At 41.9% G+C, this 71328-nt stretch overlaps 2 protein-coding genes across 3 annotated transcripts; both read left to right on the top strand.

The window, feature by feature from the left end:
- Positions 1-46325: 46325 nt before the first annotated feature.
- LOC124179744 lies at positions 46326-61535 on the top strand. The gene is made up of 7 exons (XM_046564442.1): positions 46326-46622; positions 47154-47248; positions 55019-55125; positions 55340-55629; positions 55727-55904; positions 56757-56926; positions 57142-61535. Exons 1-7 carry the CDS (start codon positions 46326-46328, stop codon positions 61240-61242), a joined length of 5238 nt encoding a protein of 1745 aa, XP_046420398.1. The 3' UTR covers positions 61243-61535.
- An 816-nt stretch (positions 61536-62351) lies between these two features.
- Positions 62352-67737, top strand: LOC124179825 (L-threonine ammonia-lyase-like). Of its 2 annotated transcripts, none has more exons than XM_046564602.1 (6): positions 62352-62435; positions 64936-65055; positions 65161-65519; positions 65599-65761; positions 66085-66377; positions 66925-67737. In XM_046564602.1, exons 1-6 carry the CDS (start codon positions 62400-62402, stop codon positions 67289-67291), a joined length of 1338 nt encoding a protein of 445 aa, XP_046420558.1. In that variant the 5' UTR covers positions 62352-62399; the 3' UTR covers positions 67292-67737. The 2 variants fall into 2 exon arrangements, with proteins under 2 accessions (XP_046420558.1, XP_046420557.1); XM_046564601.1 differs by lacking the exon at positions 62352-62435 and adding an exon at positions 62920-63222.
- The last annotated feature ends 3591 nt before the right edge of the window (positions 67738-71328 follow it).

The following is a 71328-nucleotide window of genomic DNA, read 5'->3' as shown; positions in this document are numbered from 1 at the left end:
CCCGGTCGACGCAGACGTAATTTTCTGGTCCCAGTGTCGTTTCGCTGCTTTCTTTATGCTGGTATCGCGCTACGTGTCTTTCTCCGAACTGTTTTTTCCCCTCCCGATGAAATTAAAGTGACATGACTACTCGTGGTGCAATTGCTTCCATCGGGCTTCCCGCCTCTGAGACGAAGTCTCAGATTCTTCAGGGCTCATCGGTCCGACTTCAAGGTTGATCGCTAGCCCTCGATCACCATGGCGAACATCAAGGTCGCCGTTCGGATCCGGCCCATCTCCGAGAGGTAGGTTCCGTTCCTTTTTCCGAGATTATTGGTTAAAGCGTTAGATTTTTTATTGGTTCGTACCAGCGGAGCTTATGGCTTATTTTCGGTCAATTTGCGCAAGGTTGACGGACTGTATAACCCCGAAGGAACGCCGCGGATCAGTTCCTATATATAGGCAACGGCTGCTATGTGGTAAATGCGCCTGGCGCCGAGAGCCGCGTTGAGGTCGTGGAAGAAGTACGGGGACCGGAAGTACCTCCGGTAGAAAAGAAAGAGTTTTACCAGCCGTGGAACGGGAGTTAGTCGAGTAGCGGGGAACCCCCGCATGTTTTTCTTCAGTACTCTTTAGAGGTTTTCGTTTATTACATTAATTGACTCTCCTAGCTGCAATAGAATTCGTATTTTCGAATTGAAATTGTCATACTTGTTAAAGGTAATGGAAACAAATTTTAGAATGAATAGAAACGACATCATCTACCGATCTGAATATCTTTCGAAGGTTTCGAATTGAAATAAATTCAAATAGCCATGAAGAATATTGGGCACAGATGGAGTTTTTCTTCCATATCATTTAACGTAATCGTTAATCGTGATTTGAAATCTTAAAAATTTTACGTTAAAATTGCAATACATCCATAAGAATACTAAATGCGATTATAATCGTTGAATATATTGTTGAACTGTTTTTTGCGAGTTATTAACAGTTGCATGATAATTAACGTGCGTAGTAATTTGGAGAGAGAGAGAGATTTAGACTAACTACAATTGACAATTAGTGTAAAGCGATAGAAATGTTGTTTTCCTTAGTTTAACCAGTAATTACTTTCCAGGTAACGATAAGACGCGCTATTTCTTGTTTGAAAGGATTATATACTTTGTAATCGAATAAATTCTCTCCTTGTGTAGAAAGTCTCAGGGGTTGGAGGCAAACTTACTGGGGGAGAAAAAGTCACGCTTCTTAGCGTGGCGCAATGTCTTGTACACAGCGAGTACCTTAAGGGACCAGGGCATATAGCGAAGCTGCGATGACACACGACTCGACAGCTTAACGACTCCAACACGAACGACAAGCGACATCCGTTCTAGAAAAACAGCCCTAGTCCCTAAGAGTTCAGCGACGCGACTGTCACCGTGACACCGACTAGACACAAACGACCAAGTCCAAATATACAAATCTCCACAGCGCCCGTAACCTATAGTCAAAGCCCTGTAATATACATGGGTGAGTATATATCCAGCACACGCTGATCGTGGCGCTTAAGGCTCTCATTCAACTTTATTCCACTCATTAATGTCCCGAATTGTATAATTTAGGGAACTTTAAGTGCCTGATCATAGGCAATACATTTACAACCACGTGAGTTACACTTTGCACGCCAAATTTTTAGCTTTTCGAATTTTCATCGGAGGCAAAGAATTGCTTAACTATTCTTGCCATCATATTCTTGATTTCGTAATCATGCTCGTTGAAAGGCAAATACTGCAAGCTGTACTGTAATTAAAAAAAAATTGCAGGCGCAAGTGCAAAGTGCGAAAGCGGCCATCTTGATTATGCAACTGTGTTCGAAGTGAATATTTTATAAATACGGTTTCGTAACCGTAATATTTATATTCTTAGCTGATCGTTGCAATTTTACGTGAAACATTGGAATCTGAGGCATCGACAATGCGCGGAATAATACCGTTCATAACAAGGAATGCTCAATTTCGTAATTATTCCTGATTGGAAATAATCGTTCTAGCTGCATCAATTAATCTAATTAAAGAAAAAGTCTTTGTCCATTGACTCTCACGATAAGACGTAATCTTACAGTCTACAGAAAATAAAAACAACGAAATGTAATTGTTATTCGAATTATACTTCCAAAATTGTGTTAAACGTATGACCGAAGATATAAAGTTGAGTACACCTTGCGAATTACTTCCACAGTCGTAAACCTTGGCTTTGTCGTGAATAAAACGAAAAGTCAGAAAGTGTCGTGTACTCGAAATAACTGTACCGCTGGCGCTTCTAACCTCGGGGTTCAAAGTGAGGCAGTTTATAATGGTGTTATGGTAAGCAGGCTTTACTGGTTGAGAAAATCTTAATTTCACGTGACGAAACAATATCTGACGGCTGTAATCACGGAACGACTAACCCGCTGTGGTAGGCAAAGATACTAAATTTATGGAGCTGGAGTTTTTCCGAAACGTATTATTCGTAATGAAGACAACAGCCTGAAGTAACCGCGTCGGCTGATGTACAATTCTTGTATATAAATGGTTGAACATGCGTAATGTGGGAATGCAGCAAGACTGGATTAGGAAGAAATGTATAAATAAAGATAAGGCTGAACACTCGCTCAGTGATTTACGTAAAATGAATTTTAGGGTAAGGTGATTGCGAGATGTGAAAGTACATTTGAAGGTACAAGAAAATGGTATGCAATGCGAATTGCGGAACCGGAGGCACAGAACGGAACTCTCGCCTCACTGCAGTCAACAAAACAGAAGAAACGACCAACAGGAATTAAATACGTACCAGATTTTTGTGGCTCTGGGGGAGGAGAATCAAAACTTTGGCTACGAGTGAACAGTTTTAGATTGTTTAATAGTCCTTAATTCCAAAACAACTGTTCAAATGTCAGTGTACAGTAATTTCATAAGTTAAAAGATAGTATTTAACTAAAAAACGATTAGCAGTGCGGAGAGATAATTCAACAGTACATGGCATATCTGACAATTGTACCACATAGGGATGTGAAATATACGTTGACTCAAATAAAACATCCGACATTTTAAATAAGGTAGATATTATTGTAGTTTGTGAGTATAGATTTAGTTCCGACCTGCAAACAGGTAATTGCAGCTCTGCAGAATGCGATATGTATAGCATTGACTCCTGTACTATTTTATGTAACGACATCTGAAATCAATAAATGAATAAAAAAATTATTGAATATCTCTGAATTTCTTTCGTGATTGTTCAACTGATGATCGTGCAATCGACTACATGTCGTTCTTGTGATCCTCCGGCTCCAAAGAGCCTAGAGGGCTAAACCAGCAGACACTCAGGTTTCAAACCCTTCAAAATTTTAACACGAATTTTGACGATTTTAACTGCACCTGGTATAAAGTCTTGGTTAACTACGCTGTTTGATGGGTTTTCTGAGTTCCTGGGGGTGCGATGAGTCAAAATATTGCCATGCAAATCTAATCTGAGACGAAAAATTTCCGGTCAAAAATTTGGCAAAAAAGTAAGGTAAGAAAATTTTCGCAATTTTGAAAAGTGCTGGAATAAATTCTTTCGTGCACTATTCCGACGTAATTTTGCGGGAAAAATCGATTAAGCGCAGTCCCAATACGCTGCGAGCAACGTATGAAGAGTTAGAGCCAAAAAACGAGGACCTGAGTTTTCGACATTTTTCAGCTGGTGCTTTTTCCGTCGTAACTTCATCGCTGTTGATCCCAGGCTACTTTTGCCGCGTTTTCTGAGTTCCTGGGGGTCCAATTGGTCAGGAGTGAGTCATACAAATCGAATCTGAGACAATAAATTTTTTGGTCAAAAAAAAATGAAGGATAACCCCTTTGTATTTTTGGCAAAAATTTTCGCGATTTTCAAAACTGCTGGAATAAATTAATTGTGGCACTATTTCGACGTAATTTTGCGAGAGAAATCGATTGGGCGCAGTCCCAATACGCTGCGATCAACGCATCGAAAGTTACAGCCAAAAAACGAAAACCTGAAATTTCGACATTTTTCAGCAGGTGCTTTTTTCCTCGTATCTTCTCTCCCGTTGATCCCACGCTCCTTTCGCTGCGTTTTCTGAGTTCCTTGGTGTCCAATTGGTCGGGAAAGAGTCATACGAATCAATTCTGAGACGAAAAATTTTTTGGTCAAAAAAAAAAGGAAGGTTAACCCCTTTGTATTTTTGGCGAAAATTTTCGCGATTTTCAAAAGTGCTGGAATAAATTAATTGTGGCACTATTTCGACGTAATTTTGCGAGAGAAATCGATTGGGCGCAGTTCCGATACGCTGCGAGCAACGCATCGAAAGTTACAGCCAAAAAACGAAAACCTGAATTTTCGACATTTTTCAGCAGGTGCTTTTCTCCTCGTATCTTCTCTCCCGTTGATCCCACGCTCCTTTCGCTGCGTTTTCTGAGTTCCTTGGGGTCCAATTGGGCGGGAAAGAGTCATACGAATCAATTCTGAGACGGAAAATTTTTTGGTCAAAAAAAAAGGAAGGTCAACCCCTTTGTATTTTTGGCGAAAATTTTTGCGATTTTCAAAAGTGCTGGAATAAATTAATTGTGGCACTATTTCGACGTAATTTTGCGAGAGAAATCGATTGGGCGCAGTCCCAACACGCTGCGATCAACGCATCGAAAGTTACAGCCAAAAAACGAGAACCTGAATTTTCGACATTTTTCAGCAGTTGCTTTTTTCCTCATATCTTCTCTCCCGTTGATCCCACGCTCCTTTTGCTGCGTTTTCTGAGTTCCTTGGCGTCCAATTGGTCGGAAAAGAGTCATAAGAATCAATTCTGAAACGAAAAATTTTTTGGTCAAAAAAAAAGGAAGGTTAACCCCTTTGTATTTTTTGCGAAAATTTTCGCGATTTTCAAAAGTGCTGGAATAAATGAATTGTGGCACTATTTCGACGTAATTTTGCGAGAGAAATCGATTGGGCGCAGTCCCAATACGCTGCGATCAACGCATCGAAAGTTACAGCCAAAAAACGAAAACCTGAATTTTCGACATTTTTCAGCAGTTGCTTTTTTCCTCGTATCTTCTCTCCCGTTGATCCCACGCTCCTTTTGCTGCGTTTTCTGAGTTCCTTGGGGTCCAATTGGTCGGGAAAGAAACATAAGAATCAATTCTGAGACGAAAAATTTTTAGGTAAAAAAAAAATGAAGGTTAACCCCTTTGTATTTTTGGCGAAAATTTTCGCGATTTTAAAAACTGCTGGAATGAATTAATTGTGGCACTATTTCGACGTAATTTTGCGAGAGAAATCGATTGGGCGCAGTCTCAATACGCTGCGAGCAACGCATCGAAAGTTACAGCCAAAAAACGAAAACCTGAATTTTCGACATTTTTCAGCAGGTGCTTTTTTCCTCGTATCTTCTCTCCCGTTGATCCCACGCTCGTTTTGCTGCGTTTTCTGAGTTCCTTGGGGTCCAATCAGTCGGAAAAGAGTCATAAGAATCAATTCTGAGACGGAAAATTTTTTGGTCAAAAAAAAAGGAAGGTTAACCCCTTTGTATTTTTGGCGAAAATTTTCGCGATTTTCAAAAGTGCTGGGATGAATTAATTGTGCCACTATTTCGACGTAATTTTGCGAAAGAAATCGATTGGGCGCAGTCCCAATACGCTGCGAGCAACGCATCGAAAGTTACAGCCAAAAAACGAAAACCTGAATTTTCGACATTTTTCAGCAGTTGCTTTTTTCCTCGTATCTTCTCTCCCGTTGATCCCACGCTCCTTTTGCTGCGTTTTCTGAGTTCCTTGGGGTCCAATTGGTCGGAAAAGAGTCATAAGAATCAATTCTAAAACGAAAAATTTTTTGGTCAAAAAAAAAGGAAGGTCAACCCCTTTGTATTTTTGGCGAAAATTTTCGCGATTTTCAAAAGTGCTAAAATGAATTAATTGTGGCACTATTTCGACGTAATTTTGCGAGAGAAATCGATTGGGCGCAGTCCCAATACGCTGCGATCAACGCATCGAAAGTTACAGCCAAAAAACGAAAACCTGAATTTTCGACATTTTTCAGCAGGTGCTTTTCTCCTCGTATCTTCTCTCCCGTTGATCCCTCGCTCCTTACGCTGCGTTTTCTGAGTTCCTTGGGGTCCAATTGGGCGGGAAAGAGTCATACGAATCAATTCTGAGACGAAAAATTTTTTGGTCAAAAAAAAAGGAAGGTTAACCCCTTTGTATTTTTGGCGAAAATTTTCGCGATTTTCAAAAGTGCTGGAATAAATTAATTGTGGCACTATTTCGACGTAATTTTGCGAGAGAAATCGATTGGGCGCAGTCCCAATACGCTGCGATCAACGCATCGAAAGTTACAGCCAAAAAACGAAAACCTGAAATTTCGACATTTTTCAGCAGGTGCTTTTCTCCTCGTATCTTCTCTCCCGTTGATCCCACGCTCCTTTTGCTGCGTTTTCTGAGTTCCTTGGTGTCCAATTGGTCGGGAAAGAGTCATACGAATCAATTCTGAGACGAAAAATTTTTTGGTCAAAAAAAAAGGAAGGTTAACCCCTTTGTATTTTTGGCGAAAATTTTCGCGATTCTCAAAACTGCTGGAATAAATTAATTGTGGCACTATTTCGACGTAATTTTGCGAGAGAAATCGATTGGGCGCAGTCCCAATACGCTGCGAGCAACGCATCGAAAGTTACAGCCAAAAAACAAAAACCTGAATTTTCGACATTTTTCAGCGGGTGCTTTTTTCCTCGTATCTTCTCTCCCGTTGATCCCACGCTCCTTTTGCTGCGTTTTCTGAGTTCCTTGGTGTCCAATTGGTCGGGAAAGAGTCATACGAATCAATTGTGAGACAAAAAATTTTTTGGTCAAAAAAAAAGGAAGGTTAACCCCTTTGTATTTTTGGCGAGAATTTTCGCGATTTTCAAAGGTGCTGGAATAAATTAATTGTGGCACTATTTCGACGTAATTTTGCGAGAGAAATCGATCGGGCGCAGTCCCAATACGCTGCGAGCAACGCATCGAAAGTTACAGCCAAAAAACGAAAACCTGAATTTTCGACATTTTTCAGCGGGTGCTTTTTTCCTCGTATCTTCTCTCCCGTTGATCCCACGCTCCTTTTGCTGTGTTTTCTGAGTTCCTTGGTGTCCAATTGGTCAGGAAAGAGTCATACGAATCAATTCTGAGACGAAAAATTTTTTGGTCAAAAAAAAAGGAAGGTTAACCCCTTTGTATTTTTGGCGAGAACTTTCGCGATTTTCAAAGGTGCTGGAATAAATTAATTGTGGCACTATTTCGACGTAATTTTGCGAGAGAAATCGATAGGGCGCAGTCCCAATACGCTGCGAGCAACGCATCGAAAGTTACAGCCAAAAAACGAGAACCTGAAATTTCGACATTTTTCAGCAGGTGCTTTTCTCCTCGTATCTTCTCTCCCGTTGATCCCACGCTCCTTTCGCTGCGTTTTCTGAGTTCCTTGGGGTCCAATTGGGCGGAAAAGAGTCATACGAATCAATTCCGAGACGAAAAATTTTTTGGTCGAAAAAAAAGGAAGGTTAACCCCTTTGTATTTTTGGCGAAAATTTTCGCGATTTTCAAAAGTGCTGGAATGAATTAATTGAGGCACTATTTTGACGTAATTTTGCGAGAGAAATCGATTGGGCGCAGTCCCAATACGCTGCGAGCAACGCATCGAAAGTTACAGCCAAAAAACGAAAACCTGAATTTTCGACATTTTTCAGCGGGTGCTTTTTTCCTCGTATCTTCTCTCCCGTTGATCCCACGCTTCTTTTGCTGTGTTTTCTGAGTTCCTTGGTGTCCAATTGGTCGGGAAAGAGTCATACGAATCAATTCTGAGACGAAAAATTTTTTGGTCAAAAAAAAAGGAAGGTTAACCCCTTTGTATTTTTGGCGAAAATTTTTGCGATTTTCAAAAGTGCTGGAATAAATCAATTGTGGCATTATATCGACGTAATTTTGCGAGAGAAATCGATTGGGCGCAGTCCCAATACGCTGCGATCAACGCATCGAAAGTTACAGCCAAAAAACGAAAACCTGAATTTTCGACATTTTTCAGCAGGTGCTTTTTTCCTCGTATCTTCTCTCCCGTTGATCCCACGCTCCTTTTGCTGCGTTTTCTGAGTTCCTTGGTGTCCAATTGGTCGGGAAAGAGTCATACGAATCAATTCTGAGACGAAAAATTTTTTGGTCAAAAAAAAAAGGAAGGTTAACCCCTTTGTATTTTTGGCGAAAATTTTCGCGATTTTCAAAAGTGCTGGAATAAATTAATTGTGGCACTATTTCGACGTAATTTTGCGAGAGAAATCGATTGGGCGCAGTTCCGATACGCTGCGAGCAACGCATCGAAAGTTACAGCCAAAAAACGAAAACCTGAATTTTCGACATTTTTCAGCAGGTGCTTTTCTCCTCGTATCTTCTCTCCCGTTGATCCCACGCTCCTTTCGCTGCGTTTTCTGAGTTCCTTGGGGTCCAATTGGGCGGGAAAGAGTCATACGAATCAATTCTGAGACGGAAAATTTTTTGGTCAAAAAAAAAGGAAGGTCAACCCCTTTGTATTTTTGGCGAAAATTTTTGCGATTTTCAAAAGTGCTGGAATAAATTAATTGTGGCACTATTTCGACGTAATTTTGCGAGAGAAATCGATTGGGCGCAGTCCCAACACGCTGCGATCAACGCATCGAAAGTTACAGCCAAAAAACGAAAACCTGAATCTTCGACATTTTTCAGCGGGTGCTTTTTTCCTCGTATCTTCTCTCCCGTTGATCCCACGCTCCTTTTGCTGTGTTTTCTGAGTTCTTTGGTGTCCAATTGGTCGGGAAAGAGTCATACGAATCAATTCTGAGACGGAAAATTTTTTGGTCAAAAAAAAAGGAAGGTCAACCCCTTTGTATTTTTGGCGAAAATTTTTGCGATTTTCAAAAGTGCTGGAATAAATTAATTGTGGCACTATTTCGACGTAATTTTGCGAGAGAAATCGATTGGGCGCAGTCCCAACACGCTGCGATCAACGCATCGAAAGTTACAGCCAAAAAACGAAAACCTGAATTTTCGACATTTTTCAGCGGGTGCTTTTTTCCTCGTATCTTCTCTCCCGTTGATCCCACGCTCCTTTTGCTGTGTTTTCTGAGTTCCTTGGTGTCCAATTGGGCGGGAAAGAGTCATACGAATCAATTCTGAGACGAAAAATTTTTTGGTCAAAAAAAAAGGAACGTTAACCCCTTTGAATTTTTGGCGAAAATTTTTGCGATTTTCAAAAGTGCTGGAATAAATTAATTGTGGCACTATTTCGACGTAATTTTGCGAGAGAAATCGATTGGGCGCAGTCCCAATACGCTGCGAGCAACGCATCGAAAGTTACAGCCAAAAAACGAAAACCTGAATTTTCGACATTTTTCAGCGGGTGCTTTTTTCCTCGTATCTTCTCTCCCGTTGATCCCACGCTTCTTTTGCTGTGTTTTCTGAGTTCCTTGGTGTCCAATTGGTCGGGAAAGAGTCATACGAATCAATTCTGAGACGAAAAATTTTTTGGTCAAAAAAAAAGGAAGGTTAACCCCTTTGTATTTTTGGCGAAAATTTTTGCGATTTTCAAAAGTGCTGGAATAAATCAATTGTGGCATTATATCGACGTAATTTTGCGAGAGAAATCGATTGGGCGCAGTCCCAATACGCTGCGATCAACGCATCGAAAGTTACAGCCAAAAAACGAAAACCTGAATTTTCGACATTTTTCAGCAGGTGCTTTTTTCCTCGTATCTTCTCTCCCGTTGATCCCACGCTCCTTTTGCTGCGTTTTCTGAGTTCCTTGGTGTCCAATTGGTCGGGAAAGAGTCATACGAATCAATTCTGAGACGAAAAATTTTTTGGTCAAAAAAAAAAGGAAGGTTAACCCCTTTGTATTTTTGGCGAAAATTTTCGCGATTTTCAAAAGTGCTGGAATAAATTAATTGTGGCACTATTTCGACGTAATTTTGCGAGAGAAATCGATTGGGCGCAGTTCCGATACGCTGCGAGCAACGCATCGAAAGTTACAGCCAAAAAACGAAAACCTGAATTTTCGACATTTTTCAGCAGGTGCTTTTCTCCTCGTATCTTCTCTCCCGTTGATCCCACGCTCCTTTCGCTGCGTTTTCTGAGTTCCTTGGGGTCCAATTGGGCGGGAAAGAGTCATACGAATCAATTCTGAGACGGAAAATTTTTTGGTCAAAAAAAAAGGAAGGTCAACCCCTTTGTATTTTTGGCGAAAATTTTTGCGATTTTCAAAAGTGCTGGAATAAATTAATTGTGGCACTATTTCGACGTAATTTTGCGAGAGAAATCGATTGGGCGCAGTCCCAACACGCTGCGATCAACGCATCGAAAGTTACAGCCAAAAAACGAAAACCTGAATCTTCGACATTTTTCAGCGGGTGCTTTTTTCCTCGTATCTTCTCTCCCGTTGATCCCACGCTCCTTTTGCTGTGTTTTCTGAGTTCTTTGGTGTCCAATTGGTCGGGAAAGAGTCATACGAATCAATTCTGAGACGGAAAATTTTTTGGTCAAAAAAAAAGGAAGGTCAACCCCTTTGTATTTTTGGCGAAAATTTTTGCGATTTTCAAAAGTGCTGGAATAAATTAATTGTGGCACTATTTCGACGTAATTTTGCGAGAGAAATCGATTGGGCGCAGTCCCAACACGCTGCGATCAACGCATCGAAAGTTACAGCCAAAAAACGAAAACCTGAATTTTCGACATTTTTCAGCGGGTGCTTTTTTCCTCGTATCTTCTCTCCCGTTGATCCCACGCTCCTTTTGCTGTGTTTTCTGAGTTCCTTGGTGTCCAATTGGGCGGGAAAGAGTCATACGAATCAATTCTGAGACGAAAAATTTTTTGGTCAAAAAAAAAGGAAGGTTAACCCCTTTGAATTTTTGGCGAAAATTTTTGCGATTTTCAAAAGTGCTGGAATAAATTAATTGTGGCACTATTTCGACGTAATTTTGCGAGAGAAATCGATTGGGCGCAGTCCCAATACGCTGCGATCAACGCATCGAAAGTTACAGCCAAAAAACGAAAACCTGAATTTTCGACATTTTTCAGCAGGTGCTTTTCTCCTCGTATCTTCTCTCCCGTTGATCCCACGCTCCTTTCGCTGTGTTTTCTGAGTTCCTTGGTGTACAATTGGTCGGGAAAGAGTCATACGAATCGATTCTGAGACAAAAAATTTTTTGGTCAAAAAAAAAGGAAGGTTAACCCCTTTGTATTTTCGGCGAAAATTTTCGCGATTTTCAAAAGTGCTGGAATAAATTATTTGTGGCACTATTTCGACGTAATTTTGCGAGAGAAATCGATTGGGCGCAGTCCCAACACGCTGCGATCAACGCATCGAAAGTTACAGCCAAAAAACGAAAACCTGAATTTTCGACATTTTTCAGCGGGTGCTTTTTTCCTCGTATCTTCTCTCCCGTTGATCCCACGCTCCTTTTGCTGCGTTTTCTGAGTTCCTTGGTGTCCAATTGGTCGGGAAAGAGTCATACGAATCAATTCTGAGACGAAAAATTTTTTGGTCAAAAAAAAAGGAAGGTTAACCCCTTTGTATTTTTGGCGAAAATTTTCGCGATTTTCAAAAGTGCTGGAATAAATTAACTGTGGCACTATTTCGACGTAATTTTGCGAGAGAAATCGATTGGGCGCAGTCCCAATACGCTGCGATCAACGCATCGAAAGTTACAGCCAAAAAACGAAAACCTGAAATTTCGACATTTTTCAGCAGGTGCTTTTCTCCTCGTATCTTCTCTCCCGTTGATCCCACGCTCCTTTCGCTGCGTTTTCTGAGTTCCTTGGGGTCCAATTGGGCGGGAAAGAGTCATACGAATCAATTCTGAGACGAAAAATTTTTTGGTCGAAAAAAAAGGAAGGTTAACCCCTTTGTATTTTTGGCAAAAATTTTCGCGATTTCCAAAAGTGCTGGAATAAATTATTTGTGGCACTATTTCGACGTAATTTTGCGAGAGAAATCGATTGGGCGCAGTCCCAATACGCTGCGATCAACGCATCGAAAGTTACAGCCAAAAAACGAAAACCTGAATTTTCGACATTTCTCAGCAGGTGCTTTTTTCCTCGTATCTTCTCGCCCGTTGATCCCACGCTCCTTTTGCTGCGTTTTCTGAGTTCCTTGGGGTCCAATTGGTCGGGAAAGAAACATAAGAATCAATTCTGAGACGAAAAATTTTTAGGTCAAAAAAAAATGAAGGTTAACCCTCTTGTATTTTTGGCGAAAATTTTCGCGATTTTCAAAACTGCTGGAATGAATTAATTGTGGCACTATTTCGACGTAATTTTGCGAGAGAAATCGATTGGGCGCAGTCCCAATACGCTGCGAGCAACGCATCGAAAGTTACAGCCAAAAAACGAAAACCTGAAATTTCGACATTTTTCAGCAGGTGCTTTTCTCCTCGTATCTTCTCTCCCGTTGATCCCACGCTCCTTTCGCTGCGTTTTCTGAGTTCCTTGGGGTCCAATTGGGCGGAAAAGAGTCATACGAATCAATTCTGAGACGAAAAATTTTTTGGTCAAAAAAAAAGGAAGGTTAACTAACCCCTTCGTATTTTTGGCGAAAATTTTCGCGATTTTCAAAAGTGCTGGAATAAATTAATTGTGGCACTATTTCGACGTAATTTTGCGAGAGAAATCGATTGGGCGCAGTCCCAATACGCTGCGATCAACGCATCGAAAGTTACAGCCAAAAAACGAAAACCTGAATTTTCGACATTTCTCAGCAGGTGCTTTTTTCCTCGTATCTTCTCGCCCGTTGATCCCACGCTCCTTTTGCTGCGTTTTCTGAGTTCCTTGGGGTCCAATTGGTCGGGAAAGAAACATAAGAATCAATTCTGAGACAAAAAATTTTTAGGTCAAAAAAAAATGAAGGTTAACCCCTTTGTCTTTTTGGCGAAAATTTTCGCGATTTTCAAAACTGCTGGAATAAATTAATTGTGGCACTATTTCGACGTAATTTTGCGAGAGAAATCGATTGGGCGCAGTCCCAATACGCTGCGAGCAACGCATCGAAAGTTACAGCCAAAAAACGAGAACCTGAAATTTCGACATTTTTCAGCAGGTGCTTTTCTCCTCGTATCTTCTCTCCCGTTGATCCCACGCTCCTTTCGCTGCGTTTTCTGAGTTCCTTGGGGTCCAATTGGGCGGAAAAGAGTCATACGAATCAATTCCGAGACGAAAAATTTTTTGGTCGAAAAAAAAGGAAGGTTAACCCCTTTGTATTTTTGGCGAAAATTTTCGCGATTTTCAAAAGTGCTGGAATGAATTAATTGAGGCACTATTTTGACGTAATTTTGCGAGAGAAATCGATTGGGCGCAGTCCCAATACGCTGCGAGCAACGCATCGAAAGTTACAGCCAAAAAACGAAAACCTGAATTTTCGACATTTTTCAGCGGGTGCTTTTTTCCTCGTATCTTCTCTCCCGTTGATCCCACGCTTCTTTTGCTGTGTTTTCTGAGTTCCTTGGTGTCCAATTGGTCGGGAAAGAGTCATACGAATCAATTCTGAGACGAAAAATTTTGTGGTCAAAAAAAAAGGAAGGTTAACCCCTTTGTATTTTTGGCGAAAATTTTTGCGATTTTCAAAAGTGCTGGAATAAATCAATTGTGGCATTATATCGACGTAATTTTGCGAGAGAAATCGATTGGGCGCAGTCCCAATACGCTGCGATCAACGCATCGAAAGTTACAGCCAAAAAACGAAAACCTGAATTTTCGACATTTTCAGCAGGTGCTTTTCTCCTCGTATCTTCTCTCCCGTTGATCTCACGCTCCTTTCGCTGTGTTTTCTGAGTTCCTTGGTGTCCAATTGGTCGGGAAAGAGTCATACGAATCGATTCTGAGACGAAAAATTTTTTGGTCAAAAAAAAAGGAAGGTTAACCCCTTTGTATTTTTGGCGAAAATTTTCGCGATTTTCAAAAGTGCTGGAATGAATTAATTGTGGCACTATTTCGACGTAATTTTGCGAGAGAGATCGATTGGGCGCAGTCCCAATACGCTGCGATCAACGCATCGAAAGTTACAGCCAAAAAACGAAAACCTGAATTTTCGACATTTTTCAGCAGGTGCTTTTCTCCTCGTATCTTCTCTCCCGTTGATCCCACGCTCCTTTCGCTGCGTTTTCTGAGTTCCTTGGGGTCCAATTGGGCGGGAAAGAGTCATACGAATCAATTCTGAGACGAAAAATTTTTTGGTCAAAAAAAAAGGAAGGTTAACCGCTTTGTATTTTTGGCGAAAATTTTCGCGATTTTCAAAACTGCTGGAATAAATTAATTGTGGCACTATTTCGACGTGATTTTGCGAGAGAAATCGATTGCGCGCAGTCCCAATACGCTGCGAGCAACGCATCGAAAGTTACGGCCAAAAAACGAAAACCTGAATTTTCGACATTTTTCAGCAGGTGCTTTTTTCCTCGTATCTTCTCTCCCGTTGATCCCACGCTCCTTTTGCTGCGTTTTCTGAGTTCCTTGGTGTCCAATTGGTCGGGAAAGAGTCATACGAATCAATTCTGAGACGAAAAATTTTTTGGTCAAAAAAAAAAGGAAGGTTAACCCCTTTGTATTTTTGGCGAAAATTTTCGCGATTTTCAAAAGTGCTGGAATAAATTAATTGTGGCACTATTTCGACGTAATTTTGCGAGAGAAATCGATTGGGCGCAGTTCCGATACGCTGCGAGCAACGCATCGAAAGTTACAGCCAAAAAACGAAAACCTGAATTTTCGACATTTTTCAGCAGGTGCTTTTCTCCTCGTATCTTCTCTCCCGTTGATCCCACGCTCCTTTCGCTGCGTTTTCTGAGTTCCTTGGGGTCCAATTGGGCGGGAAAGAGTCATACGAATCAATTCTGAGACGAAAAATTTTTTGGTCAAAAAAAAAAGGAAGGTTAACCCCTTTGTATTTTTAGCGAAAATTTTCGCGATTTTCAAAAGTGCTGGAATAAATTAATTGTGGCACTATTTCGACGTAATTTTGCGAGAGAAATCGATTGGGCGCAGTCCCAATACGCTGCGAGCAACGCATCGAAAGTTACAGCCAAAAAACGAAAACCTGAATTTTCGACATTTTTCAGCGGGTGCTTTTTTCCTCGTATCTTCTCTCCCGTTGATCCCACGCTCCTTTTGCTGTGTTTTCTGAGTTCCTTGGTGTCCAATTGGGCGGGAAAGAGTCATACGAATCAATTCTGAGACGAAAAATTTTTTGGTCAAAAAAAAAGGAAGGTTAACCCCTTTGAATTTTTGGCGAAAATTTTTGCGATTTTCAAAAGTGCTGGAATAAATTAATTGTGGCACTATTTCGACGTAATTTTGCGAGAGAAATCGATTGGGCGCAGTCCCAATACGCTGCGATCAACGCATCGAAAGTTACAGCCAAAAAACGAAAACCTGAATTTTCGACATTTTTCAGCAGGTGCTTTTCTCCTCGTATCTTCTCTCCCGTTGATCCCACGCTCCTTTTGCTGTGTTTTCTGAGTTCCTTGGTGTACAATTGGTCGGGAAAGAGTCATACGAATCGATTCTGAGACAAAAAATTTTTTGGTCAAAAAAAAAGGAAGGTTAACCCCTTTGTATTTTCGGCGAAAATTTTCGCGATTTTCAAAAGTGCTGTAATAAATTATTTGTGGCACTATTTCGACGTAATTTTGCGAGAGAAATCGATTGGGCGCAGTCCCAACACGCTGCGATCAACGCATCGAAAGTTACAGCCAAAAAACGAAAACCTGAATTTTCGACATTTTTCAGCGGGTGCTTTTTTCCTCGTATCTTCTCTCCCGTTGATCCCACGCTCCTTTTGCTGCGTTTTCTGAGTTCCTTGGTGTCCAATTGGTCGGGAAAGAGTCATACGAATCAATTCTGAGACGAAAAATTTTTTGGTCAAAAAAAAAGGAAGGTCAACCCCTTTGTATTTTTGGCGAAAATTTTCGCGATTTTCAGAAGTGCTGGAATAAATTAACTGTGGCACTATTTCGACGTAATTTTGCGAGAGAAATCGATTGGGCGCAGTCCCAATACGCTGCGATCAACGCATCGAAAGTTACAGCCAAAAAACGAAAACCTGAAATTTCGACATTTTTCAGCAGGTGCTTTTCTCCTCGTATCTTCTCTCCCGTTGATCCCACGCTCCTTTCGCTGCGTTTTCTGAGTTCCTTGGGGTCCAATTGGGCGGGAAAGAGTCATACGAATCAATTCTGAGACGAAAAATTTTTTGGTCAAAAAAAAAGGAAGGTTAACCCCTTTGTATTTTTGGCGAAAATTTTCGCGATTTTCAAAACTGCTGGAATGAATTAATTGTGGCACTATTTCGACGTAATTTTGCGAGAGAAATCGATTGGGCGCAGTCCCAATACGCTGCGAGCAACGCATCGAAAGTTACAGCCAAAAAACGAAAACCTGAATTTTCGACATTTTTCAGCGGGTGCTTTTTTCCTCGTATCTTCTCTCCCGTTGATCCCACGCTCCTTTTGCTGTGTTTTCTGAGTTCCTTGGTGTCCAATTGTTCGGGAAAGAGTCATGCGAATCAATTCTGAGACGAAAAATTTTTTGGTCAAAAAAAAAGGAAGGTTAACCCCTTTGTATTTTTGGCGAAAATTTTCGCGATTTTCAAAAGTGCTGAAATAAATTAATTGTGGCACTATTTCGACGTAATTTTGCGAGAGAAATTGTTTGGGCGCAGTCCCAATACGCTGCGAGCAACGCATCGAAAGTTACAGCCAAAAAACGAAAACCTGAATTTTCGACATTTTTCAGCAGGTGCTTTTTTCCTCGTATCTTCTCTCCCGTTGATCCCACGCTCCTTTTGCTGCGTTTTCTGAGTTCCTTGGTGTCCAATTGGTCGGGAAAGAGTCATACGAATCAATTCTGAGACGAAAAATTTTTTGGTCAAAAAAAAAGGAAGGTTAACCCCTTTGTATTTTTGGCGAAAATTTTCGCGATTTTCAAAAGTGCTGGAATAAATTAATTGTGGCACTATTTCGACGTAATTTTGCGAGAGAAATCGATTGGGCGCAGTCTCAATACGCTGCGAGCAACGCATCGAAAGTTACAGCCAAAAAACGAAAACCTGAATTTTCGACATTTTTCAGCAGGTGCTTTTTCCCTCGTATCTTCTCTCCCGTTGATCCCACGCTCCTTTTGCTGTGTTTTCTGAGTTCCTTGGTGTCCAATTGGGCGGGAAAGAGTCATACGAATCAATTCTGAGACGAAAAATTTTTTGGTCAAAAAAAAAGGAAGGTTAACCCCTTTGAATTTTTGGCGAAAATTTTTGCGATTTTCAAAAGTGCTGGAATAAATTAATTGTGGCACTATTTCGACGTAATTTTGCGAGAGAAATCGATTGGGCGCAGTCCCAATACGCTGCGATCAACGCATCGAAAGTTACAGCCAAAAAACGAAAACCTGAATTTTCGACATTTTTCAGCAGGTGCTTTTCTCCTCGTATCTTCTCTCCCGTTGATCCCACGCTCCTTTCGCTGTGTTTTCTGAGTTCCTTGGTGTACAATTGGTCGGGAAAGAGTCATACGAATCGATTCTGAGACAAAAAATTTTTTGGTCAAAAAAAAAGGAAGGTTGACCCCTTTGTATTTTCGGCGAAAATTTTCGCGATTTTCAAAAGTGCTGTAATAAATTATTTGTGGCACTATTTCGACGTAATTTTGCGAGAGAAATCGATTGGGCGCAGTCCCAACACGCTGCGATCAACGCATCGAAAGTTACAGCCAAAAAACGAAAACCTGAATTTTCGACATTTTTCAGCGGGTGCTTTTTTCCTCGTATCTTCTCTCCCGTTGATCCCACGCTCCTTTTGCTGTGTTTTCTGAGTTCCTTGGTGTCCAATTGTTCGGGAAAGAGTCATGCGAATCAATTCTGAGACGAAAAATTTTTTGGTCAAAAAAAAAGGAAGGTTAACCCCTTTGTATTTTTGGCGAAAATTTTCGCGATTTTCAAAAGTGCTGAAATAAATTAATTGTGGCACTATTTCGACGTAATTTTGCGAGAGAAATTGTTTGGGCGCAGTCCCAATACGCTGCGAGCAACGCATCGAAAGTTACAGCCAAAAAACGAAAACCTGAATTTTCGACATTTTTCAGCAGGAGCTTTTTTCCTCGTATCTTCTCTCCCGTTGATCCCACGCTCCTTTTGCTGCGTTTTCTGAGTTCCTTGGTGTCCAATTGGTCGGGAAAGAGTCATACGAATCAATTCTGAGACAAAAAATTTTTTGGTCAAAAAAAAAGGAAGGTTAACCCCTTTGTATTTTTGGCGAAAATTTTCGCGATTTTCAAAAGTGCTGGAATAAATTATTTGTGGCACTATTTCGACGTAATTTTGCGAGAGAAATCGATTGGGCGCAGTCCCAATACGCTGCGATCAACGCATCGAAAGTTACAGCCAAAAAACGAAAACCTGAAATTTCGACATTTTTCAGCAGGTGCTTTTCTCCTCGTATCTTCTCTCCCGTTGATCCCACGCTCCTTTCGCTGCGTTTTCTGAGTTCCTTGGGGTCCAATTGGGCGGGAAAGAGTCATACGAATCAATTCTGAGACGAAAAATTTTTTGGTCAAAAAATAAGGAAGGTTAACCCCTTTGTATTTTTTGCAAAAATTTTCGCGATTTTCAAAACTGCTGGAATGAATTAATTGTGGCACTATTTCGACGTAATTTTGCGAGAGAAATCGATTGGGCGCAGTCCCAATACGCTGCGAGCAACGCATCGAAAGTTACAGCCAAAAAACGAAAACCTGAATTTTCGACATTTTTCAGCGGGTGCTTTTTTCCTCGTATCTTCTTTCCCGTTGATCCCACGCTCCTTTTGCTGTGTTTTCTGAGTTCCTTAATGTCCAATTGGTCGGGAAAGAGTCATACGAATCAATTCTGAGACGAAAAATTTCTTGGTCAAAAAAAACGGAAGGTTAACCCCTTTGTATTTTTGGCGAAAATTTTCGCGATTTTCAAAAGTGCTGGAATAAATTGATTGTGGCACTATTTCGACGTAATTTTGCGAGAGAAATCGATTGGGCGCAGTCCCAATACGCTGCGATCAACGCATCGAAAGTTACAGCCAAAAAACGAAAACCTGAAATTTCGACATTTTTCAGCAGGTGCTTTTCTCCTCGTATCTTCTCTCCCGTTGATCCCACGCTCCTTTTGCTGTGTTTTCTGAGTTCCTTGGTGTCCAATTGGGCGGGAAAGAGTCATACGAATCAATTCTGAGACGAAAAATTTTTTGGTCAAAAAAAAAGGAAGGTTAACCCCTTTGAATTTTTGGCGAAAATTTTTGCGATTTTCAAAAGTGCTGGAATAAATTAATTGTGGCACTATTTCGACGTAATTTTGCGAGAGAAATCGATTGGGCGCAGTCCCAATACGCTGCGATCAACGCATCGAAAGTTACAGCCAAAAAACGAAAACCTGAATTTTCGACATTTTTCAGCAGGTGCTTTTCTCCTCGTATCTTCTCTCCCGTTGATCCCACGCTCCTTTCGCTGTGTTTTCTGAGTTCCTTGGTGTACAATTGGTCGGGAAAGAGTCATACGAATCGATTCTGAGACAAAAAATTTTTTGGTCAAAAAAAAAGGAAGGTTGACCCCTTTGTATTTTCGGCGAAAATTTTCGCGATTTTCAAAAGTGCTGTAATAAATTATTTGTGGCACTATTTCGACGTAATTTTGCGAGAGAAATCGATTGGGCGCAGTCCCAACACGCTGCGATCAACGCATCGAAAGTTACAGCCAAAAAACGAAAACCTGAATTTTCGACATTTTTCAGCGGGTGCTTTTTTCCTCGTATCTTCTCTCCCGTTGATCCCACGCTCCTTTTGCTGCGTTTTCTGAGTTCCTTGGTGTCCAATTGGTCGGGAAAGAGTCATACGAATCAATTCTGAGACGAAAAATTTTTTGGTCAAAAAAAAAGGAAGGTTAACCCCTTTGTATTTTTGGCGAAAATTTTCGCGATTTCCAAAAGTGCTGGAATAAATTATTTGTGGCACTATTTCGACGTAATTTTGCGAGAGAAATCGATTGGGCGCAGTCCCAACACGCTGCGATCAACGCATCGAAAGTTACAGCCAAAAAACGAAAACCTGAATTTTCGACATTTTCCAGCGGGTGCTTTTTTCCTCGTATCTTCTCTCCCGTTGATCCCACGCTCCTTTTGCTGCGTTTTCTGAGTTCCTTGGTGTCCAATTGGTCGGGAAAGAGTCATACGAATCAATTCTGAGACGAAAAATTTTTTGGTCAAAAAAAAAGGAAGGTTAACCCCTTTGTATTTTTGGCGAAAATTTTCGCTATTTTCAAAAGTGCTGGAATAAATTAATTGTAACACTATTTCGACGTAATTTCGCAAGAGAAATCGATTGGGCGCAGTCCCAATACGCTGCGATCAACGCATCGAAAGTTACAGCCAAAGAACGAAAACCTGAATTTTCGACATTTTTCAGCAGGTGCTTTTCTCCTCGTATCTTCTCTCCCGTTGATCCCTCGCTCCTTACGCTGCGTTTTCTGAGTTCCTTGGGGTCCAATTGGGCGGGAAAGAGTCATACGAAACAATTCTGAGACGAAAAATTTTTTGGTCAAAAAAAAAGGAAGGTTAACCCCTTTGTATTTTTGGCGAAAATTTTCGCGATTTTCAAAACTGCTGGAATAAATTAATTGTGGCACTATTTCGACGTAATTTTGCGAGAGAAATCGATTGGGCGCAGTCCCAATACGCTGCGAGCAACGCATCGAAAGTTACAGCCAAAAAACGAAAACCTGAATTTTCGACATTTTTCAGCGGGTGCTTTTTTCCTCGTATCTTCTTTCCCGTTGATCCCACGCTCCTTTTGCTGTGTTTTCTGAGTTCCTTAATGTCCAATTGGTCGGGAAAGAGTCATACGAATCAATTCTGAGACGAAAAATTTCTTGGTCAAAAAAAACGGAAGGTTAACCCCTTTGTATTTTTGGCGAAAATTTTCGCGATTTTCAAAAGTGCTGGAATAAATTGATTGTGGCACTATTTCGACGTAATTTTGCGAGAGAAATCGATTGGGCGCAGTCCCAATACGCTGCGATCAACGCATCGAAAGTTACAGCCAAAAAACGAAAACCTGAATTTTCGACATTTTTCAGCAGGTGCTTTTCTCCTCGTATCTTCTCTCCCGTTGATCCCTCGCTCCTTACGCTGCGTTTTCTGAGTTCCTTAATGTCCAATTGGTCGGGAAAGAGTCATACGAATCAATTCTGAGACGAAAAATTTCTTGGTCAAAAAAAACGGAAGGTTAACCCCTTTGTATTTTTGGCGAAAATTTTCGCGATTTTCAAAAGTGCTGGAATAAATTGATTGTGGCACTATTTCGACGTAATTTTGCGAGAGAAATCGATTGGGCGCAGTCCCAATACGCTGCGAGCAACGCATCGAAAGTTACAGCCAAAAAACGAAAACCTGAATTTTCGACATTTTTCAGCAGGTGCTTTTTTCCTCGTATCTTCTCTCCCGTTGATCCCACGCTCCTTTTGCTGCGTTTTCTGAGTTCCTTGGTGTCCAATTGGTCGGGAAAGAGTCATACGAATCAATTCTGAGACAAAAAATTTTTTGGTCAAAAAAAAAGGAAGGTTAACCCCTTTGTATTTTTGGCGAAAATTTTCGCGATTTTCAAAAGTGCTGGAATAAATTATTTGTGGCACTATTTCGACGTAATTTTGCGAGAGAAATCGATTGGGCGCAGTCCCAACACGCTGCGATCAACGCATCGAAAGTTACAGCCAAAAAACGAAAACCTGAATTTTCGACATTTTCCAGCGGGTGCTTTTTTCCTCGTATCTTCTCTCCCGTTGATCCCACGCTCCTTTTGCTGCGTTTTCTGAGTTCCTTGGTGTCCAATTGGTCGGGAAAGAGTCATACGAATCAATTCTGAGACGAAAAATTTTTTGGTCAAAAAAAAAGGAAGGTCAACCCCTTTGTATTTTTGGCGAAAATTTTCGCGATTTTCAAAAGTGCTGGAATAAATTAATTGTAACACTATTTCGACGTAATTTCGCAAGAGAAATCGATTGGGCGCAGTCCCAATACGCTGCGATCAACGCATCGAAAGTTACAGCCAAAAAACGAAAACCTGAATTTTCGACATTTTTCAGCAGGTGCTTTTCTCCTCGTATCTTCTCTCCCGTTGATCCCTCGCTCCTTACGCTGCGTTTTCTGAGTTCCTTGGGGTCCAATTGGGCGGGAAAGAGTCATACGAAACAATTCTGAGACGAAAAATTTTTTGGTCAAAAAAAAAGGAAGGTTAACCCCTTTGTATTTTTGGCGAAAATTTTCGCGATTTTCAAAACTGCTGGAATAAATTAATTGTGGCACTATTTCGACGTAATTTTGCGAGAGAAATCGATTGGGCGCAGTCCCAATACGCTGCGAGCAACGCATCGAAAGTTACAGCCAAAAAACGAAAACCTGAATTTTCGACATTTTTCAGCAGGTGCTTTTTTCCTCGTATCTTCTCTCCCGTTGATCCCACGCTCCTTTTGCTGCGTTTTCTGAGTTCCTTGGTGTCCAATTGGTCGGGAAAGAGTCATACGAATCAATTCTGAGACGAAAAATTTTTTGGTCAAAAAAAAAGGAAGGTTAACCCCTTTGTATTTTTGGCGAAAATTTTCGCGATTTTCAAAAGTGCTGGAATAAATTAATTGTGGCACTATTTCGACGTAATTTCGCGAGAGAAATCGATTGGGCGCAGTCCCAATACGCTGCGATCAACGCATCGAAAGTTACAGCCAAAAAACGAAAACCTGAATTTTCGACATTTTTCAGCAGGTGCTTTTCTCCTCGTATCTTCTCTCCCGTTGATCCCTCGCTCCTTACGCTGCGTTTTCTGAGTTCCTTGGGGTCCAATTGGGCGGGAAAGAGTCATACGAAACAATTCTGAGACGAAAAATTTTTTGGTCAAAAAAAAAGGAAGGTTAACCCCTTTGTATTTTTGGCGAAAATTTTCGCGATTTTCAAAAGTGCTGGAATAAATTATTTGTGGCACTATTTCGACGTAATTTTGCGAGAGAAATCGATTGGGCGCAGTCCCAACACGCTGCGATCAACGCATCGAAAGTTACAGCCAAAAAACGAAAACCTGAATTTTCGACATTTTCCAGCGGGTGCTTTTTTCCTCGTATCTTCTCTCCCGTTGATCCCACGCTCCTTTTGCTGCGTTTTCTGAGTTCCTTGGTGTCCAATTGGTCGGGAAAGAGTCATACGAATCAATTCTGAGACGAAAAATTTTTTGGTCAAAAAAAAAGGAAGGTCAACCCCTTTGTATTTTTGGCGAAAATTTTCGCGATTTTCAAAAGTGCTGGAATAAATTAATTGTAACACTATTTCGACGTAATTTCGCAAGAGAAATCGATTGGGCGCAGTCCCAATACGCTGCGATCAACGCATCGAAAGTTACAGCCAAAAAACGAAAACCTGAATTTTCGACATTTTTCAGCAGGTGCTTTTCTCCTCGTATCTTCTCTCCCGTTGATCCCTCGCTCCTTACGCTGCGTTTTCTGAGTTCCTTGGGGTCCAATTGGGCGGGAAAGAGTCATACGAAACAATTCTGAGACGAAAAATTTTTTGGTCAAAAAAAAAGGAAGGTTAACCCCTTTGTATTTTTGGCGAAAATTTTCGCGATTTTCAAAACTGCTGGAATAAATTAATTGTGGCACTATTTCGACGTAATTTTGCGAGAGAAATCGATTGGGCGCAGTCCCAATACGCTGCGAGCAACGCATCGAAAGTTACAGCCAAAAAACGAAAACCTGAATTTTCGACATTTTTCAGCAGGTGCTTTTTTCCTCGTATCTTCTCTCCCGTTGATCCCACGCTCCTTTTGCTGCGTTTTCTGAGTTCCTTGGTGTCCAATTGGTCGGGAAAGAGTCATACGAATCAATTCTGAGACGAAAAATTTTTTGGTCAAAAAAAAAGGAAGGTTAACCCCTTTGTATTTTTGGCGAAAATTTTCGCGATTTTCAAAAGTGCTGGAATAAATTAATTGTGGCACTATTTCGACGTAATTTCGCGAGAGAAATCGATTGGGCGCAGTCCCAATACGCTGCGAGCAACGCATCGAAAGTTACAGCCAAAAAACGAAAACCTGAATTTTCGACATTTTTCAGCGGGTGCTTTTTTCCTCGTATCTTCTCTCCCGTTGATCCCACGCTCCTTCTGCTGTGTTTTCTGAGTTCCTTGGTGTCCAATTGGTCGGGAAAGAGTCATACGAATCAATTCTGAGACGAAAAATTTTTTGGTCAAAAAAAAAGGAAGGTTAACCCCTTTGTATTTTTGGCGAAAATTTTCGCGATTTTCAAAAGTGCTGGAATAAATTAATTGTGGCACTATTTCGACGTAATTTTGCGAGAGAAATCGATTGGGCGCAGTCCCAATACGCTGCGATCAACGCATCGAAAGTTACAGCCAAAAAACGAAAACCTGAATTTTCAAAATTTTTCAGCAGGTGCTTTTTTCCTCGTATCTTCTCTCCCGTTGATCCCACGCTCCTTTTGCTGCGTTTTCTGAGTTCCTTGGTGTCCAATTGGTCGGGAAAGAGTCATACGAATCAATTCTGAGACGAAAAATTTTTTGGTCAAAAAAAAAGGAAGGTTAACCCCTTTGTATTTTTGGCGAAAATTTTCGCGATTTCCAAAAGTGCTGGAATAAATTATTTGTGGCACTATTTCGACGTAATTTTGCGAGAGAAATCGATTGGGCGCAGTCCCAACACGCTGCGATCAACGCATCGAAAGTTACAGCCAAAAAACGAAAACCTGAATTTTCGACATTTTCCAGCGGGTGCTTTTTTCCTCGTATCTTCTCTCCCGTTGATCCCACGCTCCTTTTGCTGCGTTTTCTGAGTTCCTTGGTGTCCAATTGGTCGGGAAAGAGTCATACGAATCAATTCTGAGACAAAAAATTTTTTGGTCAAAAAAAAAGGAAGGTTAACCCCTTTGTATTTTTGGCGAAAATTTTCGCGATTTTCAAAAGTGCTGGAATAAATTATTTGTGGCACTATTTCGACGTAATTTTGCGAGAGAAATCGATTGGGCGCAGTCCCAACACGCTGCGATCAACGCATCGAAAGTTACAGCCAAAAAACGAAAACCTGAATTTTCGACATTTTCCAGCGGGTGCTTTTTTCCTCGTATCTTCTCTCCCGTTGATCCCACGCTCCTTTTGCTGCGTTTTCTGAGTTCCTTGGTGTCCAATTGGTCGGGAAAGAGTCATACGAATCAATTCTGAGACGAAAAATTTTTTGGTCAAAAAAAAAGGAAGGTCAACCCCTTTGTATTTTTGGCGAAAATTTTCGCGATTTTCAAAAGTGCTGGAATAAATTAATTGTAACACTATTTCGACGTAATTTCGCAAGAGAAATCGATTGGGCGCAGTCCCAATACGCTGCGATCAACGCATCGAAAGTTACAGCCAAAAAACGAAAACCTGAATTTTCGACATTTTTCAGCAGGTGCTTTTCTCCTCGTATCTTCTCTCCCGTTGATCCCTCGCTCCTTACGCTGCGTTTTCTGAGTTCCTTGGGGTCCAATTGGGCGGGAAAGAGTCATACGAAACAATTCTGAGACGAAAAATTTTTTGGTCAAAAAAAAAGGAAGGTTAACCCCTTTGTATTTTTGGCGAAAATTTTCGCGATTTTCAAAACTGCTGGAATAAATTAATTGTGGCACTATTTCGACGTAATTTTGCGAGAGAAATCGATTGGGCGCAGTCCCAATACGCTGCGAGCAACGCATCGAAAGTTACAGCCAAAAAACGAAAACCTGAATTTTCGACATTTTTCAGCGGGTGCTTTTTTCCTCGTATCTTCTTTCCCGTTGATCCCACGCTCCTTTTGCTGTGTTTTCTGAGTTCCTTAATGTCCAATTGGTCGGGAAAGAGTCATACGAATCAATTCTGAGACGAAAAATTTCTTGGTCAAAAAAAACGGAAGGTTAACCCCTTTGTATTTTTGGCGAAAATTTTCGCGATTTTCAAAAGTGCTGGAATAAATTGATTGTGGCACTATTTCGACGTAATTTTGCGAGAGAAATCGATTGGGCGCAGTCCCAATACGCTGCGATCAACGCATCGAAAGTTACAGCCAAAAAACGAAAACCTGAATTTTCGACATTTTTCAGCAGGTGCTTTTCTCCTCGTATCTTCTCTCCCGTTGATCCCTCGCTCCTTACGCTGCGTTTTCTGAGTTCCTTAATGTCCAATTGGTCGGGAAAGAGTCATACGAATCAATTCTGAGACGAAAAATTTCTTGGTCAAAAAAAACGGAAGGTTAACCCCTTTGTATTTTTGGCGAAAATTTTCGCGATTTTCAAAAGTGCTGGAATAAATTGATTGTGGCACTATTTCGACGTAATTTTGCGAGAGAAATCGATTGGGCGCAGTCCCAATACGCTGCGAGCAACGCATCGAAAGTTACAGCCAAAAAACGAAAACCTGAATTTTCGACATTTTTCAGCAGGTGCTTTTTTCCTCGTATCTTCTCTCCCGTTGATCCCACGCTCCTTTTGCTGCGTTTTCTGAGTTCCTTGGTGTCCAATTGGTCGGGAAAGAGTCATACGAATCAATTCTGAGACAAAAAATTTTTTGGTCAAAAAAAAAGGAAGGTTAACCCCTTTGTATTTTTGGCGAAAATTTTCGCGATTTTCAAAAGTGCTGGAATAAATTATTTGTGGCACTATTTCGACGTAATTTTGCGAGAGAAATCGATTGGGCGCAGTCCCAACACGCTGCGATCAACGCATCGAAAGTTACAGCCAAAAAACGAAAACCTGAATTTTCGACATTTTCCAGCGGGTGCTTTTTTCCTCGTATCTTCTCTCCCGTTGATCCCACGCTCCTTTTGCTGCGTTTTCTGAGTTCCTTGGTGTCCAATTGGTCGGGAAAGAGTCATACGAATCAATTCTGAGACGAAAAATTTTTTGGTCAAAAAAAAAGGAAGGTCAACCCCTTTGTATTTTTGGCGAAAATTTTCGCGATTTTCAAAAGTGCTGGAATAAATTAATTGTAACACTATTTCGACGTAATTTCGCAAGAGAAATCGATTGGGCGCAGTCCCAATACGCTGCGATCAACGCATCGAAAGTTACAGCCAAAAAACGAAAACCTGAATTTTCGACATTTTTCAGCAGGTGCTTTTCTCCTCGTATCTTCTCTCCCGTTGATCCCTCGCTCCTTACGCTGCGTTTTCTGAGTTCCTTGGGGTCCAATTGGGCGGGAAAGAGTCATACGAAACAATTCTGAGACGAAAAATTTTTTGGTCAAAAAAAAAGGAAGGTTAACCCCTTTGTATTTTTGGCGAAAATTTTCGCGATTTTCAAAACTGCTGGAATAAATTAATTGTGGCACTATTTCGACGTAATTTTGCGAGAGAAATCGATTGGGCGCAGTCCCAATACGCTGCGAGCAACGCATCGAAAGTTACAGCCAAAAAACGAAAACCTGAATTTTCGACATTTTTCAGCAGGTGCTTTTTTCCTCGTATCTTCTCTCCCGTTGATCCCACGCTCCTTTTGCTGCGTTTTCTGAGTTCCTTGGTGTCCAATTGGTCGGGAAAGAGTCATACGAATCAATTCTGAGACGAAAAATTTTTTGGTCAAAAAAAAAGGAAGGTTAACCCCTTTGTATTTTTGGCGAAAATTTTCGCGATTTTCAAAAGTGCTGGAATAAATTAATTGTGGCACTATTTCGACGTAATTTCGCGAGAGAAATCGATTGGGCGCAGTCCCAATACGCTGCGATCAACGCATCGAAAGTTACAGCCAAAAAACGAAAACCTGAATTTTCGACATTTTTCAGCAGGTGCTTTTCTCCTCGTATCTTCTCTCCCGTTGATCCCTCGCTCCTTACGCTGCGTTTTCTGAGTTCCTTGGGGTCCAATTGGGCGGGAAAGAGTCATACGAAACAATTCTGAGGCGAAAAATTTTTTGGTCAAAAAAAAAGGAAGGTTAACCCCTTTGTATTTTTGGCGAAAATTTTCGCGATTTTCAAAACTGCTGGAATAAATTAATTGTGGCACTATTTCGACGTAATTTTGCGAGAGAAATCGATTGGGCGCAGTCCCAATACGCTGCGAGCAACGCATCGAAAGTTACAGCCAAAAAACGAAAACCTGAATTTTCGACATTTTTCAGCGGGTGCTTTTTTCCTCGTATCTTCTTTCCCGTTGATCCCACGCTCCTTTTGCTGTGTTTTCTGAGTTCCTTAATGTCCAATTGGTCGGGAAAGAGTCATACGAATCAATTCTGAGACGAAAAATTTCTTGGTCAAAAAAAACGGAAGGTTAACCCCTTTGTATTTTTGGCGAAAATTTTCGCGATTTTCAAAAGTGCTGGAATAAATTGATTGTGGCACTATTTCGACGTAATTTTGCGAGAGAAATCGATTGGGCGCAGTCCCAATACGCTGCGATCAACGCATCGAAAGTTACAGCCAAAAAACGAAAACCTGAATTTTCGACATTTTTCAGCAGGTGCTTTTCTCCTCGTATCTTCTCTCCCGTTGATCCCTCGCTCCTTACGCTGCGTTTTCTGAGTTCCTTAATGTCCAATTGGTCGGGAAAGAGTCATACGAATCAATTCTGAGACGAAAAATTTCTTGGTCAAAAAAAACGGAAGGTTAACCCCTTTGTATTTTTGGCGAAAATTTTCGCGATTTTCAAAAGTGCTGGAATAAATTGATTGTGGCACTATTTCGACGTAATTTTGCGAGAGAAATCGATTGGGCGCAGTCCCAATACGCTGCGAGCAACGCATCGAAAGTTACAGCCAAAAAACGAAAACCTGAATTTTCGACATTTTTCAGCAGGTGCTTTTTTCCTCGTATCTTCTCTCCCGTTGATCCCACGCTCCTTTTGCTGCGTTTTCTGAGTTCCTTGGTGTCCAATTGGTCGGGAAAGAGTCATACGAATCAATTCTGAGACAAAAAATTTTTTGGTCAAAAAAAAAGGAAGGTTAACCCCTTTGTATTTTTGGCGAAAATTTTCGCGATTTTCAAAAGTGCTGGAATAAATTATTTGTGGCACTATTTCGACGTAATTTTGCGAGAGAAATCGATTGGGCGCAGTCCCAACACGCTGCGATCAACGCATCGAAAGTTACAGCCAAAAAACGAAAACCTGAATTTTCGACATTTTCCAGCGGGTGCTTTTTTCCTCGTATCTTCTCTCCCGTTGATCCCACGCTCCTTTTGCTGCGTTTTCTGAGTTCCTTGGTGTCCAATTGGTCGGGAAAGAGTCATACGAATCAATTCTGAGACGAAAAATTTTTTGGTCAAAAAAAAAGGAAGGTCAACCCCTTTGTATTTTTGGCGAAAATTTTCGCGATTTTCAAAAGTGCTGGAATAAATTAATTGTAACACTATTTCGACGTAATTTCGCAAGAGAAATCGATTGGGCGCAGTCCCAATACGCTGCGATCAACGCATCGAAAGTTACAGCCAAAAAACGAAAACCTGAATTTTCGACATTTTTCAGCAGGTGCTTTTCTCCTCGTATCTTCTCTCCCGTTGATCCCTCGCTCCTTACGCTGCGTTTTCTGAGTTCCTTGGGGTCCAATTGGGCGGGAAAGAGTCATACGAAACAATTCTGAGACGAAAAATTTTTTGGTCAAAAAAAAAGGAAGGTTAACCCCTTTGTATTTTTGGCGAAAATTTTCGCGATTTTCAAAACTGCTGGAATAAATTAATTGTGGCACTATTTCGACGTAATTTTGCGAGAGAAATCGATTGGGCGCAGTCCCAATACGCTGCGAGCAACGCATCGAAAGTTACAGCCAAAAAACGAAAACCTGAATTTTCGACATTTTTCAGCAGGTGCTTTTTTCCTCGTATCTTCTCTCCCGTTGATCCCACGCTCCTTTTGCTGCGTTTTCTGAGTTCCTTGGTGTCCAATTGGTCGGGAAAGAGTCATACGAATCAATTCTGAGACGAAAAATTTTTTGGTCAAAAAAAAAGGAAGGTTAACCCCTTTGTATTTTTGGCGAAAATTTTCGCGATTTTCAAAAGTGCTGGAATAAATTAATTGTGGCACTATTTCGACGTAATTTCGCGAGAGAAATCGATTGGGCGCAGTCCCAATACGCTGCGAGCAACGCATCGAAAGTTACAGCCAAAAAACGAAAACCTGAATTTTCGACATTTTTCAGCGGGTGCTTTTTTCCTCGTATCTTCTCTCCCGTTGATCCCACGCTCCTTCTGCTGTGTTTTCTGAGTTCCTTGGTGTCCAATTGGTCGGGAAAGAGTCATACGAATCAATTCTGAGACGAAAAATTTTTTGGTCAAAAAAAAAGGAAGGTTAACCCCTTTGTATTTTTGGCGAAAATTTTCGCGATTTTCAAAAGTGCTGGAATAAATTAATTGTGGCACTATTTCGACGTAATTTTGCGAGAGAAATCGATTGGGCGCAGTCCCAATACGCTGCGATCAACGCATCGAAAGTTACAGCCAAAAAACGAAAACCTGAATTTTCAAAATTTTTCAGCAGGTGCTTTTTTCCTCGTATCTTCTCTCCCGTTGATCCCACGCTCCTTTTGCTGCGTTTTCTGAGTTCCTTGGTGTCCAATTGGTCGGGAAAGAGTCATACGAATCAATTCTGAGACGAAAAATTTTTTGGTCAAAAAAAAAGGAAGGTTAACCCCTTTGTATTTTTGGCGAAAATTTTCGCGATTTTCAAAAGTGCTGGAATAAATTATTTGTGGCACTATTTCGACGTAATTTTGCGAGAGAAATCGATTGGGCGCAGTCCCAACACGCTGCGATCAACGCATCGAAAGTTACAGCCAAAAAACGAAAACCTGAATTTTCGACATTTTCCAGCGGGTGCTTTTTTCCTCGTATCTTCTCTCCCGTTGATCCCACGCTCCTTTTGCTGCGTTTTCTGAGTTCCTTGGTGTCCAATTGGTCGGGAAAGAGTCATACGAATCAATTCTGAGACGAAAAATTTTTTGGTCAAAAAAAAAGGAAGGTTAACCCCTTTGTATTTTTGGCGAAAATTTTCGCTATTTTCAAAAGTGCTGGAATAAATTAATTGTAACACTATTTCGACGTAATTTCGCAAGAGAAATCGATTGGGCGCAGTCCCAATACGCTGCGATCAACGCATCGAAAGTTACAGCCAAAAAACGAAAACCTGAATTTTCGACATTTTTCAGCAGGTGCTTTTCTCCTCGTATCTTCTCTCCCGTTGATCCCTCGCTCCTTACGCTGCGTTTTCTGAGTTCCTTGGGGTCCAATTGGGCGGGAAAGAGTCATACGAAACAATTCTGAGACGAAAAATTTTTTGGTCAAAAAAAAAGGAAGGTTAACCCCTTTGTATTTTTGGCGAAAATTTTCGCGATTTTCAAAACTGCTGGAATAAATTAATTGTGGCACTATTTCGACGTAATTTTGCGAGAGAAATCGATTGGGCGCAGTCCCAATACGCTGCGAGCAACGCATCGAAAGTTACAGCCAAAAAACGAAAACCTGAATTTTCGACATTTTTCAGCGGGTGCTTTTTTCCTCGTATCTTCTTTCCCGTTGATCCCACGCTCCTTTTGCTGTGTTTTCTGAGTTCCTTAATGTCCAATTGGTCGGGAAAGAGTCATACGAATCAATTCTGAGACGAAAAATTTCTTGGTCAAAAAAAACGGAAGGTTAACCCCTTTGTATTTTTGGCGAAAATTTTCGCGATTTTCAAAAGTGCTGGAATAAATTGATTGTGGCACTATTTCGACGTAATTTTGCGAGAGAAATCGATTGGGCGCAGTCCCAATACGCTGCGATCAACGCATCGAAAGTTACAGCCAAAAAACGAAAACCTGAATTTTCGACATTTTTCAGCAGGTGCTTTTCTCCTCGTATCTTCTCTCCCGTTGATCCCTCGCTCCTTACGCTGCGTTTTCTGAGTTCCTTGGGGTCCAATTGGGCGGGAAAGAGTCATACGAATCAATTCTGAGACGAAAAATTTTTTGGTCAAAAAAAAAGGAAGGTTAACCCCTTTGTATTTTTGGCGAAAATTTTCGCGATTTTCAAAACTGCTGGAATAAATTAATTGTGGCACTATTTCGACGTAATTTTGCGAGAGAAATCGATTGGGCGCAGTCCCAATATGCTGCGAGCAACGCATCGAAAGTTACAGCCAAAAAACGAAAACCTGAATTTTCGACATTTTTCAGCAGGTGCTTTTTTCCTCGTATCTTCTCTCCCGTTGATCCCACGCTCCTTTTGCTGCGTTTTCTGAGTTCCTTGGTGTCCAATTGGTCGGGAAAGAGTCATACGAATCAATTCTGAGACAAAAAATTTTTTGGTCAAAAAAAAAGGAAGGTTAACCCCTTTGTATTTTTGGCGAAAATTTTCGCGATTTTCAAAAGTGCTGGAATAAATTAATTGTGGCACTATTTCGACGTAATTTTGCGAGAGAAATCGATTGGGCGCAGTCCCAATACGCTGCGAGCAACGCATCGAAAGTTACAGCCAAAAAACGAAAACCTGAATTTTCGACATTTTTCAGCAGGTGCTTTTTTCCTCGTATCTTCTCTCCCGTTGATCCCACGCTCCTTTTGCTGCGTTTTCTGAGTTCCTTGGTGTCCAATTGGTCGGGAAAGAGTCATACGAATCAATTCTGAGACAAAAAATTTTTTGGTCAAAAAAAAAGGAAGGTTAACCCCTTTGTATTTTTGGCGAAAATTTTCGCGATTTTCAAAAGTGCTGGAATAAATTATTTGTGGCACTATTTCGACGTAATTTTGCGAGAGAAATCGATTGGGCGCAGTCCCAACACGCTGCGATCAACGCATCGAAAGTTACAGCCAAAAAACGAAAACCTGAATTTTCGACATTTTCCAGCGGGTGCTTTTTTCCTCGTATCTTCTCTCCCGTTGATCCCACGCTCCTTTTGCTGCGTTTTCTGAGTTCCTTGGTGTCCAATTGGTCGGGAAAGAGTCATACGAATCAATTCTGAGACGAAAAATTTTTTGGTCAAAAAAAAAGGAAGGTCAACCCCTTTGTATTTTTGGCGAAAATTTTCGCGATTTTCAAAAGTGCTGGAATAAATTAATTGTAACACTATTTCGACGTAATTTCGCAAGAGAAATCGATTGGGCGCAGTCCCAATACGCTGCGATCAACGCATCGAAAGTTACAGCCAAAAAACGAAAACCTGAATTTTCGACATTTTTCAGCAGGTGCTTTTCTCCTCGTATCTTCTCTCCCGTTGATCCCTCGCTCCTTACGCTGCGTTTTCTGAGTTCCTTGGGGTCCAATTGGGCGGGAAAGAGTCATACGAATCAATTCTGAGACGAAAAATTTTTTGGTCAAAAAAAAAGGAAGGTTAACCCCTTTGTATTTTTGGCGAAAATTTTCGCGATTTTCAAAACTGCTGGAATAAATTAATTGTGGCACTATTTCGACGTAATTTTGCGAGAGAAATCGATTGGGCGCAGTCCCAATATGCTGCGAGCAACGCATCGAAAGTTACAGCCAAAAAACGAAAACCTGAATTTTCGACATTTTTCAGCAGGTGCTTTTTTCCTCGTATCTTCTCTCCCGTTGATCCCACGCTCCTTTTGCTGCGTTTTCTGAGTTCCTTGGTGTCCAATTGGTCGGGAAAGAGTCATACGAATCAATTCTGAGACAAAAAATTTTTTGGTCAAAAAAAAAGGAAGGTTAACCCCTTTGTATTTTTGGCGAAAATTTTCGCGATTTTCAAAAGTGCTGGAATAAATTAATTGTGGCACTATTTCGACGTAATTTTGCGAGAGAAATCGATTGGGCGCAGTCCCAATACGCTGCGAGCAACGCATCGAAAGTTACAGCCAAAAAACGAAAACCTGAATTTTCGACATTTTTCAGCAGGTGCTTTTTTCCTCGTATCTTCTCTCCCGTTGATCCCACGCTCCTTTTGCTGCGTTTTCTGAGTTCCTTGGTGTCCAATTGGTCGGGAAAGAGTCATACGAATCAATTCTGAGACAAAAAATTTTTTGGTCAAAAAAAAAGGAAGGTTAACCCCTTTGTATTTTTGGCGAAAATTTTCGCGATTTTCAAAAGTGCTGGAATAAATTATTTGTGGCACTATTTCGACGTAATTTTGCGAGAGAAATCGATTGGGCGCAGTCCCAACACGCTGCGATCAACGCATCGAAAGTTACAGCCAAAAAACGAAAACCTGAATTTTCGACATTTTCCAGCGGGTGCTTTTTTCCTCGTATCTTCTCTCCCGTTGATCCCACGCTCCTTTTGCTGCGTTTTCTGAGTTCCTTGGTGTCCAATTGGTCGGGAAAGAGTCATACGAATCAATTCTGAGACGAAAAATTTTTTGGTCAAAAAAAAAGGAAGGTCAACCCCTTTGTATTTTTGGCGAAAATTTTCGCGATTTTCAAAAGTGCTGGAATAAATTAATTGTAACACTATTTCGACGTAATTTCGCAAGAGAAATCGATTGGGCGCAGTCCCAATACGCTGCGATCAACGCATCGAAAGTTACAGCCAAAAAACGAAAACCTGAATTTTCGACATTTTTCAGCAGGTGCTTTTCTCCTCGTATCTTCTCTCCCGTTGATCCCTCGCTCCTTACGCTGCGTTTTCTGAGTTCCTTGGGGTCCAATTGGGCGGGAAAGAGTCATACGAAACAATTCTGAGACGAAAAATTTTTTGGTCAAAAAAAAAGGAAGGTTAACCCCTTTGTATTTTTGGCGAAAATTTTCGCGATTTTCAAAACTGCTGGAATAAATTAATTGTGGCACTATTTCGACGTAATTTTGCGAGAGAAATCGATTGGGCGCAGTCCCAATACGCTGCGATCAACGCATCGAAAGTTACAGCCAAAAAACGAAAACCTGAATTTTCGACATTTTTCAGCAGGTGCTTTTTTCCTCGTATCTTCTCTCCCGTTGATCCCACGCTCCTTTTGCTGCGTTTTCTGAGTTCCTTGGTGTCCAATTGGTCGGGAAAGAGTCATACGAATCAATTCTGAGACGAAAAATTTTTTGGTCAAAAAAAAAGGAAGGTTAACCCCTTTGTATTTTTGGCGAAAATTTTCGCGATTTTCAAAAGTGCTGGAATAAATTAATTGTGGCACTATTTCGACGTAATTTCGCGAGAGAAATCGATTGGGCGCAGTCCCAATACGCTGCGAGCAACGCATCGAAAGTTACAGCCAAAAAACGAAAACCTGAATTTTCGACATTTTTCAGCGGGTGCTTTTTTCCTCGTATCTTCTCTCCCGTTGATCCCACGCTCCTTCTGCTGTGTTTTCTGAGTTCCTTGGTGTCCAATTGGTCGGGAAAGAGTCATACGAATCAATTCTGAGACGAAAAATTTTTTGGTCAAAAAAAAAGGAAGGTTAACCCCTTTGTATTTTTGGCGAAAATTTTCGCGATTTTCAAAAGTGCTGGAATAAATTAATTGTGGCACTATTTCGACGTAATTTTGCGAGAGAAATCGATTGGGCGCAGTCCCAATACGCTGCGATCAACGCATCGAAAGTTACAGCCAAAAAACGAAAACCTGAATTTTCAAAATTTTTCAGCAGGTGCTTTTTTCCTCGTATCTTCTCTCCCGTTGATCCCACGCTCCTTTTGCTGCGTTTTCTGAGTTCCTTGGTGTCCAATTGGTCGGGAAAGAGTCATACGAATCAATTCTGAGACGAAAAATTTTTTGGTCAAAAAAAAAGGAAGGTTAACCCCTTTGTATTTTTGGCGAAAATTTTCGCGATTTTCAAAAGTGCTGGAATAAATTAATTGTGGCACTATTTCGACGTAATTTTGCAAGAGAAATCGATTGGGCGCAGTCCCAATACGCTGCGATCAACGCATCGAAAGTTACAGCCAAAAAACGAAAACCTGAATTTTCGACATTTTTCAGCAGGTGCTTTTCTCCTCGTATCTTCTCTCCCGTTGATCCCTCGCTCCTTACGCTGCGTTTTCTGAGTTCCTTGGGGTCCAATTGGGCGGGAAAGAGTCATACGAATCAATTCTGAGACGAAAAATTTTTTGGTCAAAAAAAAAGGAAGGTTAACCCCTTTGTATTTTTGGCGAAAATTTTCGCGATTTTCAAAAGTGCTGGAATAAATTAATTGTGGCACTATTTCGACGTAATTTTGCGAGAGAAATCGATTGGGCGCAGTCCCAATACGCTGCGATCAACGCATCGAAAGTTACAGCCAAAAAACGAAAACCTGAATTTTCAAAATTTTTCAGCAGGTGCTTTTTTCCTCGTATCTTCTCTCCCGTTGATCCCACGCTCCTTTTGCTGCGTTTTCTGAGTTCCTTGGTGTCCAATTGGTCGGGAAAGAGTCATACGAATCAATTCTGAGACGAAAAATTTTTTGGTCAAAAAAAAAGGAAGGTTAACCCCTTTGTATTTTTGGCGAAAATTTTCGCGATTTTCAAAAGTGCTGGAATAAATTATTTGTGGCACTATTTCGACGTAATTTTGCGAGAGAAATCGATTGGGCGCAGTCCCAACACGCTGCGATCAACGCATCGAAAGTTACAGCCAAAAAACGAAAACCTGAATTTTCGACATTTTCCAGCGGGTGCTTTTTTCCTCGTATCTTCTCTCCCGTTGATCCCACGCTCCTTTTGCTGCGTTTTCTGAGTTCCTTGGTGTCCAATTGGTCGGGAAAGAGTCATACGAATCAATTCTGAGACGAAAAATTTTTTGGTCAAAAAAAAAGGAAGGTTAACCCCTTTGTATTTTTGGCGAAAATTTTCGCGATTTTCAAAAGTGCTGGAATAAATTAATTGTAACACTATTTCGACGTAATTTCGCAAGAGAAATCGATTGGGCGCAGTCCCAATACGCTGCGATCAACGCATCGAAAGTTACAGCCAAAAAACGAAAACCTGAATTTTCGACATTTTTCAGCAGGTGCTTTTCTCCTCGTATCTTCTCTCTTGTTGATCCCTCGCTCCTTACGCTGCGTTTTCTGAGTTCCTTGGGGTCCAATTGGGCGGGAAAGAGTCATACGAAACAATTCTGAGACGAAAAATTTTTTGGTCAAAAAAAAAGGAAGGTTAACCCCTTTGTATTTTTGGCGAAAATTTTCGCGATTTTCAAAACTGCTGGAATAAATTAATTGTGGCACTATTTCGACGTAATTTTGCGAGAGAAATCGATTGGGCGCAGTCCCAATACGCTGCGAGCAACGCATCGAAAGTTACAGCCAAAAAACGAAAACCTGAATTTTCGACATTTTTCAGCAGGTGCTTTTTTCCTCGTATCTTCTCTCCCGTTGATCCCACGCTCCTTTTGCTGCGTTTTCTGAGTTCCTTGGTGTCCAATTGGTCGGGAAAGAGTCATACGAATCAATTCTGAGACGAAAAATTTTCTGGTCAAAAAAAAAGGAAGGTTAACCCCTTTGTATTTTTGGCGAAAATTTTCGCGATTTTCAAAAGTGCTGGAATAAATTGTTTGTGGCACTATTTCGACGTAATTTTGCGAGAGAAATCGATTGGGCGCAGTCCCAACACGCTGCGATCAACGCATCGAAAGTTACAGCCAAAAAACGAAAACCCGAATTTTCGACATTTTCCAGCGGGTGCTTTTTTCCTCGTATCTTCTCTCCCGTTGATCCCACGCTCCTTTTGCTGCGTTTTCTGAGTTCCTTGGTGTCCAATTGGTCGGGAAAGAGTCATACGAATCAATTCTGAGACGAAAAATTTTTTGGTCAAAAAAAAAGGAAGGTTAACCCCTTTGTATTTTTGGCGAAAATTTTCGCTATTTTCAAAAGTGCTGGAATAAATTAATTGTAACACTATTTCGACGTAATTTCGCAAGAGAAATCGATTGGGCGCAGTCCCAATACGCTGCGATCAACGCATCGAAAGTTACAGCCAAAAAACGAAAACCTGAATTTTCGACATTTTTCAGCAGGTGCTTTTCTCCTCGTATCTTCTCTCCCGTTGATCCCTCGCTCCTTACGCTGCGTTTTCTGAGTTCCTTGGGGTCCAATTGGGCGGGAAAGAGTCATACGAAACAATTCTGAGACGAAAAATTTTTTGGTCAAAAAAAAAGGAAGGTTAACCCCTTTGTATTTTTGGCGAAAATTTTCGCGATTTTCAAAACTGCTGGAATAAATTAATTGTGGCACTATTTCGACGTAATTTTGCGAGAGAAATCGATTGGGCGCAGTCCCAATACGCTGCGAGCAACGCATCGAAAGTTACAGCCAAAAAACGAAAACCTGAATTTTCGACATTTTTCAGCGGGTGCTTTTTTCCTCGTATCTTCTTTCCCGTTGATCCCACGCTCCTTTTGCTGTGTTTTCTGAGTTCCTTAATGTCCAATTGGTCGGGAAAGAGTCATACGAATCAATTCTGAGACGAAAAATTTCTTGGTCAAAAAAAACGGAAGGTTAACCCCTTTGTATTTTTGGCGAAAATTTTCGCGATTTTCAAAAGTGCTGGAATAAATTGATTGTGGCACTATTTCGACGTAATTTTGCGAGAGAAATCGATTGGGCGCAGTCCCAATACGCTGCGATCAACGCATCGAAAGTTACAGCCAAAAAACGAAAACCTGAATTTTCGACATTTTTCAGCAGGTGCTTTTCTCCTCGTATCTTCTCTCCCGTTGATCCCTCGCTCCTTACGCTGCGTTTTCTGAGTTCCTTGGGGTCCAATTGGGCGGGAAAGAGTCATACGAATCAATTCTGAGACGAAAAATTTTTTGGTCAAAAAAAAAGGAAGGTTAACCCCTTTGTATTTTTGGCGAAAATTTTCGCGATTTTCAAAACTGCTGGAATAAATTAATTGTGGCACTATTTCGACGTAATTTTGCGAGAGAAATCGATTGGGCGCAGTCCCAATATGCTGCGAGCAACGCATCGAAAGTTACAGCCAAAAAACGAAAACCTGAATTTTCGACATTTTTCAGCAGGTGCTTTTTTCCTCGTATCTTCTCTCCCGTTGATCCCACGCTCCTTTTGCTGCGTTTTCTGAGTTCCTTGGTGTCCAATTGGTCGGGAAAGAGTCATACGAATCAATTCTGAGACAAAAAATTTTTTGGTCAAAAAAAAAGGAAGGTTAACCCCTTTGTATTTTTGGCGAAAATTTTCGCGATTTTCAAAAGTGCTGGAATAAATTAATTGTGGCACTATTTCGACGTAATTTTGCGAGAGAAATCGATTGGGCGCAGTCCCAATACGCTGCGAGCAACGCATCGAAAGTTACAGCCAAAAAACGAAAACCTGAATTTTCGACATTTTTCAGCAGGTGCTTTTTTCCTCGTATCTTCTCTCCCGTTGATCCCACGCTCCTTTTGCTGCGTTTTCTGAGTTCCTTGGTGTCCAATTGGTCGGGAAAGAGTCATACGAATCAATTCTGAGACAAAAAATTTTTTGGTCAAAAAAAAAGGAAGGTTAACCCCTTTGTATTTTTGGCGAAAATTTTCGCGATTTTCAAAAGTGCTGGAATAAATTATTTGTGGCACTATTTCGACGTAATTTTGCGAGAGAAATCGATTGGGCGCAGTCCCAACACGCTGCGATCAACGCATCGAAAGTTACAGCCAAAAAACGAAAACCTGAATTTTCGACATTTTCCAGCGGGTGCTTTTTTCCTCGTATCTTCTCTCCCGTTGATCCCACGCTCCTTCTGCTGTGTTTTCTGAGTTCCTTGGTGTCCAATTGGTCGGGAAAGAGTCATACGAATCAATTCTGAGACGAAAAATTTTTTGGTCAAAAAAAAAGGAAGGTTAACCCCTTTGTATTTTTGGCGAAAATTTTCGCGATTTTCAAAAGTGCTGGAATAAATTAATTGTGGCACTATTTCGACGTAATTTTGCGAGAGAAATCGATTGGGCGCAGTCCCAATACGCTGCGATCAACGCATCGAAAGTTACAGCCAAAAAACGAAAACCTGAATTTTCAAAATTTTTCAGCAGGTGCTTTTTTCCTCGTATCTTCTCTCCCGTTGATCCCTCGCTCCTTACGCTGCGTTTTCTGAGTTCCTTGGGGTCCAATTGGGCGGGAAAGAGTCATACGAATCAATTCTGAGACGAAAAATTTTTTGGTCAAAAAAAAAGGAAGGTTAACCCCTTTGTATTTTTGGCGAAAATTTTCGCGATTTTCAAAACTGCTGGAATAAATTAATTGTGGCACTATTTCGACGTAATTTTGCGAGAGAAATCGATTGGGCGCAGTCCCAATACGCTGCGAGCAACGCATCGAAAGTTACAGCCAAAAAACGAAAACCTGAATTTTCGACATTTTTCAGCAGGTGCTTTTTTCCTCGTATCTTCTCTCCCGTTGATCCCACGCTCCTTTTGCTGCGTTTTCTGAGTTCCCTGGTGTCCAATTGGTCGGGAAAGAGTCATACGAATCAATTCTGAGACGAAAAATTTTTTGGTCAAAAAAAAAGGAAGGTTAACCCCTTTGTATTTTTGGCGAAAATTTTCGCGATTTTCAAAAGTGCTGAAATAAATTAATTGTGGCACTATTTCAACGTAATTTTGCGAGAGAAATTGTTTGGGCGCAGTCCCGATACGCTGCGATCAACGCATCGAAAGTTACAGCCAAAAAACGAAAACCTGAATTTTCGACATTTTTCAGCGGGTGCTTTTTTCCTCGTATCTTCTCTCCCGTTGATCCCACGCTCCTTCTGCTGCGTTTTCTGAGTTCCTTGGTGTCCAATTGGTCGGGAAAGAGTCATACGAATCAATTCTGAGACGAAAAATTTTTTGGTCAAAAAAAAAGGAAGGTTAACCCCTTTGTATTTTTGGCGAAAATTTTCGCGATTTCCAAAAGTGCTGGAATAAATTAATCGTGGCACTATTTCGACGTAATTTTGCGAGAGAAATCGATTGGGCGCAGTCCCAATACGCTGCGATCAACGCATCGAAAGTTACAGCCAAAAAACGAAAACCTGAAATTTCGACATTTTTCAGCAGGTGCTTTTTTCCTCGTATCTTCTCTCCCGTTGATCCCACGCTCCTTTCGCTGCGTTTTCTGAGTTCCTTGGTGTCCAATTGGTCGGGAAAGAGTCATACGAATCAATTCTGAGACGAAAAATTTTTTGGTCAAAAAAAAAGGAAGGTTAACCCCTTTGTATTTTTGGCGAAAATTTTCGCGATTTTCAAAAGTGCTGGAATAAATTAATTGTGGCACTATTTCGACGTAATTTTGCGAGAGAAATCGATTGGGCGCAGTCCCAATACGCTGCGATCAACGCATCGAAAATTACAGCCAAAAAACGAAAACCTGAATTTTCGACATTTTTCAGCAGGTGCTTTTCTCCTCGTATCTTCTCTCCCGTTGATCCCACGCTCCTTTCGCTGTGTTTTCTGAGTTTCTTGGTGTACAATTGGTCGGGAAAGAGTCATACGAATCAATTCTGAGACGAAAAATTTTTTGGTCAAAAAAAAAGGAAGGTTAACCCCTTTGTATTTTTGGCGAAAATTTTCGCGATTTCCAAAAGTGCTGGAATAAATTAATCGTGGCACTATTTCGACGTAATTTTGCGAGAGAAATCGATTGGGCGCAGTCCCAATACGCTGCGATCAACGCATCGAAAGTTACAGCCAAAAAACGAAAACCTGAAATTTCGACATTTTTCAGCAGGTGCTTTTTTCCTCGTATCTTCTCTCCCGTTGATCCCACGCTCCTTTCGCTGCGTTTTCTGAGTTCCTTGGTGTCCAATTGGTCGGGAAAGAGTCATACGAATCAATTCTGAGACGAAAAATTTTTTGGTCAAAAAAAAAGGAAGGTTAACCCCTTTGTATTTTTGGCGAAAATTTTCGCGATTTTCAAAAGTGCTGGAATAAATTAATTGTGGCACTATTTCGACGTAATTTTGCGAGAGAAATCGATTGGGCGCAGTCCCAATACGCTGCGATCAACGCATCGAAAATTACAGCCAAAAAACGAAAACCTGAATTTTCGACATTTTTCAGCAGGTGCTTTTCTCCTCGTATCTTCTCTCCCGTTGATCCCACGCTCCTTTCGCTGTGTTTTCTGAGTTTCTTGGTGTACAATTGGTCGGGAAAGAGTCATACGAATCGATTCTGAGACGAAAAATTTTTTGGTCAAAAAAAAAGGAAGGTTAACCCCTTTGTATTTTCGGCGAAAATTTTCGCGATTTTCAAAAGTGCTGGAATAAATTATTTGTGGCACTATTTCGACGTAATTTTGCGAGAGAAATCGATTGGGCGCAGTCCCAACACGCTGCGATCAACGCATCGAAAGTTACAGCCAAAAAACGAAAACCTGAATTTTCGACATTTTTCAGCGGGTGCTTTTTTCCTCGTATCTTCTCTCCCGTTGATCCCACGCTCCTTCTGCTGCGTTTTCTGAGTTCCTTGGTGTCCAATTGGTCGGGAAAGAGTCATACGAATCAATTCTGAGACGAAAAATTTTTTGGTCAAAAAAAAAGGAAGGTTAACCCCTTTGTATTTTTGGCGAAAATTTTCGCGATTTCCAAAAGTGCTGGAATAAATTAATCGTGGCACTATTTCGACGTAATTTTGCGAGAGAAATCGATTGGGCGCAGTCCCAATACGCTGCGATCAACGCATCGAAAGTTACAGCCAAAAAACGAAAACCTGAAATTTCGACATTTTTCAGCAGGTGCTTTTTTCCTCGTATCTTCTCTCCCGTTGATCCCACGCTCCTTTCGCTGCGTTTTCTGAGTTCCTTGGTGTCCAATTGGTCGGGAAAGAGTCATACGAATCAATTCTGAGACGAAAAATTTTTTGGTCAAAAAAAAAGGAAGGTTAACCCCTTTGTATTTTTGGCGAAAATTTTCGCGATTTTCAAAAGTGCTGGAATAAATTAATTGTGGCACTATTTCGACGTAATTTTGCGAGAGAAATCGATTGGGCGCAGTCTCAATACGCTGCGAGCAACGCATCGAAAGTTACAGCCAAAAAACGAAAACCTGAATTTTCGACATTTTTCAGCGGGTGCTTTTTTCCTCGTATCTTCTCTCCCGTTGATCCCACGCTCCTTTTGCTGTGTTTTCTGAGTTCCTTGGTGTCCAATTGGTCGGGAAAGAGTCATACGAATCAATTCTGAGACGAAAAATTTTTTGGTCAAAAAAAAAGGAAGGTTAACCCCTTTGTATTTTTGGCGAAAATTTTTGCGATTTTCAAAAGTGCTGGAATAAATTAATTGTGGCACTATTTCGACGTAATTTTGCGAGAGAAATCGATTGGGCGCAGTCCCAATACGCTGCGATCAACGCATCGAAAATTACAGCCAAAAAACGAAAACCTGAATTTTCGACATTTTTCAGCAGGTGCTTTTCTCCTCGTATCTTCTCTCCCGTTGATCCCACGCTCCTTTCGCTGTGTTTTCTGAGTTTCTTGGTGTACAATTGGTCGGGAAAGAGTCATACGAATCGATTCTGAGACGAAAAATTTTTTAGTCAAAAAAAAAGGAAGGTTAACCCCTTTGTATTTTTGGCGAAAATTTTCGCGATTTTCAAAAGTGCTGGAATAAATCATTTGTGGCACTATTTCGACGTAATTTTGCGAGAGAAATCGATTGGGCGCAGTCCCAATACGCTGCGATCAACGCATCGAAAGTTACAGCCAAAAAACGAAAACCTGAATTTTCGACATTTTTCAGCAGGTGCTTTTCTCCTCGTATCTTCTCTCCCGTTGATCCCACGCTCCTTTCGCTGTGTTTTCTGAGTTCCTTGGTGTACAATTGGTCGGGAAAGAGTCATACGAATCGATTCTGAGACGAAAAATTTTTTAGTCAAAAAAAAAGGAAGGTTAACCCCTTTGTATTTTTGGCGAAAATTTTCGCGATTTTCAAAAGTGCTGGAATAAATCATTTGTGGCACTATTTCGACGTAATTTTGCGAGAGAAATCGATTGGGCGCAGTCCCAATACGCTGCGATCAACGCATCGAAAGTTACAGCCAAAAAACGAAAACCTGAATTTTCGACATTTCTCAGCAGGTGCTTTTTTCCTCGTATCTTCTCGCCCGTTGATCCCACGCTCCTTTTGCTGCGTTTTCTGAGTTCCTTGGGGTCCAATTGGTCGGGAAAGAAACATAAGAATCAATTCTGAGACGAAAAATTTTTAGGTCAAAAAAAAATGAAGGTTAACCCCTTTGTATTTTTGGCGAAAATTTTCGCGATTTTCAAAACTGCTGGAATAAATTAATTGTGGCACTATTTCGAAGTAATTTTGCGAGAGAAATCGATTGGGCGCATTCCCAATACGCTGCGAGCAACGCATCGAAAGTTACAGCCAAAAAACGAAAACCTGAAATTTCGACATTTTTCAGCAGGTGCTTTTCTCCTCGTATCTTCTCTCCCGTTGATCCCACGCCCCTTTCGCTGCGTTTTCTGAGTTCCTTGGGGTCCAATTGGGCGGGAAAGAGTCATATGAATCAATTCTGAGACGAAAAATTTTTTGGTCAAAAAAAAAGGAAGGTTAACCCCTTTGTATTTTTGGCGAAAATTTTCGCGATTTTCAAAAGTGCTGGAATAAATCAATTGTGGCACTATTTCGACGTAATTTTGCGAGAGAAATCGATTGGGCGCAGTCCCAATACGCTGCGAGCAACGCATGAAGAGTTACAGCCAAAAAACTGACCGTATCCTCATGTTCATCAATATGCAAGTCAACCTTGTTCAAAATTGTGTTACTAATACTCAGTAGAATCGTGAAACATAAAGCCATATTTCCACTCGACTCTTAATCGACAACATTCTGCTACATATACCGATCGCGCATAGTCTGTAGTCGTCCTATCCCACATCTGCAGACTTCAAGCTCAATCTCAAATTACTCTGAAGATATCTTTACAGCCGCAAAATCCACGACGTTCTGAATATCTCATTCAATCGACGAGGCTTTAGTGATTGATATATGTGTTTACCCTATTGATTCCGAGAAAAATTAGTTTCCGAGCCTTGGAATCCGAAAAAAGGAACTACTTCCGCCAACTCCTTCATCGTTCTTGCAACGAAAATTTATTACATCTTGCATGCTTCAGGCTCAGTTCAATCGTCTAACGTATATATGTCATACCGACGTAATTGCGGAGGACGAAACAATTAAAAATAGTCCTCGTCCGCCTAGTTACTATTTCTGTCATAACGATACAATATCCAAATAATCTTGTGCACATCGTACCGTAAATCGGTGCTATCATTCCAATCGAAAGTATGATTTATGTAAGCAAATATCTCGGGTGACGTTCAAACGAGTTTGCAGCGTAAATCTGGATTTCGACATCGTCTGATTCTGTTGTACAATCGCGGTCGAGGAGACGTATAAATTTGACACATTTCTCCATGTTCAACAACTTATCTCACAATTTTCTATTCAAATGTGCATTTTTTGTCACAGTGTACAATTCAAACGTCTCATCGCGAATAAATTTATGTAATTTTATAATACAAGCGCCTTATCGTAGGCAACGAAATGTAAATTATTTCGCCTTATCACTGGCAACCGTTCTGACTGTTTCCAATCTACATATGCAGGCGCCTTAACGTGCGCCTACAAAGGAAATTTAATTTCAGGCAATATTAGCCATTTCTACTTTCTACGTAGCATACATAGTATTTGGTAAAGCCAGGAAGATCGAAAATTGGAAAACTTTCGTCGTATTCTCCCAGCTCTTCACCAGATGATATTTTCGACGTTGTTTCGCAAATTCCTGAGGATCTTATAAGTAGAAAAAGACATACAAACCCCAATCTGAGAGTCAATGTTTGTCATAAATTATCTGTAATTGAGTAAAAATTGGCATGTTCATAAGAAAAAACTACTAATATATTATTTGCAGATGATTCCGTAACTATGCTTTATTAAAATTGGAGATAGGATGAATAAATTGCAGACGGTCATGAGGTATATCTTTTTATTGAGTTTAACCATTTACATTCCATAAACATATTTCGAAAGACCTTGTATTATAATGTTTCTAATCAGTGATATTTTCGAAAATCAAAACTTCGAACAATTCATCTTCCATTATTTTACTTTCGCATGTTTGAAATATCGATATATCGGTCATTCCAAATATTGATCCATCCAAGTTTTAGCCCCCACCCTAAAGTACATTCTCACTTGTGATTACACTCAACACTCTCTTCTTTATCCCACGACACTGACTCTATTCGCTATCGCAATTACTTCTCACAATAAATTATACCTTTTTAGAAACTCGTTCACAAATTGAGATTGCCACAGATTCCATGGTACTCAAGTAGCCCAGAATTTTGATGATTTCTCGGATCCAAAGGTGAAATCTCGATCTTCTTTCCCACTGGGATTCCCGTTCCTACCTGTAACATATAGCGTATCATAAAAAAAAATCCGCTCCATTATCTCTATATTCCGAAATCTTAAAAAGTGTGCATTCTCCAATCCATAGGGAGATGAGCCTAACCGGATCAGAGATAGTGGTTCACACCGACGGGAACGAGGTATCACTGACGAATCTGAAAGTCTCGGCGAGCAAGGCTGGCGACAGTCGAAAGCGGACGAGACGCTACGGTTTTGACTACTGCTTCAACTCCGCCACCCTGGACTCCGAAGGACACGCGACCCAGGAGAAGGTCTACGAGAGCCTCGGCACTTCGGCTCTGGACGCGCTATTTTCCGGGTTCAACGCCTGTCTGGTCGCCTACGGACAAAGCGCGTCTGGCAAAACGTACACAATGATGGGTCCCAAGGTGAGCGAATTTGGCGGATCGCTATCAGGGAGGGGGGGGCACGTGGAAAAGGAAAAGTCAATCGGATTAGTAGTTTTCAAGTTATCGTGCTCGCCAAATCATCGCCTCAAATTAATCAATCTATAATTACTGTGATAACCTTTCTCTGATACAAAAGAAAATTTGAGCTTCTTCGCTTAAGCTTGTAAATAAGATAAACCTGAAAATTTGGAAATGATCGATTGAATGGTTACGTTAAAAAAAAATTCCTAAAAATCACCTTCATTTTAGCGAATCACACAGGTCTCCCCCCTTATGAAATGATGGTCATACCGTCGCCCAGTTTGCACAAGCTGCAAAAGCGCTGTATGATTTACCCGTTTAATTCGAAATGTGATAAAAAGGATAATTGGTACGATCAGCGGATCGATGGAGCGTGGAGTAAACGACGCGGTCGGTTGATTAAAAGTTGAATTAGCTGGCTCGCACGCCGAGCGTAGGGCGCTGATGGAAAAATGCATAAATAACGGCTTGTCGAATTATTTTCAACAGAACGACCCTGGTCTCACGCCCAGGCTCTGTGAGGGCCTTTTTTTCCGGATATTCGAGGAGCAGCAGAAGGGAAATTACTACGATACCGCGGTCAGGTGAGTCGGCTGTACAACTTTTTAGAACTTTTTCCTCCGTCATTACAACGATTCGGAAGGGTTCCAGGTCGTCAATCAACCTGCACCGTCGGCTCCCCTATTTTTAAACTAGTTTTAAGCTCGTGAGTTTCTCCGACTCGTAGATTCAGAGAGAACTCGGAGATATTGAGGAGAAACTTTTCAGTTCAGGCTTACCGTTCAATTTCTGCAAATTTGATTACCGTCAAAGAGACATGAATCACGAGGGTTTACTTTTCTTGACTTTACGTTATACACAGATCTTGTAATTAATGTGGCTGAAAGGTAGTCGAATGAGATAAAATTAAAAAATTAGGGAGGTTATTGCAGAAAGTTAACTAGGAAAAATAACCGGGCAAACACCGCTACGCTGAGAGTGGAATTTCGCTATCTAGAGAATTAATAAACCAGTATTAAAATTAATATAAATTTTCATCGTACGGAAAAGTTTGTTCTCTATGGAGGCTAACTTTACTCCAGAGCAACGAAATTCGAGAAACTCAGTGTGTAACGTGTAACACCTATCGCGTGAAAATCAGGATTCGTTGAAACGTGTTCCCGATATTATCACGCTTACCGGATTAATGGTACAATTAATCCGAATATACCACTTTGCAGAAAAGTTGAACGCAAAATTTGTCATTTACGATGCAGTGTGGATGCACGTGTGTAGGTGCAACTTTAACCACGCAGCTCGAACGTGTCGAACTTTGGTACACCCGTCAAACTTTCGCAATAATACAGGGACTCGGGAGAGCAAAGCGAGTGGAAATCGGTTGCAACGTGCTCTTGATGTTATCTCGTTCCGAGAAATTTACTGCATTAATAAGTGAAGAAATGCATTCCAGGCTCCCAAACTTTCAGTTCAAGTTGTCGACTCGGTTGTTATAAAACGTCAGTCACGATTACGTATCGACAATATTGTAAAAAAAAACTTTTTTTTTTTTCTTCTTATTATGTGTAATTATAATAGATTTGATGCTCTTGATTCGAAATATAATTTTAAAAAATATATACCACGTATACTTGTCATTTAATGTTTTTTTTTTGTTTTTTTTTAATAAAACGTTATCTTTACTTATAAATTATAATTAGACATTAATCATAGCAACAATATTTATAGAAAAAAAGTTACAAAGTTAAAAAGTTTAGGCATCAAAATCGTCAGAAAATCCATCTACTAGGATAATTCTAGTTGTTTTGTAGTTTTCTTTTTTTTTCATATCATAGATTGGAGTTTCGCTGCGAATCGACCAACAAAAATCTGGAAGCATTCCTTCTGACCATTTTCCGCTTTTATCATTTCTTTATGTCCAATATATCCTGGATTTAGTAATTAAATAGATTGAAGTAGTGTAAATACAAAAACAAAACAAATTAAGAATTTTTAACAATAAAAGAAGAAGAAAAAATCATATCATGCAATATATACGTGACAGAAAAAAATTGAGAGCAGATGTAGATTCGGTATATTGAAACCTTCGTACGTGTGATATAATTTGGTTTTATTTTTTGAAAGAGGATTCCGTTCCAGACCTGTGTTATCACACTGAAAAATACGTGCTCCCTCGCTCATTAAAATTTCCAACTCGTGATAATGAAGCGTGCAAAAATGAGCGAAGTTCATACACGTGTGCAGCACACGCAAATCCCGTCTGCTGCGTAAATTACGACGCGGAATATCGGAGATTCCCGATAATAAAGCTCGACGCTTTCAGGGCTCACGCTACGTTCCTCTGCAACTTCTCGGGTTACCTGCAGTTGCGAACGATGCGAAACAGCCTTCGTCGCGTAATAGACGTGCAGCTCTGTAATTCCAACCTCGTTTTGCCGCTTCCCAGCTTTACGCTTTCGGTCAAGGTCCCCCGTCGAGCTGTCACGATTGCAATTAATTCGTCCTATTATCGTCAATGTTACTCAAAAGCTCAGGACGCTTCCAACGATTGTATCCAAGTTCACGTAAAGCGGCTGAGGGAACAAATATAGAAAGATGAAAAAAATCAGAGGGCCACGATATCGAATTTTTAAAAAAAGCGAAAACCTTATATACAGAATTTAAAAATGTTGAAAGTCGAAGTGTGGAGAAGTAAAAGATTATGAAAGTCAGAACATACAATGATAATATAGAATCGAATACAGATTCTCGATTTTCATGTTCCACGATTCGACCTTTCTATACTTTGCCATTCTGTATTTCTACTGACTATGGTTTCTATTTTCTGTACTTGATCCTTTCTCATTTTTATATTCTACGATTGAAATTTTCGCGTTTATCTAAATTTGATATTCTGGTACTCCTATGAGTCTGTAAATCTAGTTTTTTTACCCCTACCCAGTAGAGCGTATCGGAATCCCCCCCCCCTCGATCAATTTTATTGCACGGGTACTTGCACTTATCGAAACCAATAAATGAAAAATTCAGCTAATGTATCCAAGGCGAAATAATAATAGTTTTGCAAAAACGTTTACTCGTATTCCGAAGAAGACTCCAATTTTTTTCTCTCTTCAATCACTCTGAAAATTCACCATTCTGTACGTAATTCCGACAATTTTTGCAGAGAATTTTGCGACCGTGCATGCGAGTACAGATATAGAGAGATATTCTAACGAGAGTTAGATCCGATTCGGCGGAGTTTTGTGCCTGGATATTGGTGATTTTCCTTAAAGACCACATAATGCGAGCAATGATCCTCGGGCTGTAAAGATACCGGGGCGAGGCGTGAACTCGGTGAAAGGAGCGGCAAGGTGGCGGGGAATTGGAGACCGAGAATGTTTCTAAAGGCTTAGTACCTCGCGGCTCGCAATCCTAGACGGACGCATACCCTTATTGGGGGTGAGGTGGCTGTACAAGTAATAAAATATCCGCGAAAAAACGGTGCCTCGTTTATTTCACAGGTGAATATTAGTCCGAAGCGAAATTATTTCACACGTAATTGTGCACCCCCAATTCTAAATTAATTTGTTGTCAATTTGAATATCACGGATTTTTAGTTCGGTTGAAACGCACCTTGAAAATTTTTCTTTCATGGATTTTTTTGATACGAATATATTTTATTTGAATATAAATATATAATTTTGGTACTTTACGCATGGCCTTGGCCCAAAAAAAATATTACTACAGTTAAATTGATTTTCGTTTTGATGAAAAAAAAAAAGTTTTCAATATAACTTTGTACTCAAACTTATTTTCTGGATGCATGTGCGGAACAACGGTTCGTGGAGGAATGTAACTCTAATAATAATTGGAATTCTGAGAATGATTGCACTGCAGATAGTATCTACCGCAAAATTGCGGTACCATTGAACAGTGAATATACATACCTGGCCAATAGTTGAGGTGGGGTTGATTTGTCTCGGTGCAGTAGAGGAGGTTCGATATCGTTCCACCAATTTCCCCCTCGCCGATGACGAGGGTGCGCATTTGGACGAGAATTTATAAATGCTAATGGATAGTGTTAATCAGGCTTTTATCACAGTCTATTAATACCGAATGAACGAATATCGTACCGCACTCCCTCACGTCATGGCTTTGGATTTGGGAAAGGGATGCGTGCGGCGGACATTCATTCGACCGTACACTGCAGAAATCGGAGCCAGCGACGCGTGCGGCACTCTGATGGATTGTAATATATTTATCCGGGCAATATTGTGGATGGATGGAATGAAATAGTATTATTAAACATTTGGTTGAACGGCCGGATACTGCGGACGTGTACCGGCCTATACACAATGCGAAATACCGCGCTCCATTCGAAATATCGACAAACAATCCCGACGGCAACGATAGACGGTCAAACAAAGGGGGTTTCGAACCGCGGACTGCCGGGTATGTCAAATTGCATTACACCAATCGGATCGCCGGGAGCGCGAGAGATATGAAGCTGTAATCTCAATGACGCGACATTTCAGTTTTAAATCATCGATTCCGAACGGATCGACTGACAACCGCAGAAATAACGTGGTCCGATAAATTCATGTTTGCAATCCGCTCCCGCGGCTCCCTTATATAACGTACACTTGGCTTCAGTGATTCTGAGACGGGTCATTTTTGGACCCGTTAGTTACGTTGGCAATGGAGCATCCGATCGCAGCGCCACTGCCATCTTTTATAAACGTAACGCAACCCATCACTGTCAAAGATAACCTAAAAATACGAACTTCGACGGTCTGAATATTTATGAACATAACGTAACTCGTGACTGTCAAATCTAACCTAAAATTACAAAATTCTACGGTGATGATTTTTGTGAACACAACGTAACTCGTGACCGTCGAATCTAACCCCAAAAACACAAAATTCGACGGTCATGGGTTATGTTATGTTTACACAGATTGGGCCTGTTTCGCGACAACCGATGGTGGCGCTGCTAGCTGATTCTGCATTGCCAACGTAACCGAATGGTCGAAAAAATTAGCCGTTTCATAACCACTGACGCCAAGTGTACGTATAGGACTTACATATTGCGGTATTCGGTTTTCACTCCTCGGAATCCTGATTCGAAAGCAAGTACCACTGTCTAACACAAACTAGAACCATGGTTCTTTGTGGTATAAATGATTTGTATGCATGTTGAATTTTTATATCGTGAAAGTGATACCTGGTATTTTTTTGAGCTTTTCTAATGACCCAGTGAACGGCATCTCATTCCGCAGTGAAAACCACCTGTGCATATGCAACGCGGTTGTTGGGGCGAAGCGTGTTTCAGCTGGCAGGAAGTTTGAATATAAACGAATGAGGCTGCGTGAGGTACATATAATAACGCTTCTGTGTACCGAGGATTCGTTAATTATGTGAAAATGAGCCGGTAGCAGGAAATCCGAGATTTGTGGATAAATAATAACGCCTTGAAATTAGGTTTGCAAAATTTTGCAACCTCATTTATAATCCGTGCGGCGATTGCAAACATATAATTCCAAAGTGAATTTAATCCGTTTTGTAATTCGGTGTAATTGAGCGATTACAGAGAATCGGCCGGTGGATTGATCGATCGAAACTGTGCATTAGGGTGAAATTAAACCTATAGCAGCTCTATCGATCAATCAACCATAAGTAATGCGGCCGGGTTCATAGTCAAGATCGCATTTCATCAATGGTTCAAAACGACGTTCAATACACTGAGCAGAAAGTTTATTTACCGTTAACAAAACCTAACAAAATAAATGTTTTGTTATTATATTTAAATTTTAATTGAGCTAAAGAATGATCGATAGAAATTTGTTAATAGTTAAAAAAAATCATCATTTGGCTCGACTAAAGGTTCATATTAATAACGAAACATTTATTTGGTTAATTGAAAGGTAATAAATTCGTTTCTTAGCGTATTCACTCGCCTCACGTTAAGGGTATAAGCGCAATGCCTTGATGCAAAAATTGTAGGTATATAGTCTGCTGAATTCTGAACATCATCGTCGACTATCCTCTTGATGCTCTTCAACCAGCGGGCCGTGCAATCAGAAGGTGTAAGACCTCAGGGTAGTCGGTCAGAATTAGTTGGGGTGGGTCAGTTAACCCGGCGGGCTAGAGGGCTATGTATAGAAGTTTCCGTACCGAGTTTAACTTCGGTCGAGAGTTTGTTTCTCTTTTATTTTCTTGTTTTCCTTCTTTTTTTCCGCCCCCCTCGTCTTTGCGCCGTGCCGTGCATGCGCCTCGGTGGCATTGGCAAGTAGTTTTATAATCCCTGGTACGATGCAGTTTCTGCCTCCCGTGTTGAAAAATCTCCATCCAGCTCCCACCGCCGTGGGATCGATTCTTATTCCCGAGACCGGCGTAATACCCGACAGACACGAAGCCCCGGGGTGTCAGTCGTCTGGCGTTATGCCTCACCTGGGAGCCGGCGAATAAGGGTGAAGACCCACCACCCTCCGAGTTGAAGCCGGGCTTTCGACTTCCCGATTTTCAAGCATCGATATCGTTGAACAGAGACGGTCGAAAGCCACTTGAAAAGTTTCACCGATCAGCTTTTCAGAGAGCACTCCCCCTCCCCCCCCCCCTCTTCCCTCTACTCTTTCACAAAATACATGATCGTTAATACTTGGTAGGGATTTATATATACGTTAGGGTGATCCTTATTTAGAGTGTTCTCAAATTTTTGCCGTCCCGACCCCCGAATCAACTTCAAATAATTCAGAAATAATTACCCAATGTTTTTAGATTCTTACCTCAACTCTAAGATGGTTCGCATTGTTGATTTAGGGGGTGGGGTGGAAAAAATTCATCAACAACATAAATAAAGACCGCCCTAAATATACACATAGTTATGTTACTCGATGTGATAAAGTTACCTGGGAGCTGAATGTATGATTTTTCGTTTGTTTACTCACTGTCAGCCAAGTATTTTGGAAGTATTAACTGATTGTCGAATGAAACCGTTCAAGAATCAATTTCAGGGTTGGTCTCGTATACCTATACAAAGAATCCAAAGGGATGAATATTGTTACTAGTGTACAAAGCATATTGCTAAGCGATTGAACAATGTGAACTTGTTCATCAAGGAACCGATCATTTGTGTATCAGAAGGTCAGAGCCCTGGGCGTATTTTTTTCCGGCCTGAAAAATCGAGCCTCTTCGTGAAATATTTACTGCTCCAAATTGTGTCTGGTCTGAAATTTTCACACTGTCGGGAATGGGAGCTGGTGACCTTGGCTACCACGTTATCCAATTTTCTGGCAAAGTGGCGCATTACACGCGTAGAGTTGCTGGTGGAAATATATGGAAAGTGTAAGTCGCAGGTACGCGGTGCATCACGCGAGCGTTCTAAAGCACGTCGTCGTAAGCGCCGGCTTAGAATCCTGTGAAATGTTAGGAACCCGGGTCGAGCTACGTTAACGCGTTGTATCAGGGCCGCGTGGGAAAGTACCACGTGGCACGAAGCTGATCTCCAGAGTTCTTCCTCCCCTGACTCCGACCCTTGGTGCATCAAATCTCATTTTCACCAGGTTCTCAGTCGCGTGAATCGATGCGAGTGCGTTCTTTTGATTCACGTGATTACCGCACGATTCGCAGGAGCAAATATAATGGTTAATGGTCGTTCCGATTAACCCTTCGTTGACACCCCGGGTCATTTTGATCTGGGCGAATTTTCCATTGAATGCTCACTTTTCCATGATTGAAGATTTTCAATAATTTTTTTAAACAATTACTTTTATATATTTAAAACTTCAATTTCTGCAGATGTATTAAGGAATGTTTAGAATATATACCTGAATTTTTAAATTCATATCCGACCAAAGGGTTGTTAATGGCAGGTAGATGAAAGACCATCCGGGTTAAATTGACCTGGGGTGTCAAAATCTTGGCCAGAAGTAAATGTGTTAAAGAAGGGTTAAACTTGCGAATGGCGATCGATTGACGGAAGGAAGTACTGCCGAAGGAATTCGCTCATCGTAGCAATTTCTCGGATGCTTCCTCGTGGTTACCGGGTGTCAAAGAGTTTCTGACTGTCATTCATTGATTCAGATGCTGAAACTGATTTTTGCGGTTGTGCCTCCTCGACGATGCACGTATCTGGTATTCTATAATTAATCTATCCCTGGGGCCAAAACAATTTGTAACGGTGAATCGACTGGAAACAATGCAACCGTTCCTCGAACGTTGGCTTGTAATTTGGGAGTCGAGGACGCGACATTTATTATTAATTTCTCATCACTAGACGCAAGACGTGCGGAGATACTGTAGATTATAATTTAGCTCGATAAGGTGATTGAAGTCACAGTAGGTAGTTAATAATTACTTGTATAACCTTCCGCCTGCAGTTATCTCGAGATCTACAACGAGAGGGTGAGGGATCTGTTGAAACCATCAACGAACTCCAGTGGGCTCAGAGTTCGCGAACACCCTAGGCTGGGACCCTACGTTCAAGGTAACAATAGTCCATACTTTCCACGATTTGTTTCCCCTTGTCGCGGTGAGCGCTTTTGCAGCTGAAGCAGCCTGTGCACTTTAAAATATGGTGGCGATGAGATAAAATACTGTAGAACAATTTAAGTGGTCAATTCGGAAATTCGTCATAAGGTATTAGTGTTAGATTGACGAAGTAGTTGGAACAGGGTGAAGGATGCGGGTGGTTTTCGCAGGACTAACTCGTCAGACGGTGTCAACGCTGGGTTCGTTGATGTCGTGGGTAGAGGAGGGCACAAGAGCGAGAAAGACTGCGTCAACGACACAGAACGCGACGAGCAGCAGGAGCCACGCGTTACTGACGGTGTCTTTGACGTCTAGGTCCGAGAATAGCAACTCTACTGCGGGAACCAGCAGTGGCCTAGAAAAGAGGCAGCACAGCGGTCGAGGTGCTCGACTTCACTTGGTGGATCTGGCCGGTAGTGAGAGGGCCGGAAATAGTAATTACGGTCTCCATCGGCTCAAGGCTAGTCCATAAACTAGTATAAAGGCGTCCAATTGCCCCGTTTACCCGTCCAAGCGCGAGTAAATTTCCACGAAAATAAAAGAGATCTGCATTTCAGGAGGGTGCGAATATCAACAAGAGTCTCGTGGCCTTGGGGAATGTGATATCAGCACTCGCGGAGAGGGGCGCCACCAGAAGTGGTCCTGGACGGAGGTTCATACCCTACAGGGACTCCGCGCTTACCTGGCTCCTCAAGGATGCTCTCGGTGGCAATGCTACGACCATCATGCTCGCCAGTAAGTCCTTTCGGACTTCGTTGTATCGGGTTCCAGATCGATTAAGTGATTAACCGTTACCTGGGATAAATTAAACAGCTCAAATTCAATCAGATTTCCGCTTCGCCAACTGCATGTGTATTCATGCTCCAATGTCTACAGGATTGTAATTCGTTTGACGAATCGTTTTACAGATTAGCTTACACTCGGTGATTGAATAAATTCCGATAGAGCGTGGTAAAAGAGTTGAGAAAATCGTATGGAAATCGGTAAATACTATAATTTTGTAGAAAACTTTTAGTTACCATTTCTGTAATACTCTAGAATTAAACGGATAAATTAGGGGTGATGAAACCGTAGGAACCTATAGAGCAGACTGTCTACCATTTCATCCGGAAAAAAAAATACTAAGATTCCTTTAGTACAATGCACTAAAAGAACATTAGATGGTACATGTATAGAATACACCTAGTATGCACAAAAAGTGAGTCAACTCGAGTGATACCGTACATTAGTTGTAGCTATTGTTGATCAAGTAGTTCCGACATTCTCGACTTTACTACAGAGAAAATACTTTACTGAGAATAAGAACTACAGAAGCTCTTGACTACTCAGTATAAAACCATAATCAAGTATTAATGCATGAGAACTACGCACTATAAAAATTAAACGCAAATTATTTAAATGGAAACTTTCAAGAAGCGACTATCAGGCATGCAGAGAAACGTCACTTGATCTTATGACTGTGAAACAAACGAATAGTAAGATATATTCCAATCTAACTCATGGCGCGTCTCTATCTGTATGATGAGTAAAAAAAGGTTAGTTATACATGATACCTGAGATTTAACGATGTGTTGATTTGCTTTACAGCGATATCACCGGCCAGCGGAAGTTACAACGAGACAGCCCACACCCTACGCTTTGCCCACAGAGCACAGAGCGTGGTCAATCGTCCGGTGGTCAACGAGGATCCGGTGGCCAGGGTGATCAGAGAGCTTAGAGCCGAGATCTCGAGGCTAACGTCGTTGCTATCCGAAAAGGTGAGTCCTGTTTCGCTGTTACCTCTTCCTTGCAAGAGCCGCGTCTGAAATTATCCAAGTGAAGAGAAGGTGATACTTATTTTTGGAAATTTCAGAATACATAATTTGCTTGCAAAATAATACCACACGCGATCCAAGGATCGATAATGCTATGGAATACAAGTTTAAGTTACCCAGATTATGCTTACCAATTATCATCGTCTTCTGAAATGCAGGAGATCAGAGGGGAATCCGGGACTTCCTGCTGTTGCAAGCAGAAACTTGAAGCGGAACCGCTATTGGAGGATGCAGCGGGAGAAGAGACGTCCGAAGAGAAACCGGCCATCAGGAGCGAACCAAACGAAGTTGTTTACAGGACCTCTTCGCGATTCGGTTCGGGGTTGACTCTGCATCGTAAATACAGCTCGGAGGAAAGCTTATCATCCAAACGTGCTCAGGACAAGTCAAGTTCTCCACCGTGTAGATTTGGCTCGTTGAAATCCTTGAACAGTTCGGAAGAGGTGATCGATCCTCAAAAGGATCAGGACCGCACGAGGATCTCGACCGTAAGTTACGACCGGGTGGATGCTTTGGCTCTGGTTGACATTCCCACTCTCGTCGCGGTTCTAATAAAGCCTGAGGATGACCAGAGTGGACCAGTACAGATAGAGGAAATCACAGGTGAAAACATCCTTGAAAGTTCGGTGGACGTCGACGCAGCTGACCTCGAAGAACTGGCATCGCGCTCCATCGAACACCTAGCCGAGAGAGTGGACGACTCCATTCCAAACTTCCTTGCGAAGGGAAACGAGGTGGGGTTGAAAAATTTTGTATTAGAAGAGGGATACGTCAAGCAGCCGAATGCTACGGATCCAACAGAAGACAAGAAGTCTGGGGGTTTGAACGTCTCGAAGAAGTTTGGCTCCTCGGAGAGTTTCGCTTCCTCTGGAAAGGGTGCGGCGAAGATTGGACTGGGTCAGAGGTCGTACACCAACCTGCAGTTGGACAAGGGCAGGTCCCAGGTGGGTGTTGTAAGCCTTGCAGGGAAGGTCAAACGTACGTGGAGTCCTCGGGGCTCGATCACGCCAGGCTCACCAAAAAAGTTGGACTTGGACAAGGACGGTCAGAGACAGAGGTCGTCGAAGGAGGCGGGCCAGCAGAAGACTTGGAACAGCCTACCACGTAAGCAGGAGTCTGACAGTCCTAAGCGGAGGGTTAGCAAGGACGATTCCGTAGTGGCACCGGCCTTGAAGACGGCGAGAAAGGGTTCAGTTGGAAGTGAGGTGTCCTGCAGGACCTCGACGCCGATCCAGAGGGCAAACAGGAGGGCGAAGATCGTTGCCGCAGTCACGGAGAGATTATATTCGGCGAAAAAATCACCTGAAGATACCCTGGCTGGTGGTCAAGGCGCGGAGTTCAAGTCATCGGAGAGCGCTGAAGTGAAATTGGCCAACGCGACGCGGATGAAGCTCCAGGAGATATCGCGGAAGATGTTGGCCAAACGGAGGAAGACCTGCGCTGACACCCAGACCGACGTTGCTTCGACAGTTCGTGTTAAGGACACTGCATCTATCACGGATGATCCCAAGGTGGAGACCAAGGATGTGGCAGTCGTCACTGACCTGAGTGAAGACTGCCAACAACCTGGAACTGAATATTTGCCAGTCTTTCCCGTCACCAGAGTCAAAGAGATGGCCACCTTGACTGAGAGGTTCGCCAAAACAGTGCGTTGCAAAGACGCTGGAGTGGTGACCGAGGAGTGTGACCTTGACGCAATGTCTGACTATGAGACTCTGGAAACGTGCGCCTCACGGAACCCAAGCTACGCGGAAAACTCGACCAATACAACACTGCAGTTTTCGCAGACTACATCTTGTACCGCGTCGCAAACTTGTCCCGAAGATCTTTTACACTGCTCGAAAAAGTCCGCTCATTGTCACAAAGGATGCGACAGTTGTCACGGTCTGCAAGAATGCTGTCACCAGGTCCCTTCAAATCCAGTTCCCTGCGGCGTGGAGCGCAGCGTGATTTGTATCACCTTACCGGATATGCTGAGCATCACTATAGAGTCACCGAATTCAATCGACTCTAAAATCGCAGTTACGGAAGCGAATGCTTCTTCGACGTCTGAGGAAAGGGTTTCAGCGAGGGTCAGAGACGAAGAAACACAGACCAAGGGTCAGAGCAAGTCTCCGCGCGTGGCAGCCGAGGATCTAAAAATGAGCCACATTCTGCCTGCTGAATCGTCACCGACTGTCGCGACGCGGTCGGCGTCTTGCCAGAGCGATGGAAGGACTTTCAGGATCGAGAATATCTTCGAAGATCCGAAGAGCTGCGTCAAGGTGAATGACCATGGCGTGGCAGCTGAACTGATGCCGGATTTGACCGAGCACGTTACTCCGAAGACATCGCTGAAGCTGACGAATTCCGTCGGAACATCTTTCGGTCCCGAAACAAGCGAGAGGAGCACCGAAATCGAGGGTGTCAATTTCTTCGACGCGAGAATTGCTCGGCAGTCGAGGCGAGACACTTGTTGGCGAAAGCTCAGGGCTGAAGACCTCAAGTTCTTTGATACCACGTCGAGGAGGCCACCTTTACATTCTGTCTTGACACCGGTCAGTGACGCCAAGTACAATTTCCTCAAACCCAGCGCAAAGCTCGAAGCTGAAGAGCTGAAGTCGCCACTCCTAGTCGCTAAAATGATTGCGAATAGCGGTATCGACGTCGATTCAAGCTTCTCTGACGATAGTCTAGACCCGGAAGAAACGAGCGGAAAGGGGACGTTGAGAATGGACGAAACTCTCTGCCCTCCGGACGTTGTAGCCCATACGAAAAAGGAGCCGTACGAGTCTCGTATCGAGGAAGACTTCGCTGAAGAGGTGATCGAGTTACCAAGGACAATGATATCGGTGGGCAACACGTCTCGGGTTCACGATTACGAGGCCCTTGTCTTGGGCAGAAACTGCTTCATCCCGATTGTCGAAGACTCGGGTGACACGAGTCGGATCGAGACTCCGGAGAGCGAAGAGGGCTGCAGAGGTAACCTGAAGAAGAGGGTCTCGTTTTCGAATTCGAAACCGTCCGGTCGGCCCCGTGGGAGTGACATACGCAGGCCGAAACCGATAATAAAGAACGCACTTTCGTCGGACAGTGATGGCCTGACGGACAAGAAACCGAATGCTTCGACGCCGCAGGACTGCAGCGCGAGCGAGGCCAGCTTCAGGGACGACATATCCTCGATTTCCGAAAGTTCGGAGACGGTCAGGTCCGCGCCACTCTATAACTCGGACGAAGAATCCGACGCTTTGCAGGCGAAGAGCCTTGACTTGGATATGAAGAGGGTCAGGTTCACGCCACTGGTGTTCGGCGAGCGTGGGGAGTCCGGGACCAGCGATTCGGATGGGTGCGAAAACGCGGTGCTTAGTGACGAGGAGAGTCCCTGCTGCGACGCGCGAATGGAAGTGTTCGCTTCGTACCTCGACGAGGCCACCGCCTTCGTCCACAACATGAACACCATGAATGAGTTTTTCGGTGCGAGCATGACGTTACACGACGATCGAGACGAGGACTTTATCGAGTACCAGGGCCGGCGGGTCAGTCTAAAGGACGACACGGACGAGTACCTGAAGCAGGAGGAATTCGACGTCCCGATAGATTCGTACAGAAACTGTCTAAGGGGTATTGAGAAACTGGAAAACTGTATAGAAAACGCGGTCCAGCACGACAAGTTCCTATTCGGAAAGTGTGGCCTCAGTTTGGAGTCTGCCGCTACTAGCTTCAATCTAGTAGACCCAGGCCAGGCTCCGTTCCACCATCCGCAAAACCTCAGCTCCAGCTTCGAAGAGCTTGCCTGTGTAACCGACGAAGAGACGCCCGCTTCCAGTCCGAAAAAGCTCTCGAGTGACGTCGAGACCAGGATATTTCAGCAGCTGATGGAGGCGACGAGTCCCCGTCGCCTCGCCAGGTCGGCGAAGCCCTACTTTCGGCGATCCACGCGGGTCTCCGATCTCAGGGTGAAGAGTCCGAGGCCACGAAGAAGGCACCACGACCCAGAGGAACCGAAGGTCCTGCGGCGGCCCGGCGACCTTGAGGTTCCAAGGTGTTTTCTCACGGTTCCAGAAGCAGGGAGAGACTCTTCCGGTAGGGAATATCGCAGCGATGGTGGGACCAGCTCCAGCGATCCACTTGGTGCTAGTTCTGAATCCATTGACACCGTGGCCAGCGTTAGGAACGGGTTCAGGTACCCGGGAAGCCCGAGAGCGAAGCTGATGCAGCTGGTCAGTGAACGCCGACAGATTGTTCATCGTAGCAGAAGCGAGGCACCGAGTCCACGCTAAGATGCTTCGAGATCATTCCCTGCAAAGGCACAGAAAATGAGCCGGGGTTGTGAATTACGTTGTTTATTCAACGAAGAAAAGATTTGAGTGTGGCTCGCTCAAAACACGTTTCCTGCACAATCTGCGTTCCGGCGATATGCGAGAATTTGTACAGAATAATGAGATTATCTGTTGCTGAGTTCAAATACTGCTCGATGTATAATGTATCTGCTATTCACAAATTTGTGCCTTACTTTTAGATTATCATATTATCTTATGTTTGTGTGTTTCTGACGAATAAAAATTATTTCTGTATGCTGCAATTTTGTCGAAAACTTTCAAATGTGATGATATTATATTTTAGGTTTCCTCAGATTATGAATTTATAGTACGCTACATTTGTACGAAATTAGTGTCACTCAATTTATCGGAGACATTTTGTTTCTTAGAGATAATTTACGATAATATCACAGTGGGGTCAGTAGTTCAATTTTTAACCACAAATTCAAACACTTCAAGACAACGATCATACACGGTTGTTGTGTAAGGTCCAGAGAAGTTATCTTGCTATAAAATGTGATAAATTCTATTTTTACCAAGCAATCTGTTTAAGATTAAATTAACAAACATGAACACAGTCAAGTTTGAGTCTTCAATGTAGCGCAACTCCGATTGTTACTACCGACCATATTTTGTTTAAGGAGATTTACCGAGTATTATGATTCACACAATGATGCAGCAATGATTATAGTCAAATTCGATCCAGAATGTGCATTCTGGCAATGAAATTTATTCACCCTCTTGAAAACCAGCAAATCTTTACGGTATTACAGATTTGTCGCTGTAAAATGTCAGCACGAAACAATTAGTAGGTGAATATTCGATGATCAAGTAAGAGCCACTTGAGCTTATATTTAAGATAGATTTAAGATCTACACATTTGGATGGGGTCAAGGCTGGATCACCTATACATGTGCGATGACCGAATTTCAACTAATCATTACAGCGAGACTTACAGAATAGTGCAATGTGGTTTCTTTCCAGTTCTTTCTGGCTAGATATCAGAGAGCGAGGTCATTGATTCGTAGTCGTTGGTTGGATTGCGTTTTTTTATTGAGTCACTGACTGACGTCCGGCGAGAGTGACTGTTTCAATTTTACTCTGACCACTGTATAAGAATGGAGCACAGAAAAATTTGGCGCCAGGCTAATGTGGTAAGTGGACTTGACCCTTGTAATCAGACGATTTCTAACGGTTTGCTAACAGCGTTTAGTGTAATGGAAATTTTCCGTGCTCGCTCATTATTCCACAAATAATTCTTCTCAGCGAATTTATTTCCATCCACGTGTTTGCAGTTGCTTACATATTCACGATCAATAGTTATCATAATTACTGGCAATCTCTTCTCCGTTCGATCAAGTCGCGACTTTTCACTGTAGTTGAAAAAAAACACGCGTTGAGCCCGAGAATTTTATGGCGGATTTTCGAAAGAAATGCTGCCACAGTAAACCGTGTTGCGAAATAATGGTTGATAAGGTCAAAGTCGATGCGGCGGTGGTGAGGCGTGTCGAGGCTATGTATACGTATATATATAATGAAAATGTTCCGTCCGAGAAACAGCCGACGACGATAAGTGACCGCCACGTGACACAGCACGTGCTGTTGCCGAGTGAAGCAAGTAACCCGCCCCCATTCGTAAGTGCAGCAGTAGTAAAGTTTCTCGACAAGAGGAGACTCGAGCTTAAGGTCACAAGGTTCGCGATTATATTCGTCGGAGGCAATTTTCCATAAAACACGTATCCCGCGCAGTATCTCGTCTGAAGTTCAGGTTATTAGTTGTTCAATAACGTAATTAAAGTTTACCTCCGAAGATTGAAAACAAGGTGCGAGATGAGGGATTTGAATAAGCTTCCAAGTCAGCCTCTTAACTTGTTTGCTTCAAATGGAGTTAACAAGAGTTACTCGAGCACTAGCAACATTTCCGTCTCCTCGATTTCTACGGTAAGTTATCTAATTCCCTTATAATCTTCATCAAACTCTACTGCAGGGCGAGGGTGTTACACGGGATAATTTAGGATTGAATTTTATGTTCAAGTTCCGTACCTTGTGAAAAATTGAAGTAAATAATTTCATCCATCACGCACTCGTTTTGAACAATGCACTTTGATCGGTTGTCACATCTTCGAACGCGAATTAACATTACCAATAATGGGTTTTCGATTTATCGGTTTCACGTAAGTTTAACACAGTTAAAAAGTATAACACTGAGATTCATATTTCACAAAGTGTTGTAAACAAAAAAAAAAAAATGAAATTCCATTGAATAATAACGACAGTCCTGTGACAGTTTCAATGACTAACGTTCAGGCATTCGATACTTTTTGTGATTCACATCCATATTCCAAGGTTGAGAACATTAACCGATTCTGCGAATTTATCATAGCAACATTTATCACAGAGTTGATCTTGAAGACCAACAACGTGAATCGTAGACTTTAAGGGGGGAAACCGGTTTATGAGGTCGAAATTTTGCTGTTTTTCATGATTTTTTTTAACCAGAAAGGAATAATCACAAAATGTTTAAACTTGGAGGATATTTTATTTATGTTTTCAAGCACACTTTGAAATTTTTTCAAATCATTTCCGCCGGAAATAGTGGAGTTACCGAGTGCAGTCCATGGGCGATTGCCGTCCGAGCATTTGGCTTGCGTACATCCCTGACGTCGCAATTTTTATCTGTAATCGTCAGGATTTTTTTTTTTCATTAAAAATATATTTTCTAAGAATATGAACCTAATTTTGATCAAACAAATTGAAAATTGCATGTTTTTGAGGTGTTTGAACACAATGTCATGTTTTTATACTATATTTTTTCATCTTTCTTGCATAAAAACATATATTTTTAATAACAATATAATCCCCGAATTAGGTTCATATCACGTGGAATTGAATAAAGAATATTTACACCAAATTTCAGAACGATTGATCAATAACTTTTTGAGCTAGAATGTACGCAAGTCGAAAAAATGTCGTTTCGAGAAAAACGCGTTTGAAATAAAATGTAGCGAAAACGAGAAATTCAAGGCAATAATTAATTATAAAAAATGCTCACCGGTTAATCAGCTATTCCAGCATCATATAGCAATCCCTCTTCTTGCTCATATGCGTCATTCTATTATTCAATAGCACAGCGGTATTGAGGCAGGTAGCTGGAAAAGAAGGGTCTGGGCGACCGCTCCGTTATAATTACCGTGCGCTTCTTCACAGAACCGACGGGCGGTCACTTAAGTGCTCATTGCATTCGAACTAATGGGAATTTTGCTTTGAAATTTTGACCACATATTCTTCAATAGTTATACTAACGATTCGTGCAATAAAAAAAAGACGATTTTTCGATCGGTCTAATCTGGGTTCCGCCCTTAAGCAAAGAGAGACGCGTGTAAGTACCGATTAACGGTTTTTTGACTCAGCACGAACCTTTGACCCAATATACGCGCGTTATCAGTAATGAGCGTCGAGTCATTGAGTCAATATGTGCGGTGACAAAAGACTATCGACGTTCCATATTCTATCATAATAGGGAGATATGGCACAGCAGGAGTATTTACGTAAAATCAAGGAACTGAATAATTACTAACTGAATATTGCTTGGACTTATCGCAGTAGTTCAATGGTTTCACGCCCGCATATACGTACAACGATTTGATTTTACAGGGAGATGAGTCAGTCTTTGACCCTTACTGCGTCGAAGGAAATCCGCAAAAAATCACCTTCGAAGACGTGACCTCAGCCGCGTTCAAAATCAAGTCGGGGATAATCAACACACCATGTGCGGTATGTAAATATCACTGTATATCGAGCAATCGGAAGTCTTCGATTCGCTTCCAATAGCACAAACATCATTTTTCATGACACTCACCCGAAACCTCCGTCGAACAGAGATCCCGGCTGTCGGACTCCATGGGCATGGAGCTGTACTTGAAGAAGGACTTCCTGCAAACCACGGGAAGCTTCAAGGAGCGAGGCGCTCGCTACGCTTTGCTGATGCTCTCCGACGAGCAGAAACGTAACGGAGTGATATCGGCCTCCCTGGGCAACCATGCCTTGGCACTTTGCTACCATGGGGCAAAACTTGGAATACCGGTGACAGTCGTGATGCCGGCTGTGGCGCCGATCATGAAAATCGCGGCGTGCAAACAGCACGGCGCAACGGTCGTCGTCCAGGGTTCGGACATGGGTGAGGCCAAGCAGAACGCCATGCAGATCGGCAAGGAAAAGGGCCTCGTCTACATCAACGGGTAGGAACAATATTCCCGACTCAGTTTGGCGTCTATGTCCACTGTCACAAGTGTGATATGCGGTCTTTCCCTCCTCCAGCTACGATCATCCGCACATCATGGCCGGTCAAGGAACATTGGGATTGGAGGTCGTGGAGCAGGTTCCAGATATCGATGCCGTTGTCGTTCCCGTCGGAGGAGGAGGTCTCATCGCCGGTGTTGCACTGGCGATAAAAACCCTGCATCCGCATGTGAAAGTTATAGTAAGAATTGGAAGAATCAGAAGCATTAATTCCAACGTATCCTAAAATACAGTATAACAGAGTAGTTCCTTATTTGACATTTTTTTTTTTTTTTTATAACGAGCCACTCGAAGTATATTTGATAAATACTAAAAGAAACTGGTGGAAGTAGGAAAATATTGTGACTTCTAAATATTTTCCTACTTTCTCTGGGTTTTACGGCAAATTTTTCGGGTGACACGTTAAAAAGAGAAAAAAAGTTAAAAAGTAATGAAACTGTATAATTCTTTCTCCCCAAAAGGCCTCTCAGAACCGCTTTTCTACTTTTGACCGATTTTTCCCAGGGCGTCGAGTCCCACAGGTGCGCAAGTTTCACGGCAGCCCGGACAGCCGGTCGTCCAACTTACACACCGATCGAATCGACTCTAGCCGATGGTCTGGCCGTTCCTATGGTTGGCTACAACGCCTTCGTTACTGCCGATCCGCTGATTGACAAGCTAGTCGTCGTCAAGGAGGAGTGGATCGCCATAGCGATCTTGAAGTTGGTCGAAAGTGAGAAGTGCATAGTCGAGGGTGCCGGAGCTACGGGATTGGCCGCCATTCTCGCAGGACAGCTCGACGAACTGAAAGGAAAAAGGTGAGGTGACACCATTTGAGTTCGCAACCAAAGATTCCAACATCTCTCAAGCAGCTCATTAGGAAAGTAACGGCTCAGTTCCTCCAACGAAGAGCTGAACGATGTTCCGATCGCCATCGTTTCAAATGCCACACCAACTTAGTAGTTTCGTAACTCATAAAACAATTTTGTACAATTTTACGAGCTCATGGAATGTGATTTCTGGTAGTTCGAATGCATAATGTTCCTCACAGTACCTGTAAGACCGTTTTTCCTGGGACCCCGGTTTTCCCGTTTTCTGATACTCGATCCCGCAGGAAGATGGTAGGTATACGACAAGGAGTAGCGATCCTTGAGAAACAACGAAGCATGGGGGTGGTGGTTCTTCGTCAGTCGTTCCATCCAGAGTTCGCGCGTCATTCCGTCGTCGTTTCCGGGCGTCGTTACGTAACGACCCGAAACGAAGTATAATCGTAAAAGTTAATTAACCGTTAAACGGGCCATCCCTTAGCCCGCACCTCTTCGAGGGCGTTGCTGCCTCACCTACATCGGTTAAAATCTGTTTTAGAGTGGTCCTCCCCCTCTGCGGTGGCAACATAGATACGACGATCCTGGGTAGGTGCCTGGAGCGCGGACTTGCCGCCGAGGGTCGCCTCCTCAAGTTCACAGTGACGGTGTCCGACCGTCCAGGAGGGATCTCCGAGCTCTGCAAGATGGTCGCCGACATCGGGGTATCCATAAAAGACATCATGCACGAGCGGGCCTGGATCATGTCGGACATATTCAGCGTCGAGGTCAAGGTCGTATGCGAGACCAGGGACGCCCATCACGCCCGACAGCTACAGGAAATGCTCTACAACAACTACAGGAGGGTTGTTTTTGGCAACAGTTCCGAATTTTCAAACGGTGACGATCAATCCTTCACAGGATGCTAGATTGTAAACCATTTATGACGCTACCGCATGAGATTAAATGCGTTCAATCCGCGTTCAAACCGAAATCAAGATTAACCGTCGATAGTTTTTGAATCGCCTTAAACTGAAACGACATTGAGGAGGTGTATTATCGAAAAATGACTTGGCGTTGCGGCTGAATTATTTCTCTCGACGTTGACTCTAGATGATATGTTCAACGCTTACTTTAACTAAACGTGGATAAAAGAGGGCAACTCGTTCAGTTGTGTGAACATTGTAATGTGTAACTTTTATTTATTCCTATTTCTGATCTTGTGGTTATGGGCCAAACGTTTCTGTATATATTATACACTTACCTATAGTTCGCATAGCTGTAACAAAAGATAAAATTGTTAATCAATAATTCTGGGTATTATACATGGGGTATCTGGGTAAAAGTTTTGTTAATAAAAAATGTTTGATCAGTATTGCGGTTTTATACTTAAAAATTGATAGCCTATACTCCCTGAGAATGTGAAAAGGGGGTTTCTTTCTGTGGTAAAAAACCTCGGCAGGGGGTCTGAGTTTAATCCTAGATCCAAGAAAATAGTGGCTAGAGAAAATCTCTCCGATAAAAATCCCCGCAGGTTAAAATCACCTATGACAGAAAAAACAAAAAAAATAAAAAAATAAAAAAACAGATTAAATTAAATTGACGAGGAAAATATAAAATTCTGCAGTGAGAATTTTTTCAATGGGGGATTTTTTCAGGGGAGATTTTTAAAGAGGATACTGTGGATGGTAAGCAAGAAAATTAATGCTGGCTACCATCCAACCTTGGATCGTTTAATAAGTCGAAGACGATGATCGGGGTCCCCGAGTGAGGCGGGGGAGAATTGGCTGAGTCGTAATAAATGTCATGGCGACTTTTGGTCGGGACATTGAATTAAACGAGTTTCAGCTACCGGTTACATTTCCTGAGGGGCAACCTGCGGAGCGGGGAAACCAGAACCTTGGTGATTTCGGTCACGTCGAGCCTTCTGGGTGCTGCGCAGCCAGCGCTCGTCGCTCCGACTTGGAACAACCCGCACATCCTCTGACACGCTACATTTAACGTCGAACGAACTTCGTATCATAATTGGATGTATTAAATCCTGATGCCCGTGACAAGCTGGGATTAGTGCTTGCTCGATTGTGCCCCGACACCGCTGCCGACAAACTCGTCGCGTATCTCGCCAGCTTAATTCGTCGTTATACCAAACCCCAGCATAGCTGAACAACTGGCAGTCAAGCTCTGAATTTTTTACTTCCTACATTAACAAGGATCCCAGGTCAATCCCTCTGAATCGTTTTTTTTTTTTTCTTTTGTAACATCTTATGGTAGACTAAAAACTGAGCGACCAAGAATAAATCAGGACATCAAAAGTCTGAAGAAAAAAGCTGAGGGTGTGCAAATAATTTGAAATCACAAATCGAATAGTGATACTTTTTTTTAGCAATATCTTATGAATATGTAATTTAATTCGGTTGTTCACAAAAATGAACATCGATCGAATCACCGCGTTCATCAAACTCTCACTGTCGGCCCAAAGAGCAAAAGCAGCGACTATTTTCTAGGTTGAGCTAGGACTTAAGGGGGGAACCCAGTTTAGACCGATCGAAAAATCGTCTTTTTTTTTATTGCACGAATCGTTAGTATAACTATTCAAGAATATGTGGTCAAAATTTCAAAGCAAAATTCCCATTAGTTCGAATGCAATGAGCACTTAAGTGACCGCCCGTCGGTTCTGTGAAGGCGCACGGTAATTATAACGGAGCGGTCGCCCAGACCCTTCTTTTCCAGCTACCTGCCTCAATACCGCTGTGCTATTGAATATTAGAATGACGCATTGAGCAAGAAGAGGGATTGCTATATGACGCTGGAATAGCTGATTAACCGGTGAGCATTTTTTATAGTTCATTATTGCCTTGAATTTCTCGTTTTCGCCACATTTTATTTCAAACGCGTTATTCTCGAAACGATTTTTTTTTTGACTTGCGTACATTCTAGCTCAAAAAGTTATTGATCAATCGTTCTGAAATATGGTGTAGATATTCTTTATTCAATTCCACGTGATATGAACCTAATTCGGGGATTATATTGTTATTAAAAATATATGTTTTTGTGCAAGAAAGATGAAAAAATATAGTATAAAAACATGACATTGTGTTCAAACACCTCAAAAACATGCAATTTTCAATTTGTTTGATCAAAATTAGGTTCATATTCTTAGAAAATATGTTTTTAATGAAAAAAAAAAATCCTCACGATTACAGATAAAAATTGCGACGTCAGGGATGTACGGAAGCCAAATGCTCGGATGGCAATCGCCCATGGACTGCACGCGGTAACTCCACTATTTCCGGCGGAAATGATTTGAAAAAATTTCAAAATGTACTTGAAAACATAAATAAAATATCCTCCAAGTTTAAACATTTTGTGATTATTCCTTTCTGGTTAAAAAAAATCATGAAAAACAGCAAAATTTCGACCTCATAAACCGGTTTCCCCCCTTAATTGCGCAAAATTTTCTCCAGCTGATTTCAATTAATTATTTATAATAGTAGGAAGGAATCCAAAGTAAATGAAAATATTAAAAATAGTAATTAAGCTACTTCCACGTAAAAGCTGCCCCGAGAGTTGCATAAAGCTTATTGCAACTGCAGACGTCGTTGTTGTCGTCGCTCAATAAGTATAGCGAAAAGGCTCCGCGCAGCATTAAGTTGGTGCTTAAATTCCACCTCCCGCCTTAACAGTTTTCCAAGCTGAAGATGTAAATCACCGGGATAATAAACCGGCGTTATACGATCCGATCAGCGTTGTCGCCTCGGTGTAATTAGGGCAGTAAAACCGTTCGAGCTTTACGGCGGAATTTTATGCAACAATCCAATCATGCGTCTACGTGCAGAGCGCCAGGATCGCCGTTCCATCCCTGCAACGTATAGTATAAATACACGAGAGTTCAGCGCTAACGGTCTGCAGTTTAGGTAAAAAAAAAGGGGGGGGGGGAGGTGAAGCCGAGATCAAAGAAGAAAAATGAAAAAAAATGAATAAATAAATAAATAAAACTGATAATGAAAACAGGCATTGTGTATCCGTTTCGAAAAAACAAAAAAAAAAAAAAAATTAAACAAACACTCAAGCCATGCAACGAGGTTCTCTCCTCTCACGCGGATTGCCAGCGAAGCTGGGCCATGAATTTACAGCGTTTAATATCAGCGAAATGAAGCACGACTTGCTCTGGGGGTGCGGCTGCCGCCATTTTGCGGCATCGATAAATCGCTTTTATTGCCGGCGAGCAGAGAGCGTAGGCTGCTGGTAGGTTTTCGGGTTCGTCTGGAAGCTCGTCGGGTTAAATCCAGCTCCTGCGGAGAAGAGCCGTATAGCATGTATTGCAAAAAAAAAAAAAGGGGCGAAACAAGTTTTTTGGCAAATTAAATCCCCGCGTATATGTTAATGTAAGCGTTAATATGAATATCGTCGGTTGCAAATCGTCGATCGATGCGGAAATGGCACGTAAAATGATATAAACAAAAAAAGAAGGAGAGGAAACCCGCGCGATAACGTTCCGCGAGTTTCTCATCCACCCCTGCAACCCCCCGTCGAAAGCTCCGTACATCGCAAGCTCGATTAAAGATTTACCGGAGCAACAAGTATCGCCGATCGGAGCGATACTTTATTATCCGTTCACGTCACGATTTCCAGACGCAGTTACACGTCACGGCAGCCAGTCGGATAGAGACGAGAACGAAATCTCCTTGGGGGGCTCCTCAGTCTCCCGGCTACTTCACCCACTGTCTAACCCTTCCGAATGAACGATTGCTTGCCAGTTTCTTATTCGCCTCGGACGAGAGACTCTAATTTATACCGATTCAGGGGAAAATATTTATCACCGAGAATTCGATCGAACGATTCCCTGGTGAAAATTTCTCTTCTCCTATTATTCTTCTTCTTCTTTTTCTTCCACTACTCAAATGGTCTACAGATTTTCGAACGAACCGGAACGCTTCGATGTCAACTATTTTAGCCGTGCTCTTGT

This window comes from Neodiprion fabricii, chromosome 4, assembly GCF_021155785.1.
Source record: "Neodiprion fabricii isolate iyNeoFabr1 chromosome 4, iyNeoFabr1.1, whole genome shotgun sequence".
Taxonomy (NCBI): Eukaryota; Metazoa; Arthropoda; class Insecta; order Hymenoptera; family Diprionidae; genus Neodiprion; species Neodiprion fabricii.
The sequence above is the reverse complement of the archived record's forward strand: the minus strand, read 5'-3'. Positions and strand labels throughout refer to the sequence as shown.

Bases quoted from the DNA above. Each gene is read 5' to 3' on its own strand.
- LOC124179825 (XM_046564601.1), top strand. From the start codon at position 63,112: ATGAGGGATTTGAATAAGCTTCCAAGTCAGCCTCTTAACTTGTTTGCT. The intron at 63,223-64,935 runs GTAAGTTATCTA...TTGATTTTACAG, and splicing joins CCGTCTCCTCGATTTCTACG to GGAGATGAGTCAGTCTTTGA. The intron at 65,056-65,160 runs GTATGTAAATAT...TCCGTCGAACAG, and splicing joins TAATCAACACACCATGTGCG to AGATCCCGGCTGTCGGACTC.
- LOC124179744 (XM_046564442.1), top strand. From the start codon at position 46,326: ATGAGCCTAACCGGATCAGAGATAGTGGTTCACACCGACGGGAACGAG. The intron at 46,623-47,153 runs GTGAGCGAATTT...TATTTTCAACAG, and splicing joins ACACAATGATGGGTCCCAAG to AACGACCCTGGTCTCACGCC. The intron at 47,249-55,018 runs GTGAGTCGGCTG...TTCCGCCTGCAG, and splicing joins TACTACGATACCGCGGTCAG to TTATCTCGAGATCTACAACG.